This window comes from Rana temporaria, chromosome 4 (genome assembly GCF_905171775.1).
Source record: "Rana temporaria chromosome 4, aRanTem1.1, whole genome shotgun sequence".
NCBI lineage: Eukaryota > Metazoa > Chordata > Amphibia > Anura > Ranidae > Rana > Rana temporaria.
The window spans coordinates 68880980-68953068 of record NC_053492.1 but is presented as its reverse complement, the minus strand read 5'-3'; positions in this window follow the sequence as shown (position 1 = coordinate 68953068).

The window sequence follows — 72089 nt, the reverse complement described above, 5'->3', positions numbered from 1 at the left end:
CTCAAGTCTTGCACTAGCAAGACTTGAGCCTGGCTACGGATACGGATACGGTTTCCTCTTGCCTGGCTGGTGGACTCTATAATTGACCTCTCCCACTTTTTCCACAACTTCAAAGGGTCCTTGCCACCTGGCTAAGAACTTACTTTCCACAGTGGGAATTAGCACCGCTACTCGATACCCCACTTGGAAGTGCCTTATTTTAGCAGCCCTGTTATAGACCCGTCGTTGAGCCTCCTGGGCCTTTTGCAAATGCTCTTTGACTAGCGGCATCACGGTTTGGATCCTTTCCTGCATTTGGGAGACATATTCCAGGACACTCTTATGCTGAACAGGTTCACTTTCCCACTCCTCTTTAACCACGTCAAGAAGTCCGCGAGGTCTCCGCCCATATACCAACTCAAAGGGCGAAAACCCCGTGGAGGCCTGGGGTACTTCCCGGATAGCAAACAGGAGAGCTGGTAACAGGCAGTCCCAATCTTTCCCATCCCTTTGTACCACTTTCTTGAGCATAGACTTAAGGGTCTTATTAAAGCGTTCCACCAACCCATCCGTTTGGGGATGGTAGACCGATGTGCGTAGCTGTTTAATCCGGAACAGCTTGCACACATCGGCCATAACCCTTGACATAAACGGGGTACCCTGGTCTGTGAGTATTTCCTTGGGGAAACCAGTCCGTGTAAACATCTGGAATGATTCCCGGGCAATGGCCTTTGAGGAGGTATTCCGCAGGGGTAGTGCCTCAGGATACCGGGTGGCATAGTCAAGAATCACCAATATGTAGGAGTGACCTCGAGCTGACTTTACCAAGGGACCCACTATATCCATGGCTATCCTCTCGAATGGGACCTCAATTATGGGCAGAGGGACCAAAGGGCTCCGAAAATGAGTCACTGGCGCGGTCAACTGACAGGTGGGACAAGAGGTACAGTATCTCTTTACCTCTGCTTTCAGACCTGGCCAGTAAAACCGGTCGGTGATCCGTGCCTCCGTTTTTTCAACTCCCAGGTGTCCCCCTAACACATCGTCATGGGCCAGGTCCAGAACTTTTCGTCTATATTGTTGGGGTACCAACAATTGCTCTACCACATTTTCTCTCTCCTTGGTAACCCGATACAGCAATTCATTATATATTGCAAAGTGTGGCCACCTCTCATTCGCACCTGGCTCTTGGGGAACCCCATTTACTACTACAACTTGTTCCCGTGCATGGGCCAAAGTGGGGTCCTGCATCTGAGCAGTCCCAAATGCCCCCTGGGGAACACCCAAATCCGGCAGCGCAGGGGTAGAGGCCACTTCCTCATCCTCTTCCCCCAGCATTACCTGAAGTGGGAAAGGCTCCTCCCCCTTAGTGTTTTGGTAGGTCTGTGGACCACATATCTTGACATCCTCAATAGTATCAACACTACTTTCATCACCATTAACCCAATCATTAGCATTTTCCTCATCTGGGTCCACATTAACGTTTGGCAGTTCAGGGTTATCCCTCTCAGCAGCAGGAACAGGGGGGCTAGTTTCTCCCCAGTCTCTGAACTGTTCTCCTTGTTCCCACAGTTTTGTAAACAATGGACAGTCTCGTCCTATTATAACATCATGCACCAAGTTCTTTACCACCCCCACCTCTTGAGTAACAGTGCCACATGCTGAGGAGATAGACAACGTGATGAGCGGGTACTCTCTAGTGTCCCCGTGAATGCATACCACCCTTAAAGTTTTTCTTACCGGACCGATCTTCCCAATCACTCTAGGATGAACCAGGGTTACCATGCTTCCAGAGTCCAACAAAGCCCGGGCAGGGAGGTGGTTCACTTGGACTTCACACTCAAACTTTTCCTCATCCAGGTCGAGGTGTGTGGTGCACACTTTATGGGCACAAAAAGACCCCCTCTGAAGAACCCCGCATTCCATGGGCTCCTCTTGCAGTGGGCAATGTGTCCGGGTATGACCCCAGGTATGACATCGCCAACATTGTACATCCCCTCCTCTCCGAACAGGAACAGAATGCTGAGGAGGTACCGGGAGTGACTCTTGGCCTTCCAGGGTGTTTGTCCCAGGGCTCCTTGGAACATCCTTTCGAAAGGCAGCAGTTGGTCGAACAGGCCGTGGCAGACTAAGCCCTATGTGCTTGGTAGGTCCGAGCAGGTCCTCCACCACGGTATATCGTTCCACCATGTCAACAAGGAGGTTTGCGGTTTTGGGGTCTCCATGGCTGACCCACCGTTGAAGGTCATCTGGAAGGGACCTCAGGTATCGGTCCAGCACGACCCGCTCCACGATTTGGGGGCCGGACAACACCTCAGGCTGCAGCCATTTTTTTACTAGTTGCACCAGGTCATGCATTTGAGACCGGGGTGGCCGAACTGGACGATATTTCCATTGGTGTACACGTTGGGCCCGAACGGCCGTAGTCACCCCCAGACGAGCCAGAATTTCTGCCTTTAGCTTTTGATAGTCTTTAGCATCATCTGGTGGCAGGTCAAAGTAGGCTTTTTGAGGATCTCCAGTGAGAAAAGGAGCAATGAGGCCAGCCCACTGTCCCTGAGACCATCCTTCTCTCTCCGCTGTCCTCTCAAACGTAGCAAGAAATGCCTCGACATCATCGCTTAGGGACAATTTCTGTAAAAAATGGCTTGCCCTCACAGTCACCTGGTTGCCAGGGGCAACAGCCGCTGGCTCCTGAACCTGAGACAGCCGCTGCACTGCTTCCTTTAAGGCAGTAACCTGAGCCTGCATAACCCCTTGCTGGACTGCTTGCTGGGCCACCAACAGGCGAGTATTTTCTTGCTGCAGAGCCAGCGCCTCTTTGTGGTGTTGATTAGCTTCCTCATGGCGAGTCTGCGCTTGCATGTTAGCCAAGGTCAGCTGTTTAAATAGCTCCTCCATTGCTTCAGCTTTCAACGTTTGTGCAGCTTTAACCCAGGACATACATTCAATGTACTGTCCCTTTAAATGTCAGTTCAACATAAAGTCCAATGCAAAAAGAAAAAAACGTTTTTTTTTTTTTTTTTCTCTTCTTATGCCTGTTATTTAGTCCTGCCCGCATTCGAGCACCAGTGTAATGTTTGGGGGACCAGCTTGATCGCAGGACACAGGCTTCTTAAATCAAAACTGAGGTTTATTAAACTTAAATGGCTTAGCAGCAGCAAAAACAAAAGAAATAACAGTCTCACCGACTTGTACAGCTCAGAACTGCTATTGCAGTTAAACAGTCCTTCCAGGTAAGTCCTTCAGTAGCAGGTTTTTAGGCAGGACACTGCCAAGTCCTTTCACAGCTTTTCACAGCTTTTCATAGCTTCCACAGCTTACCTTGTCCACCGTCCACCATGCATTGGACTCTCCTACACTCCTCCACTCTCACCTGCACTTCCTGTCTGCTTTAAACTACTTCCTTAGACAGGTGCATTAACCCTTTCCATTCCCTTAAAGGCACCACAGTCCAAACAGAGGGGAAATATAACGTCCTTCCAGGACCCAGCCATGGCGTCCTGTACAATATATATATATATTTGCAAGAAAAAGTATGTGAACCCTTTGAAATGATATGGATTTCTGCCCAAATTGGTCATAAAATGTGATCTGATCTTCATCTAAGTCACAACAATAGACAATCACAGTCTGCTTAAACTAATAACACACAAAGAATTAAATGTTACCATGTTTTTTTGAACATACCATGTAAACATTTACAGTGCAGGTGGAAAAAGTATGTGAACCCTTGGATTTAATAACTGGTTGAGCCTCCTTTGGCAGCAATAACTTCAACCAAACATTTCCTGTAGTTGCAGATCAGACATGCACAACGGTCAGGAGTAATTCTTGACCATTGCTCTTTACAGAACTGTTTCAGTATATTCTTGGGATGTCTGGTGTGAATCACTTTCTTGAGGTCATGCCACAGCATCTCAATCAGGTTGAGGTCAGGATTTTGACTGGGCCACTCCAGAAGGCGTATTTTCTTCTATTTAAGCCTTTAAATTATTTTCTCCTAGTGATCCAGCCAGTAAAACACACCTTGTCCTTGAAAATAAATGCTCACTGACTGTACTGTATCAATGGAGGAGCTGTGTTATCACCCTAGGCTGCTTACTTTTGGGCTACATTGCACCTTCTTTATACCCTCATATAGGGTAGGTTCTCTGTAGTTCACAGAGAGGTAAAACTGGGTAGTGCTGATAATACTGCTTGAGAATTCAGTGCAGCAGAGGAAGAGTGCACTGCTGGGAGAAGAGAGCAAGGTAAGCTGTGTGGCTGAGTAACTGCGGGGAGAAGACAGCAGGGTGAGCTGAGTGGCTGATTTACTGCTGAAAGATAAGAACAGGTTGAGCTGAGTAGCTGCTGAGAGAAGAGAGCAGGGAGAGCTGAGTGGCTGAGTAACTGCTGTGAGAATAGAGTAGAGTGAGCAAAGTGGCTGAGTAACTGCTGGTTGAAGAGAGCAGGGTGAGCTGAGTAACTGCTAAAAGATACGAACAGGGTGAGCTGAGTAACTGCAAAGAGAAGAGAGCATTGTGAGCTGAGTGGCTGAGTAACTGCTGAGAGAAGAGAGCAGGGTGAGCGGAGCGGCTGAGTAACTGCTGAGAGAAGAGAGCAGGGTGAGATAAGTGGCTGAGGAACTGCTGAGAGATAAGAGCAGGGTGAGCTAAGTAACTGCTGAGAGAAGAGAGCATGGTGAGCTGAGTGGCTGAGTAACTGCTGGGAGAAGAGTGCAGAGTGAGCTGAGTGGCTGAGTAACTAATGGGTGAAGAGAGCAGAGTGAGCTGAGTGGCTCAGTAGCTACTGGGTGAAGAGAGCAGGGTGAGCTGAGTGGCTGAGTAACTACTGGGTGAAGAGAGCAGAGTGAGCTGAGTGGCTGAGTAGCTACTGGGTGAAGAGAGCAGGGTGAGCTGAGTGGCTGAGTAACTACTGGGTGAAGAGAGCAGGGTGAGCTGAGTAACTACTGGGTGAAGAGAGCAGGGTGAGCTGAGTGGCTGAGTAACTGCTGGGGGATTGGGGGGAAGGGTGCTTGACGAGCTGAGTCATTGCCAAGATGGAACACAGTGAGCTAAACTGCTGAGTAACTGCTGCGCGGGGGGGAGCAGCAGGTGCACTGCTGAATTGCTGAGATGAAAAACGCAGACAATTTCAGTTCATATTTATAAACTTCGAGAATGAATTTCTCCACAGTACAGAGGTTAATGAGAATTTATCTTAGAGCTAATTAGCTCAAACATGCACACAGGTTTACTTAAAATAAAAAGTATGACAACCATGGGTGCACCGGTATGAGTCACAGGGCAAATATCTTATTAATAAAAATCCTTGACTTTTGGCTCTCATATGATGTGCTCTTCTGTATCCGCTATGTGTATGTCTACATTTATATCCTTACGCTCACAGATTGTACTGAGTTTTTTTTTCTCTTTCACCTATTGTTACTCTCTAGGATGCTCCTATGTTACCTTTTCTGTACTACACTTTTGTATTACTTGATTGAACATCTGGATACCTTGATGTTGTCTACGACAATTTTTTTAATATGTAAAACCTTTAACAAAGAAAGATTGAAAGTAAAGGAAAATGTAAATGTAATGCACACAATGTGTATTAATAAAGGTATGCTAATATGAAAGGACCACTCGATTTCCCTGACCTGACTGACAGTGACATGGGTTTTTACTAAAGTTCTAAGCTGTGAAAAAGAATTAACCTTTCCTTCAGTGATAACTGTTTAGCTTTACAGCTGCATCTGTTTCAATTATGTTTAATTATGTTTCACCTTAAAAATATGCAGGTTATTGCTTGTGTATGTTTTTATGTTCTATCTATCTATCTATCTATCTATCTATCTATCTATCTATCTATCTATCTATCTATCTATCTATCTATCTATCTATCTATCTATCTATCTATCTATCTATCTATCTATATCTATATTGTTCTTATATCTATCCATTTGTCTATTCAGTCTGTCTGTTAGTTTTGATGAATGTCTCTATCCTTTTCTGCATTCATCTGTTCTTCACACTCATTCCGAGTGTAAACAGAATGGGAGTTATTTTGTACATGGTATAATTTGAGTCCTGTCCACAAACTAAAATTGCTTTATTGAACCATCTGCTTAGAACATGAATATCTGATAAATGCAAACTCGGCTCTGTTCTAGCCAGGGCTGAAATGTACTTAAAATGTCCAGCCAACAAATGTTCTGGAATGAAACAACAGCAGAAAATCATGTTGCTGATTTATGCAATGTACAATATAAGTGCAGCCCAACATTTATGGTTTGTTCTCTGGCTAGAAACCAATATGAACTACATTCCTTGCTTTCCTGTCAATGGTTTACAAGCTATATTGGAAACAAAATGGCAAATAGTTAACAGGAGGAGAAATATCATTTTTATATGTTTTCTAATGTTGTTAAGCAGTGAAGAGTAGACTAGGGCATATGCTATATATATTGTGATTTGGAGATTGTTTAGCTCAGTGGTAGATGCATATTTTCTGAGCCCACACTAGTCTGAACTGTGTTTTTTAGGGCTTGCCAGACCACTTTTATTAATAAAACAGAAGTCAAAGCAAAATTCTTTACCCGTGGTTTTCCCACGCAGGGATTTCAGTTTCAAAGAGAAAAGACGTTAACAGAAAATGCAGTCATCTGGCTCCCTCTTCAGCAGCACCGCTGCTCTTGTTACTGGTCTCTTAGACCAGTGGTTCACAAGTCTTCTCAACCCTGTCCTTAAGTACCCCCAACAGGCCATGTTTGCAGGTTTTCCTTTATTTTGCACAGGTGCAATCAGAGTCAATAGCTTGGTATTTTGGACAGCTATTTTATCTAATGCCACGTACACAGAAACGGACATTCCGACAACAAAACCGTGGAAATTATTTTCCGACGGATTGTTCGCTTAAACTTGTCTTGCAAACACACGGTCACACAAATGTCGGAAATTCTGAACGTCAAGAACGCGGTCACGTACAACACTACGATGAGCCGAGAAAATGAAGCTCAATGATTCCCAGCATGCGTAGAATTGATTCCGAGCATGCGCAGGATTTTGTTGCAACGGAATGCATACAGACGATCAGAATTTCCGACAAGAACTTTTGTTGTCGGAAAAATTGAGACCCAGCTCTCAAACATTTGTTGTCGGAAATTCCAACAGCAAATGTACAATGGAGCATACACACAGTTGGAATATCAAACCAAAAGCTCACATCGAACATTTGTTGTCGGAAACTTCGACTGTGTGTACACGGCATAAGAGAAATTCAACATGACCTGTTGGGGGTACTTGAGGACAGGGTTGAGAACCACTGTCTTAGACCTTCTTAACCTGCCTGGCGGTATTCCCGAGTCTGACTCGGGGTTAGATTTTCCTGCTGCGAGCGGTAACCCCGAGTCAGACTCGGGCTTGCCTCGCTAGATCCACAGGCTTGGTTTACTTACCTTGTCCCTGGATCTAGCAATGCCACCGCGCTGTGTGAGCGAGCGGGACCTCGCTCGATTCACACAGCGTCCTCCTGTGCCGCCGATCTCCGTTCCCTGCGACGTTACGACGCACGGGGACGGAGAACGGCGCCAAATTCAAAAAAGTAAACAAACACTTTACATACAGTATACTGTAATATTATAGATTACAGTACTGTATGTAAAAAAAAAACACACCCCCCTTGTCCCTAGTGGTCTGTCCTGTGTCATGCATGTCATTTTATATAATAAAAACGTTTCTTTCTCCCTGCAAACTGTAGATTGTCCATAGCAACCAAAAGTGTCCCTTTATGTCAAAAATAGTTTTAGATCAGCTAAAAAACAGCGATAATAAATTATAATCACTTGCAGAATTGTGTGATAGCGATTTGTGGGGAAATTTGTCATAAAAAAAAAAAAATAATGACAGCAACAATTCTGCAACTGAGCAAATTTCAGTGATTTTGATTTGATTACATTATTGAATAATTTTTATTATAATTATATTATTATTTGTTATAATTATTTATAATTATTTATTATATTATAATTTATAATTTTGTTTTTAAAAAAATGTCATACCGGGGATGCCTATTAGAATCTTGTTTGGTCAGATTTAAGTGAGTTATTTCTAAAAATTACAGACCTACAATATAAAACGCCAAATTTCCTTGCAAATAATGGTACCGCTTTCAGCATGTTTTTTCTGAAAGAATCATACCGCCAGGGAGGTTAACAGCTCTCCTGGCTCTCTGAACTCTGTCCTGGCTCATTCAGCGTTTAGTCACAGCTCTCTGCCCCATTCCTGTTCTCTCAATAGGGATTCTCCTGATGCCCCAAGCTCTTTCATTCCTCTGAGACTTACACATTACCTCAGTCCAGTGGACTCTAGTTATTCCAGCTTGAATCCCTCCAACATAGAGTGAAGTCCCTTGAGTAGAGAACTTCTGTCTACAGGCAGGATCACACATACTGATCTTCAAATGGGAGCACACCTCCTTCCTGGCTGGAACCCTGAGCTATTCCCAAGCCTTTATTATCAGGGTCTGTGTGTACCTGGACACACAACTTGCTGGTCTTCAACAAAGCCTGGTGTCTCGTACCTGGTCGGAGGCCGAAATGCTAAGAGGGCTTCCCATGCGGCTAAGTGCAGAGCCCCCCTGAAGGTGGTAACAGGGAGTGCCAAGCTCAGAGAAGCAGGCGTTGCCAGCTGCGACAGACTGATGGGATGTCTGCTGGATGGCGGCTGACAAGCAGGATGCACTGCTGGGCAGGAGTCCCTCAAGAGTACCAGGTAAGACTGGGCAGCTGGGAGAGCCAGGAGCAGGGTCAGGAGCCAGGCCAGAAGTCATGCACAGAAGGTCATTCAGGTGAAAGGCAGCAAGCAGAGTCAGGAATCAGCCGTGTCATACACTGGTAATCGGGACGAAGAGGAGTCAGAAGAGCAAGCCAGGTGGTCAAACATGGATCAGCAGGCAGAAGCAAAGTCACAGGAACAAGCCAAGGGTCAAAGCCAGGAATGCAGACAAGACTGGTCAAGGCAAGCCGTGTTGGTAACAGGAAATGCAATAATATCAAGAACAGGAAGACATGAACTCACAGGGGAAGCTGAAGATCATCCAGCAACTAATGACTCATGCTGCTGGGCACCAGAATCTGTCACGCATTTCGTGCGCTTTGGTGATCTTTCTCTTCCGCGCATGCACATTTGCATTGGCAAATTTCAAAGTGCCAATGAAAAATTCCTATGTGGCAATCTTGTATGAACCGTTCTCTGACACCTGCACACTGGGCTGGAGATTTTTTTTTTCCTACCAAATAACTTTGAAATCTCCAAACTACAGATCCCAATTTAAGAAAACCACAATCCACAGAAAGCAGTAAAAACACTGCACTCATAATTGATACACTGGAGTCCCACACACTGTATACGAGCAAACCCTGTGTCCTTTTCACAATAATTTACACAATGGAAGGGCCTCACACTGTCACCATAATAATAATAGCAAACATGTTATACTTACCTGCTCTGTGTAATGGTTTTGCACAGAGCAGCCCCGATCCTACACTTTTCGGGTCACCTGTCTGCACCCATGGCTCCTGCCCCCTGCCGAGTGCCCCATAGCAAGTCGCTTCCTATGGGAGCACTCCTACATGCTCGCTCCTGAGCTTCCCCTTGTCAATGGCTTCCACTGCTGTCTCTCTGCCAAATAAGGAGAGACAGAGAGCCAGGCGAGCTGCTGCTTTAGTGCACATCACTGGATCGAGATTGGACTCAGGTAAGTATAGTTTTATCTCTCCCAGTGAGAAGAGAGAGAGCTAGGAGAATTGCCACTCTAGTACACATCATTGGATCAAGATTGGGCTCAGGTAAGTATAAGAGCAGGAGCCAATGGCTCCCACTGCTTCCTCTCTGTCCAATGTGGAGAGAGAGAGCCAGGAGAGTTGCTGCTCTCGTGCACATCGCTGGATCAAGATCAGGTTTAGGTAAGTATAAGGGGGGGGGGCTGTTTGCAAAAGGTCATTTAACCTTAACCTTTAACCTTAATATATACAATGCATTAGGGTAAAAAAAAACGTTTACCTTTAGAACGACTTTAAAAACATTGTACCCCAGGACCTAGTCAACAAGTATTAGGGGTATTAGCAATGCAGAAGCAAGTAATATGAATAACATTCCCAGGTAGAGGCAGTTGACTTGTATTAGTAACTACAATAGATGAAATAAGTATCTGAGAACGTGTGTAAATGATTACATAGAAGTCGAAGGATTCTTGTCTACAGATGGCTTCATCTAAGGATAAGCTCCAGGCATCAGCTCTCTAACCCATTTGCTTGACATCAAGAGCCAGCCTGATAAAACAGTTTCCAGCATGACAGACAACTAAAGACATAAGACACAGAAATCAAGCTTTTTAATGTCACTCATACAGTATGTACATACAGTAACTATTGCTGTACAAATGTATGACTATAATGTAAGTTTATGTAATGCTGCCTATATTTGTCCTTCATGCAGAGGAAGCTAATTACCGGGTGGATGATGAGCGCACCGGGTGAATCATGAGCGCACCGAGGAACATCACAGCTTTCATTTCAATTAACGTGTGTTCCCGCTGCTCTCTGTCACATGCAGCCCCGCGCCCTGGCCGGGGAGCTTTGATACACGTCACTCGTGATTGGACGGGTGATCTGTCTATCAAATTCCTGGGACCAGGGGGTGGGGTTGTGTGTGACAGCAAGTGCAGGGAACACACGGCAATTGAAAGAAAAGCCGCCAGTGATGTTCCCTTCGCTCCTGATGATCCGGCCGCTCGCTTTCCTCTCTTCCCCTCCACGAGCGATGGGAGAAGGACTGCCACATGCCGGCGGTGCTCACCCCCCAGCTTCCCAGGAACTCTTTCCTCAACAGCCCTCAAAATCCACTCGCAAAATAGATTTTTTGAGGGCTGGACATAGCAATAACATCATATAATAAATAAGAAGCCCCGACACGTTTTGACCGAATCAGTGGAGGTCATCTTCAGGGAGAAAGGATGAGATGCTCTGAAATAAAAACATTGTGTAGGTGAAATTGTTACGGAAACAAAAGACCTATCAACAATGGAACATCTACAGTATGTATAATCTGTATATTGAAGTATTATTACCAATTAACGGTTGGGGTAGAGACCTCCCTATGTGTTTAATTTAGAACCAACCACGGACTCCATGGCTGTGGCCACAAACATGAAGCCAAACCAGGTGCCCAATGCTGTATTATAGATATAATATTAAAAAAGTAATGATATACTAAATATTTTTATGTAAACAACTTCATTGTTTAAGTAAAATACTAATGTGACTGTAATGTAGTGTGATAGCGAAAAAAGGTGTGAGAAGAGAGTAAATAAGTAGTGTGAAAACTACAAAAGAAAAAAAAAGTGATGGGGTGAAAAATTCAGAGAGTGTGTAATGATGTGTATATGGTGGTGTGTCAAGAGGAGGTCTTATAGAAAAAAGGTGCGTACCAGAACATGGAAAAACTCCATGTGTGATTTAAATGAGTGGATATGTTCATGTATAAGAAGAGAATGCAAAGAGCACCTGTAAAAGGTGATTCCGCAAATCATAGGAAAAAACGATAATTGGTTAGCTGGAAGAGCCCCATAGGGGGATTCCAATGGGCATATTGTTGTAAATACCTAGGACCCAACCAATTGAGCGTGCTCCGCTTGGAATGTGAGTGATACGCACAGGCAGAAAGAGGCTTGGCTCTGGATGACTTTATGGTTAATCAGAGCGACGTGTGGTAGAAACAGAAAGCCACAGAGTGGGGAAGATGAAGGTGAGGCTTGAACAGCAACTGGAAGTATTTAAAAAAAAATATTTTGCGACAAAACCGGCGGGTGTAGGCAAATATTCCTGTCTTTGCACTAAGATTGAGCCAATGATTGTTCTGGCTGAGGAAGATTTTATATATTTTTAATGGCATGTTAATGCATTACTGGAATTAAGCCCATTTTTAAAAGATTTTACACTATTGGCGTTTATCTTTTTGTTGACACATCTCATTGGACATTATGGGCCGGATTCAGGTAGATCGGCGCATTTTTAGGAGGGCGTAGCGCATCTCATATGCGCTACGCCGACGTAAAGCAGAGAGGCAAGCACCCAATTCACAATGCAAATGCTCCCAACGTTGCGCCGGCGTAATGTAAAATAGTCGGCATAAGCCCGCCTAATTCAAAGTAGGTGGAAAGTGGGCGTGATCCATTTAAATGATCCGTGACCCCATGCAAATGATGGGCCAAACGAACGGTGCATGCGCCGTCCCATAGACGCTTCCCAGTGCGCATGCTCAGAATCACGTCGGAACGAACGCCTAAGATACGTCCAATTTACTGAACGTAACCTACGCCCAGCCCTATTCACGTAGTACTACGTAAACAGCGTAAAATACGACGGCTGTTCCGTGGTCTATACCTTTGCATGGGATGCGCCTCCTATATGTGGAATAACATTACGCCGGACGTAAGCCTTACGCAAACCACGTATATTATGCGCCGGGCGCACGTACGTTCATGAATCGCGGTATCTCCCTCATTTGCATATTTGCAATGAGGCGGCCAGCGTAAATATGCGCCCAAGAAACGCCGGCGTGGGAAAGTTACGTCGGTCGGAGGAAGCCTATTTTCAGGCGTATCTAGTTCTATGGGCACGGCGCATAGATACGACGGTGCACATTTACACTTACGCGGTGTATCTGTAGATACGTCGGCGTAAGTGCTACGTGAATCTGGGCCATCGTTCTGAGACCATAGAAGTATCGTTTTTCATGTGCCTTCGGTGTGGAGCAGTGACCGTGAATGGAGTATATGAGATACATGAGCCCTATTTGACACCCCGTAATAGATGGTCAGCACTCTCTGGTAAGAGTGCATCCTTATTTATGGTAGTGGGGTAATCACGAGGTGGAGAAATTGAATGAGGTATCCTTGCAGTTTTCACCATTTGAAAACATTACACTGACTCCGTTCTGAAGACACATGGACTGATTGTCTTAATTTCATTACTCATGTATCAACCGCAAAACTTTTGTTTTTCATTTACCTTTATGTGATTATATCTCACTTCAATGTGTGCCGCTATATATATGTTACTCAAGTGTATTTCACAAGCGCATTTTTTTCTATTTTTCAACACTGGTCTATACCTGGCACCATTTGTAGCTATTGGAGCGATAAGCATTTTATGTGATTTTATTTTGTGAGTGGTTTCCACAATGTTTTATAAGGGTGAGTTATATTGGTTATTGTACCATTGTAGGCATCTTTATTTCTTTTTTCTTTCATATGTGAATAAGATGTCAAGATTTAAATAGAGGAAAATGGGTATGCTGCTTAAGGACCTGACAGACGGTTAATTAAATACAAAAGTGAGCTGTGCCAACAATGAAAGTAGAAGGCACAGTGCTCTGGTGATACCTTTCCTTAGGAGAGAGGGTGGTGTTTTGTGGATGAAGAAGTTATTTTTGGTAAGGATTTGGAGCATTATTTACTACACTTTCTATGGTGCACTTTATATATAAAAAACTGCTTTGTTTTGCTTTTTTTTTTTAAGATAATTTTCCTTGCACTTTTAAATAATTTGTATCACAGCACTACTATGGAGTGAACACTTTGCATTTTGATGTTTTGATTTTATTAAATAAGAAGGTGGCAGCAGTGATATGTGACTAGCATTATCACTGTAATTTCTATTGTTTATATCATTTTTTATTTTTTTTTGCACTTTTAGAAGGATGATATTTTTATAACCTCACAACACAGGGAATTTTGTTGTGTTGATATATAACATCCTTTAAAAACGTATAAAAAATGAAAGCTAGTAAATAACCAAAGACCTATACTGTAGCTTCCAATTACTGTGATACAGCAATAAGTAAAGCTTGAGCTGTACTATGTATTAAGTCATTTATTTCCATACAATGTTTTTAAAGTAAACACATGTAATTTAGACTTCTGGTCTTTTGAATTTTCCCGTAATTTTCATTAGGGAAATGAGGTGAAAGGGAAGAAAAAAACTTTTCTATTTGTATCACTGTTTGCAATTCCTAAAAGTGCTTCAATGGATCATAAAAAATGTATGCATGCAAATATAGGCAAAATTAGGGATTTGCTACAAGTTCATGGCTGTCCTATAAGGGACCTCATTATCTTCACAGCATTGTGTAACTGTATTGTGTCAGTTTAAGTTGTTTTTTTGTTTCCTTTTACCTGCAGTGACAGATACTTCTGCGGTGAGACTGCAGGATTTTGGACACCTCATAATCATCAGGCTACATTTTATGATTGTGTGAACTGGACACCAACCAGGCAAAGCTGTTCATCATTGAGCCTCAAGAGATAATTAACTAGTGTGCTGGGAAACCTAATTGCATTCATAGCATGGGATTGTTTTGCAGTACTGGCTTATTTATATAATCAGCTCTTCACAAGATTCCAAACAGTTATTGTATTTTCAGTTAAAAGACTGATCCAAAATTTTATTCATTTTCAGAGATAGTATGCAGCTAATAAAAATGTAGGCTTAGGATGCTATCTGTGTTTTTGGAAGCTCTTGACTTAATTTTAAAACACCAAGTTAAATACTGGTAGGTTACAGTTTAATCAGAATGTGTATACATTGACAAATCATTGAGGGTCCATTTATATCTTTGCGTTACTGTAAAGCATAATAATTTGTGCCACTTCTGATTTTAAGGATGTTTTGGTGTGCCAATTGATTTTTTTTTACGTTTTTGAAACTGCGGAAGTGTATCTTGCAATAGAGACAGGTATTGTGGTACAAATATAGTAAGGTAGTGTTATGTACTGGAACGTACCTTGTAGCCAGAGCCTAGTTTGCAGGAGGAGGCCTCTCTTACAGCCCCGGCTCTGGAGCTGCTGGAGTTGGGACAGCAAGCTCGGGAGCATGGCGAGGTAGGAGTGCCTGGTGATGATAGCAGCTCGGCACGGTTGGTGGTCCTTCGGGACGGTGATTGCAGGAGACAGCGTCTCTGGAGCTGGGACAGGCACTGGATAGCAGAAGCTGGTGAAGCAAACCGGGTAAGCAGATAATCAGGTGGGTTAAGCAAGCGTAGTCAGATTCAGGCACAGGGTCTGGTAACGGTGGGCAGGAGAGCAGAGCGGAGTCAGAGCAAGCCAGGGGTCGGAGTGGAGAGGGTCGGATGGTCAGACGGAGCCGGGTCGGTTTGAGGTAACAGGTTACAACAGGTCACAGATTTCACTGATACAATGCTGCAGATCAGACAGCAAAGTGTCACTGCAGCTGCTAGCTTTTTAAAGGCTGAGTGGCGCCAATCGCGCATCAACGAGCACGCGCGCGTTCCCGCCGTCGTGCGCGTGTAGTAGGCACATGCTCGCGCATACGCGCGCGCACATTTGGCACATATCCGTGTGCATGTGAGGCGCACCTGCGCACATGAATAGGTGACTGGTTTTGATTCTGACCATTAGTATGTGTGCGCATTCGTGCACACCGGAGGCTATTGGAAGGTCCCTGACAGGTAGGTTGTGGAAACATATTTTTAGCAACAAGATATTAGCTAAACAGTTTTATATTAGTGTGTTGTCTAGAACAGTGTTTCCCAACTCCAGTCCTCAAGGCACACCAACAGGTCATGTTTTCAGGATTTCCCTCAGATGAAACGGCTGTGGTAATTACTAAGGCAGTGAAACTGATCAAATCACCTGTGCAAAATAATGGAAAGCCTGAAAACATGACCTGTTGGTGTGCCTTGAGGACTGGAGTTGGGAAACACTGGTCTAGAAAGTATAGGACTACACACTTAGTAAATTATAGTACTAGAGCAGGTGGTCCCATTGGGTGCTGTTAAGCCAATTAATGTGTGAATCAGGGCAAGGATGAACATTTGGGGTGCATTAGCCAGGGGCTTAACTTTATAAGGAATTCCGGGAACTTTCTTGTGGGTCCTGGCATAAAGAAGCTTCATGAGGCAGTGGTTGTTTAATGACAGAAACACTTCTGTGATGGAAGGGGGTTTGGAGATTTCCAGACTCTGGCAATAGCCAAACGTGCGGCAATAAAGATGTGGGATAGGATGGTGTGGGCAGCTGTTGGCCATGGGTTAATGTCTAAACCCAGGAAGACCATCTGAGGGGATAAAGAGGTGGATGTTGACAAAATAGAGGATATAAGTCTAATGATGGTAGACCAGAAAGGTTTTAGTTTTGGGCAAGTCCACCAAATATGTAGGGGTGTTCCAGAATATCCGCAATTTCTCCAGCAGGCACTCAATGTAGAAGGGTATATTTTTGATAGTTTATAGGGCATGAGGTACCAATCATTGAGAATTTGTTGTACAGATTCCCAGTGTAGTACACATCGGGTAATAAGCTTATAGATATAGGAAATATCTCTCAGATGGGGTTTTTCTGTGTTGTAAAATTTCAGGTGGTGTCATAAAAATATGTTTGGTGAGTCGTTTGTAGTTGTTGAACGGAGAGGAGTGAGGAGTGTTGGTACAGATCACCAATCCAGTAGATATTGGGGAGCATAGAGAAGAACATTTAATTCTGGGATGTTTCCAATTCCATATAAAGGAGGTCAATATGGCTTGTAGCTAGTTCAGATGCAACTGCAAGATGGTAATAGGCATAGTGCAAAATACGTATAGTATATGGGGCAAGAGATACATCTTTGTTAGTGAGATGCATGTGGCTACAAGTTTGGCATATAGTTTTGTGTCCTTGTTTAGTAATGAGATGGGTCTATAGCTGGCTGGGTCATCAGATGGTTTGCCAGGTTTTGGGATTGTGGTGATGTTAGCTTCAAACGCTTCCGGGGGAATGGAGCCAGTTGAGACAATATGACTGAAGGATTGACAGACATAAGGGGTCAGCCGTTTGGAACGTTTTTTGTAATATTCATTGCTGAAGCCATAAGGCCCAGGGGCCCTGTGTAGCGGGAGTGAGGCTATAGATTGTTTTAGTTCTGGCAGCAGGAAAGGACCAAAGATGGTGTGTAATTGTTCCTGAGTTAGTCATGGTAGGAGAAGATGGTTCAAGAACTGTGCAATGTCTGTTGGTGTTGGGGGAGGGGCTTTCCCTGTAGAGGTAAGGTTGTATAAGTTGGCGTTAAACTGGCTAAATTGGTTGGCTATGTCCTTGGGGTTGGTAAGGCGAGTGCGAGTGGGGAGGTAAGATATGAGATTTTAGTTTGCACTAAGCGTTGTTTAAGTTGTTTCGCAAGACCTGCTCCTGGTTTGTTGTGTTGAGCGCAAAAGTGTTGTTTATTTTTTTTAGGGGTAGGTCAAAGTTTACGTGTAGGTGTTTGCTCAGTGTTCGTCTGATATTGAAAAAACTTTTTTCAAAGAAATAAAATTTCTAACAGAAAAAAACACTGCGCAGAAACAATGAAAGTGTAAATGCTGCCAAGTACCAAAAATTGCAGATACAAATTAAAGAACAATTGAAAAAAAGAATAGGTACAGCGCAAAAACTAATAATAATTGATAGTGATACCCACGCTGTGAACTAAGGTATATGTATAAAACACAAACAATATATATATATATATATATATATATATATATATATATATATATATATATATATATAAAGGATTATATATATAGATAAAAAATATCCAATGAAGTAAAAAAAGAAAAGTGAATGTGAATAAGTGCAGTCCATACACATTTGCTGGTGAATGGTGTAGGAAATCCAAAAAGTGAATATAAAATCCAATGTGAATCGCCAATGTAATATTCAAAATGTGACATCCAAAATAGTCCAAACGATCTATCCACCAAAGCAAAACACCCAAGTGATGAGGTATTGTAGTCTGCTTACCGAAGATACTGACCACTACAGCGGTCAATATGGGCACAGGATTATTTTTATAGTCTCCCAACAAGACTGAGAAGTGTCCGGTTCCTAGATCCTAGGTAGTACCATCAAACTGTGTTACAGCAACATCAAAGCAAAAACAAACAATGAGGACATGAAACCAGGACTGCAGTAAGATCTACAAAGCTGATTCTGATTCAATTGATATGAAGAATTTGGCAGCAAGCTATCTTTGATGTACCAAGTTCGGTGATTGGGCTTTGGGACCAAGGAAGAATGATTTATAAGCCTCTGACACAGTTTGATGGTACTACCTAGGATCTAGGAACTGGACACTTCTCAGTCTTGTTGGGAGACTATAAAAATAATCCTGTGCCCATATTGACCGCTGTAGTGGTCAGTATCTTCGGTAAGCAGACTACAATACCTCATCACTTGGGTGTTTTGCTTTGGTGGATAGATCGTTTGGACTATTTTGGATGTCACATTTTGAATATTACATTGGCGATTCACATTGGATTTTATATTCACTTTTTGGATTTCCTACACCATTCACCAGCAAATGTGTATGGACTGCACTTATTCACACACTTATTCACATGTTTTTTAGTATGAACTTTTCTTTTTTTACTTCATTGGATATTTTTTATTTATATAAAGCTGGATAATCAGTCAGTGTCAGTTCAGTGAGGGAGTAGGACGCTTCCCGACGAGTCTGCTCTCTCCAGGGACCAGACAGATAGCCAGCTAGACACCGCAGACAGGCAGGCAGGCTCCTACAATGTTTGCTGCATGAATCAACTTGCAGCCCATAGGATCGGCTCCTTCCTTCCCTTCGTGGGCCCCTCTCTTCAGGTAAGACCCTGTCTTTCAGGGCCATCTTTCCACCCCCAGGAATCGCTAGTGACCGTCCTTTTCAGGACAGCCACTCCAGCGATCCAAATTGCGGCTGTTTACCTTCTCTTAGAGCCGCATGCACCCCAATCAGTCACCCATAATCACCCCGGCCACCCGCCGCGCATAGCAGCGTTTTTTTTCTGGCGATCTGCGGCTCTTTCCCGCATCCGCGCCAGACCAGGCATTATTCGCGGCCGCCGCAATTAGGAAAGACCGCGGCTTCAGGGATCATCCCCCTATCCCTGGAGGATCCCATCCTCCCCTGGATTAACAACCAGCTCATACCCACCAAGCCAAACAGCCCCCAAACCTGAGGCCTGTGGCCCGGTCGGTGGCCATCTTGGTACTCCTCAGCTACAGTGACCCCCTTTCCCCCCCCCATTCCAAACAGTACTTGATCCAGGGTTTCGTCCGATCGCCTTTCAGGGATCAGGAAGGAATTTTTTTCCCTGCGGCAGCAAATTGGCTTAGCACTGCCAGGGTTTTTTTTGCCTTCCTCTGGACCAAGGCCAAGCGAGAGGATTCAGCGAATCTTCCCTCTATTGCAATTAATCCCCCCCCCCCCGGTGACTGGCAACAATGGTTAAACTGCGATACTCTGCAGAAACGATTTGGGGTCTGAGACAATTCGCAACAGTATTACCAGCCGTCACCAAAAAGGCCTTAAAAATAGACCAACGTTTGAGATTCGATCGACGATCGACCATCAAAAATTTCAACCATTTAACCCAGCTCAAGCACATATCATGTGCTTTGATCAACACAAGATCGGCAGTAAAACACCGATCAGAAATCCACGATTTCTTACTACAAAATGATCTAGACTGCCTCTTTATCACAGAAATCTGGCTTTCAGACGACTGCAACACCATTCTTGGAGAATTGGTGCCAGAAAATTATCGAATTATAACGGAAAACAGAATAGGGCAAAGAGGAGGAGGCCTAGCGGTGATCCATAAGTTTCATATTGCAATCACTAAGCCGGTCCTTCAAAATCCTCTTCCATTTATGGAAACCCTTACTCTTCAACTTCAAACTAACCCCCAGGAGACTGTTCACATTCTCCACTGCTATAGGCCACCTGGGCAAAAATCGCAGCTTCTGCCATCATTAACGGAGTTCATATCCACTTATACCCTTAACAGCAAACATCTTTTGCTGCTCGGGGACTTCAATCTGTGGGCCAACTCCTCACAGGATCCCATTGCGGATGCCTGCATCGATCACCTGGAAGGATTAGGACTACAGCAACTTATATGCGGACCCACGCATGCTTCAGGTCACACACTCGACCTAATTTTCAGACAAAATCTGAAAATAAACATTTTGGGAAATGAACCTTTGCCATGGACAGACCACCATGCAATTAGTTTCATAATTTCCAAAATTCCACCAGTTATAAAAGCACCCAAGCCGGTGACAATACACTGGGCTAGATCTCAGAAGAAGCTCCATTCGGAACTCTTCAAATCTACCTTGGGAAACCGAATCGAAACTATTCATCCTCAGTTAACAGCCTCAGATACACTGGATGCCATAAATGCAGCTCTGCTACAATCAGCCGACTTAGTAGCACCGAAACGCAAAGTCCGCATCCGGAAAAAAAAGTCCGGCTGGTTCAACAACCAGCTGTCCCTACTGAAGCAAGAGCGCAGAAGGGCGGAAGCCGCCTGGAAAAGAAGCCCTTCAGAGGAAAACCTCATCATCTACAAGGCAATAACAACACAATATCATAAAGAAATCTTCAAAGCCAAGAAACATAATTTTTCTATGACGATTAACAGCGCCATGAACCGCCCCCGAGAACTATTCAAGATGGTCACCCAGACCATGAATCCGGGATGTCTTGAAGTCCCCAATTCAGACACCCAAGAGTTCTGTAATGAACTATCGGATTTCTTCATCGACAAAATCGAAAGAATCCGGGTAAGTATTCTGCAAAATAATACCCCCCTCAGCCCCCTCTTCAATCAACTACAAAACACCAACAGAAACCTTCTTCAATCAACTAAGTTCACTCTGGAACCCATCTCCATCGATACCACCAAAAATATCATTGGTGCGTTGCGGAGCAGCACAGCACCCAATGACATCATTCCCACCAAGCTGCTGAAGGAATGCGCCGACATTCTGGCGCCTCCCATCACACAGCTTATAAATCAGTCATTTAAGGAAGGCATAGTGCCATCCCTGCTGAAAGAGGGCACAATCCAGCCCATCTTGAAAAAACCTAACTTGGATCCCAAGGACCCAACTCACCGCTGCCCCATAACAGGCCTAAATATTCTCTCCAAGATAATGGAGAAAATAGTGGTACAACAGCTGCAACAGCATCTGGATACCCACAATCTACTTGATCCATTTCAATCAGGTTTCCGTCCCGGACACAGGACATAAACGGCCTTACTCAAAATATGGGACGATGCCCTCGAGGCCGCAGACGAGGGAGAATCCTGTCTCCTGGTTCTGCTGGACCTAAGCGCAGCCTTTGACACAGTAGACCACAAAATGTTACTGATGCGACTGGCCGAGGTAGCCAGAATCGCAGAAGGTGATTTACCATGGATTTCCTCCTTTCTTGAAAACCGATCACAAACAGTGAAACTGGGATCTTTCACGTCGGAAAAACGCACGGTGCCATGTGGAGTCCCCCAAGGATCCCCCCTATCACCGGTGCTGTTCAACATCTATCTTCGCCCTCTCTTTGATATTATCAGTAGCCAAGAACTACTTTATCACTCTTATGCAGACGATACGCAATTGTATTTTCGCATCTGCAACAAAAAGGATGATCATCTCAGTTTAGAGAAATGTCTCTCTTCGATAGAAAACTGGATGACTAAGAGTTATCTTAAACTCAACAGTTCCAAAACAGAACTTCTTATGTTTCACGCCAGCCGAAAGAGTCAACTGGCAACAACCTGGACACCCCCGCCCATTCTGGGCCAAATCATCACCCCTAGCTCCAAAGTCAAAAGTCTAGGAGTCATTTTTGACACCTTCATGACAATGGATGCACAAATAGGGTCAGTAGTCAGCGGATCGCACCATTTGTTGCACCTACTACGCAGACTTATTCCATTTATCCCCAAAGAAGACGTAGCAGTCGTGGTGGGAACAATCGTGAATTCCAGACTGGACTATGCAAATGCCCTTTACCTCGGGCTCCCAAAGTACCAAATCGCTCGTCTGCAAGTCGTACAGAATACGGCCGCCAGACTTGTGACTGGGAAAAGGACATGGGAATCAATCTCACCTTCGCTGAGAACCCTTCACTGGTTGCCAGTAAAAGACAGAATTGTATTTAAAGCACTCTGCCTGACACATAAGTGCATCCATGGGAAGGCGCCGCAATATCTTTGCGACAAGATAGAACCTCACAATTCTAATCGCGTTCTGCGATCCACTGACCAAAATCTGGTCAAGGTGCCAAAAACCAAATACAAGTCCAAAGGAGAAAGAAGGTTTGCTTTTCAAGGTCCGAGACTATGGAACGCTTTACCAACCAGCGTTCGGTTGGAGGAAAACCACCTGACTTTCAGAAGACGGATCAAAACTCTGCTCTTTTGATGTCATGAGACACGAAACATCAAGCGCCCAGAGGCGATTCAGTTCGCATGTGCCGCGCTATATAAGTTTTTCATTCATTCATTCATCCATTCATATATATATAATCCTTCATATATATATATATATATATATATATATATATATATATATATATATATATATATATATATATATATATTGTTTGTGTTTTATACATATACCTTAGTTCACAGCGTGGGTATCACTATCAATTATTATTCGTTTTTGTGCTGTACCTATTCCTTTTTTCACTTCGTCTGATATTACAGAGTTCGGTTTCAAGAAGTGAGGAAGGCTGGGTCTTGTGTGCAGTTTCAAGAGAGCATATTTGGTCCAGGAATTTATATGTGGTAGTATTGTGTTTTCTTTTTTGTGAGCCCCAATTTTAATGAGAATGCCTCTAAGGCATGCCTTATGTGCTTTCCAACAGACTGTGGGATCGGACACAAAGTTGGCATTTTGTAGGAAGTAGTTTTCAATCTCTGATGCAACATGTTTTTGGAGATGAGGGCGGGAAATAAGGCAAGTGTTAAGCCTCCACATTGTGTCTTGGGTTGGGTGTTTGGGTTGAGGCGGGCATAATTTAAGTAAGATTGGAGCATGGTCAGACCATGTGATGGTGTTAATTTTGGCATCTTGTATTGCTTGGAGGGTGTGCTTATCTACCAGAAACTTGTCTATCCTGGAATAGGATTTTTGTGTATGCAAAAAGTAGGTGTAATCTCTTTTGGTATTATGTAGGCACCTCCATGGATTAAATAAATCTTCAGTTTGGAGTAGAGAAGATAGAGGATTGTCTATGGGATGGATTAGAGGAGTCTAGAGCTGGATCTACTAACTAACTAAAGTGTTTTGTCTGAAGGGTTCTAGTTTTCCTATCACAATTGAACTTGGTGGGTATTAGGGGCGTACACATTGACAATAGTCATAATGTGATTGTTGATAGAGGCATGTAGGATGATATATTTGCCATTGGCGTCAGTCTCAGAGTAAGGTAATTGGAACGCTACTGTGGAGCACCAGATTTTTTCTTAGGGGAATTGGCAAAAGTGTGTGGAAATTGTTTGTGGGAACAAGATGTGGAATTGTGAGAGGTGAAGTGAGTTTCTTGCACACATAATACACTGTGTGTCTGAATTAAGTCTAAGGGCTTCTTTCCAAAGGAAATGGTAATTAAAGGAGAAGTTAAGGCCCTTCAGTGAGGTGGTGTTGACAGCCATATTGGTTATTTGTTAGGGTTGGTCCTGAAGAGTGTGTGAGTGATCGGGGGGCAGAGAAGCTACCTGAATGCTCTCACCTGAGAGGCAGGACTCTGCCTGTCAGTTTCACACACAATCCTGGTGGCTACAGCCACCTGGATTGTGAGTAATACCCCCTCTTGGCAGAGAAAGGGTTAAAAATGTTATTACATAAATTAAATCAGGGGAGAATCATTATCTTTGCATGTCTTATTACATGGTCGAGACTTGGAAGAAAATACGATTATTATTATAACACAATGTCCTTGTTACACTTCAAGGGGTTTCAGCTACTGGAAAACAAAACACAAGACTTTGAAGCAAAAATCAATGATCTTAAAATTGGTCACATAAAAGTAGTGAGGATAATGGGCATTCAGGAATCTCTAAAATTAGAGGCTCTTCTGTGTATTCGATTTTCCATAGTTACCAAGATGCTTGAGGAATATTATTATATGAGAAGTGTGGGTCTGTACGCCTCTGTGCTTATCCCCATAACAAATCTATTTTTAGCCTTTATAATCAGATCACATTTCCAACTAAGGATATTTTAACTGTGTATGATAACTTATAAGGTTGTATTTATTTTGTAACAGACCTGTTTGAGTTGTCTTGAGGATTAGCGAGGAATAGAGAAAGTGATTTTGCTGCAAAATTGTCAATTTCATGGAATCTCTCATTTTCGCTCATTGAGCTGCTTATGTCAAATTTGTTTGAAAAAATATATTTTTTTGTTTTTATTTAGAGGGTTATTTTATAATATTTATTATTTTATATATACTGTCCTTCATTTTTTCCCTTTTCCTTGTATAATTAGAAGTGTAGTGTTCTTATTTTTTTATATTTTTAATATACTTTTCTGTGAAAATGTAAATTATGGAGCTAATGAGTGGTTTGTTTTTTGGTGGATCAACAGGTCCAGGACCATCAGAAAGCATTTCCATTCCTTACAGGGGCCACTCAAGTTAGTTCTCCGCCCTGTTTGAAAAAAAATTAAAAGTCAGCAGCTACAGTATTTTAAATAAAGGACACTTACTGTACCTCTCCAAGAGTTTAGTACTGTCCTCACCTAAACCAGTTCTGCGCTGGTCTTTAGTAACTCAACCTTGGCATGTGTACTGTGGGCTTTCAGCAGCTAGGGGCTTTGTGAATGGTCCCAAAGCCTTCTGGGACCTGTGACGTGTCCCAGAAGGTTGCGGATGGGAGGTAGGAGAACTCCCACTTGATCGCTGCAGCTATCCAGCTAGAAGTAGGATCGGGTAACTGTCAAAACCAGGTACCTACTCCCTTGTTTCCAAAAAGGAAGAGGAAGGGAGGAAGGCATAATGCAGAACTTCCCTGTTAGGCCCCGTACACACGGTCGGACAAAACCGATGAGAATGGTCTGACGGACCGTTTTCATCGGTTTACCGCTGAAGTGGCCTGATGTGTGTACACACCATCGTTCCAAAAACCGATCGGGTCAGAACGCGGTGACGTCAAACACACGACGTGCTGACTAAAACTAATTTCAATGCTTCCAAGCATGTGTCGACTTGATTCTGATCATGCGCGGGTTTTGAACCGATGCTTTTCTGTACTAACCATCGGTTTGGACCAATCGGGCAGCGGTCCATCGGTTCGGTTTTGAAGCATGTTTTAAAATTTTGGACCGAAGGAAAACCGATGGGCTATACACACCGTCGGTTTGGACCGATGAAACTGAACCTTGGTCCATTCTCATCGGTTTTGTCTGACGGCGTGTACGAGGCCTCAGGGTGAAAATTCTGCTTTAAAGCCTATTGCCCCACCTTTATTTCACCTCCTCAATTAAATTTAATACTGTTGACTAAAATAGCAGAATTTTGTAAGAAATCTTTTATTTTTGGCACAATGTCAAAGAAAACTCATGAACATTCTACTTCCTATTGCTATTGGTGATCTGAGACTACAAAAGTTCAAAACCTAGTTACAACACTTGTACCTACAGGTAAGCCTATATTAAAGCTTACCTGTACTGTAGGTACTGTAAAGATCTCCTAAACCTGCATAGTTTATGAGATATTTACCATATACGCTTGCTCCTCCGTGCCGTTTCTTCACTAGTAAGTGCCGTGACTGATGACTCCCGCAATGCATAGTCGCCCATTATGCTATTACTTTTGCAGGGGAAAGCAGGGGGGGAAGGGAAGTAAAACTCATCATATTTAAGTCTATATCAAGCCAAAAACATTTTTTCTTGATTTAGCTAGAGTTGGAAAGGGTTAGGACTTCTGAGGAAAGCAATCTGAGGTTCCCTAAGATAGATTTCCACTCACTTCCTATTACCTTGATTACAGTTTCTTCTTGTTTTGGAAATACATTTTCTATACATGGTTCACCCACAATGAAAGGATCCCTAGAGCACTAAATGGAAAGCAAAGCGAAAGCTTTATAAAATACAAAATATCCAACTGAAACCATATATGAAACTATCTGAGAGGAGGACTTGTGTTCGTAAAATTCATCTGAAGCTATTGAGCTCTGTAAATAATCTTTTTACAAAAAGTGGTAGGTATAAACTGAAAAACATGGTAAAAAGAGTTTCCTCAGCTGCCTTGAACAAATACCACATAGTTTTCATATGTAATATGAATATTTACTTGGCTAAAAATTAAAAAAAGAAAATCAAGGTAGATAATGAAAGGAAAATGTACAAACCTCTATTTATTTTCTTATTAAAATAAATGAGCAGTTGTTTGCATAACCTTTTGCATATTGCTTGATTTTTCTGTGTCACTTGAACAGGTACCGTATTTTCCGGCGTATAAGACGACCTTTTGGATGTAAAAAAATGCCTCAAATACACCGGTACCTGTCTCAGTCAGGCTGCGGGCATCCATTATTCAAAAGCCGCGCCTCTTCCTCAGACTGTTCCGTGATAGACGGAAGACTCATTTCCCCAGCAGAGCCTCTGTTCAGTGTTCCGCCTATCATGGATGCCTTCTCATCCTCGGACGAGAGGACATCCGTGATAGGCGGAACACTGAACAGAGGCTCTACTGGGAAAATTAGTGTTCCGCCTATCACGGAACAGTCTGAGGAGGAGGCGCGGCTTTTGAATAATGGATGCCTGCAGCCTGAAACCCAAACTCTGAAAAAAAAATAAGGAAGGGAGATGGTCAAGGCCGGCAATGGCACAGTGAGGTCGGCAATGGCACAGTGGAGGCATGTAATGGCACAGTGGAGGCATGTAATGGCACAGTGGAGGCATGTAATGGCACAGTGGAGGCATGTAATGTAATGGCACAGTGGAGGCATGTAATGTAATGGCACAGTGGAGGCATGTAATGTAATGCAATGGCAATTGGCAAAGTGAGATTAGAAAAAAGCTGAAAAAAGCCTGTTTCGGTCAGCGGTTGTTCCTGTCAGTGGTTGTTCTGGCTACCCCTCAGCTTCCAGACAGACTAGTAGGAATGGGGTCATCCTATACAGCGAGTACTGTATATCCCAAAACCCAAAATTTTCCTGGAAAAATAGGGGGTCGTCTTATACGCCCAGTCGTCTTATACGCCGGCAAATACAGTATATAGTTTGTTTAATTCTGGTTAGATTTGTTTTTGTAATGTTATTCTTAGTTTGTGGCTTTTAATTGCTTAATCTTTATTTAAGATCAGGGATGGTTACCAATCTTGAAATGTTAGAATAACACACATATTCATTGTGAATTTTACATTTTCATATAAGTACATTACATGAAAACAGCCTTATGCCACGTACAAACAATCAGTCCATCTGATGAGAACAGACTGATGGACCGTTTTCATTGGTTAACCGATGAAGCTGACTGATGGTCCGTCGCGCCTACACACCATCGGTTAAAAAAAAAACGATCGTGTCAGAACGCGGTGACGTAAAACACAACGACATGCTGAAAAATACGAAGTTCAATACTTCCAAGCATGCGTCGACTTGATTCTGAGCATGCGTGGATTTTTAACCGATGGTCGTGCCTACTAACGATCGGTTTTGTTCTATCGGTTAGGAATCCATCTGTAAAATTTAAAACAAGTTGGCTTTTTTTTTAACTGATGGTTAAATAACCGATGGCGCCCACACATGATCGGTTTTGACCGATGAAAACGGTCCATCAGACCATTCTCATCGGTTTAACCGATCGTGTGTACGCGGCATTAGTGTGACTTCTTGAATCTTCTCAATATGGTATATTTAATGTCATATACGGTACATGTACATTGAGGTGCAAATCTAACGGAAGGTGGAGAATGAGAGACCTAAAGTCTTCTCTCTAAGAGGTTGATAATTATGGCTGCAGTGAATATTGTGTCATACCACTCAAGAAATGTGTGTGTGGTCCCTATGTTTGATGAGGATAAGATGTAATTTACAGTTGGGGGTCCTGGGTTTTAGAGAGGCACTATAGTAAAGCTATGTAGCCCATTACAATCTATTGTACTGATCTTTGTATGTGGCCACACATTCCTCTGATTCCATGAGGTCTGTCAGCCTTCTAATCCAATCTGCTCCAGCTGTAATTTTTTATACATTTTTTTCTAAAAAAGGAGGATCCAGTGCTTAACAATGTTCGGAAAGTGTGGCTTTTTCTTACAGTCATAAAAAAAATGTCTTTATGGCCCAAGTAGTACAGGTGCATCTCATATCATCAAAAAGTTAATTTATTTCAGTAATTCAATTAAAAAAATGAAACTCATATATTTTATATTGATGCGTTACACGCAAAGTGATGTATTTAAAGCATTTCTTTATTTTAATTTTGATGACTATAGCTTACAGCTAATGAAAACCCCAAATTCTGTATCTCATAAAATTAGATTATTACATAAGACCAATACAAAAAAAGATTTTTAATACAGAAATGTTGGCTTACTGAAAGGTATGTCCATGTACAGTATAGTATGCACTCAATACTTGGTCGGGGCTCCTTTGCATGAATTACTGTATCAATGCCATGTCATCTGCTGGTGTTGGTCTACTGTGTTGTATCAAGTCCAAAGTCAGCACAGCCCTCTGGCAGGAAACACTTCATGCTTCTCTCTGCTGACTAGCTTTATGGAGATGCTGATTTCATTTTCCAGAAGGACTTGGCACCTGCCCACACTGCCAAAAGTACCAATACCTGGTTTAATGATCATGGTATCACTGTGCTTGATTGACCAGTGTGACAGAAAGTCAGGTAAATCTGTGGGTGTTGTCACAGTCGGGACATACATTTCTGCCTTGTTAGACAATACACCAATCCTTATTAGGCGTCAGCTGCGAGAAATAGCCAGGAAAGTTTGGAGGTCGTTGGAAGACTCCAGCTGTTCAGAATGAGGCAATTAAGGCGTCTATAAGTAGTCCAAAGGATTACCACTAATTGGCTGCATCATTCCTAAGGCTTTGTGAGTAGGAGAGCAGCATACTGAAAGTCTCCTGAGAAGGTGAGGAGAGGATTGATTTTTCTGTGTGCTAAAAATCAAAAGACTATTGTTTTGTGCTATATGTCCAGCACTGTCTGCCCAGCGCTAGGCTGAGCCAGACTCCATAGATAGGTTCCTGTGTGGAAGGTAGACGCCCAGAGTGGCTAGGATTTATTTTATGTTTGATTTTGTTTATGCTGTTTGGATGCTTGCAATTGTTTTCCAGCAAGATGGAAAAATAAACCAAAAAACGTTGTTTTCAACCGTCTTCGACTGCCAGTCTGTATAAATTCAGTGTGTGGTGAACCCATCCAAGGGGCCACACACCCCGCTACCGAGCTAACCCCTCACACCAGAAAACTCTCCTGAGCTAAACCCCATAGAGAATCTGTGGGGTATTGACAAGAAAAAGATGAGAGACACCAGACCCAACCATGCATGCAGATGAGCTGAAGGCCGCTATCAACAAACCTGGGCTTCCATAACACCTCAGCAGTGCCACAGGCTGATCGCTTCCATGCCACGCCGCATTGATTCAGTAATTCATGCAAAAGGACAACCCGACCAAGTATTGAGTGCATACTATACTGTACATGGACTTACTTTTCAGTAAGCCAACATTTCTGTATTAATTTTTTTTGTGGTCTTATGTAATATTCAAATTAATATTCTATTCTATATGGGTAATATCCTTATTGCAGAGATAAAAAAAACCACTAGGATACATAACCATGAGTCCAATAAACTAGTCTTTATCAGGTGTGGCAGGAGTAGACTCCGGTAAGCTTTCTTTCAGTTTGTTGAGACATGTAAAGCATAAGAAATTAGGACAATCAGGGAACCCTGAAGCAAAATCATCTAGTCCAGGGAATGTGCAGCACTGCCACTGGCCGGGTAGGCATATGTAGCTCAGAGCACTTCCTGGTCAGGAGCAACCCATTGCATGATGTCAGATGCCGGGGGGTGTCCTGGGGGCAGAGCAGGGTTCTCTGTTATTTATAAAGCACTGGGCATGAGAGAAGAGGGAAAAATATTGGGGGAACTGTTTTTCTTTTCTTTTTTCTTGTGCCTTGCTTTGTATTCCTATCTGCGTTTATGCTATTTTAATATATATGGATATTATTCTGTGACAAAAAATAGAGTTTCCTTCCTTTAAATCGTCCTCTGCATTTGCATTTTTTGCATTGGTCTGTAAATTTTTGTTATGTTACACACAATGTCATTTCTTATTTGTGACTTTGTTTTTGAGCCCAAACATGGGATTGCTGATTATAGGAAAGAGCGTGAATAAAGCATATTCAGCTAAATAAATGCTTATACACTGGACTAATAGCTAAGAACAAAACAGCAAGCACAGTGATAGCTGGTACAGCATGCTGTCAGAATCCTTTAATATTTTTCCCACGTCCCTTTGTAAAAAAAGAACATGCAGCCCTGACCAAAATGCCTGAAGACACAAAATTCTGCTTGCAAAGTTCCGCAGGTAGAATTCTTTCTTTACTAACTACGACAGATTCTAACTACATGTCAGAAGGAATCCATCTGAGTCTTTAAAAACGTACAGTGACTTGGGAAAGTGCTGAATTGCATCTGTCTTGAGTCATTTACATAGAAAACCTTTAATGAGTACCTGAGGTGGTATTTAAATACTCCCAGACAAATGGAATCTGTATAACGGCATATAACATGCCATTTCTAAACAATGTAATTTGTTAATGAATGTATATAATCTAATGATTTGGTTCTGTTTTTTGGAAATGTATCATGATTCTCATTCCATAAAGTCCTATTAATTGCTACAAAATAGGCCCAATAGAGTTGGTAGCCAGAACTTTTGCAGTATGCTTGAGTTAGGGATTGATGTTTTTCAGACATTATTATAACAATTAAGACCATTTTGCAAAATGTGTGTAGGAATTATGCATATAATATGATAAAATACCACCTAAAGAAATCTCTATTTTTGGGAGAAAAAGGACATCAATTTTGTTTGGGTACAATGTTTGCACGACCGCTCAATTGTCAGTCCGTATCGCAAAAAGTGCCTTGGTCAGCTAGGGCAAATCCTACCGGGCTGAAGTGGTTAATAATTACTTCTTAACAGCTTATATGTATTTCTATCTCATACCAAGGATCTATCACTCTACTAACTTTCAGTCAACTCATCGGTAGACTCATCTTATTCATGCAGATAGTTTAGACTCTAACCATCGTTACCAAATCTTTTGAAAGAAAAACGAAGCCCTCAGACACCAAAATGTCAGATATGAAAGCCACTTCCGTGTTCACTTGTCTTGCTTCCAGGTCCACGGACTTTGGCTCTGTGTCTGGCCAGAGCCGAAAAGACATCACTCAGAGCACGTGTGCCAGTGATGTCACTGGCTGCATGTACAGTAAGTATCTAAGGTGTATCGTTAGGCTACAACATATTATATTGTTGTTTTTTAGTTTAGCTATGCTTTAACATTGCCTATGCACAATATATTTTCCAATTAAAATGAGAAAAAAAAAGATGAGTGAAACATTAAACTCTTCAAAAATAAATCACTGCTCGGTGTGCTTTATGTGAGGCTTTAAAAATGAGGTGCTTAATAAAGCTGTGTTTTGTTTATGAAACTGTCATATGTTTAGAAATTATGAACTAATAAACTTTTGAGAAAACTTCCATCTACCATCTGAGCCAGACAAAGGCAGACTGTTAATTACATACTTGACAATAATGCCCTAAACAGCACCAACTGTAATACACAATTCTATTCAAAGTAATCAAATGTAATGACAGAAAGTGTGCTGGATCAAAAACAATATTCTAAATGATCAGATGCTCAATAATGGGGCGGTTCTTGGGGTACTTGTTTTTTGGATCCTTTATTTAACATGCCTGCCTTGACAAAAAAACAACAGATTTACCAGGTGATAGCTGAATATGTTATTTTCATAAGAGACAGTTTTACTCTCTATGAAGATCATCACTTAATTTATTTTTATTACTCGCCGGCATAATTACTTTAATGCAGTAGACAGTTTTGAAATTAAATTGGTTTTACTGCTCCAAAGTTGAAAGAAACTTGTTTAAGTTTCCTCTCCTGTGGTGGCTGAAGTCACATAACGTGAATAATTAAACAGTTGTTACTTACAGCTTTCAGTGGATGTATTTGGTGGAGGTTTTGGACAATATATATATATATATATATATATGTGTGTGTGTATATATATATATATATATATATATATATATATATATGTGTGTGTGTGTGTGTGTGTGTGTGTGTGTATATATATATAAATAAATAAAATGTTCTTTTTTTTTATTTCATTTAAGTAATTTTTTTTCTTTTTCCAACCCATGACCATTTTTTTTTAGCTTTGATTAGAGTGGGTTAGAGCATCTGTCAATTATTTGTTTGCTGTCTGTGAGCCCAATGATGAGATTTCCCATGACAAGGAAATTAACAACATCTGCTCATGGTGGATGTTTTGAGAGTTTATTGAGAAGAGAAGACAACACATAAACATAACAGATTAGAAAGCAGAGTAAACAGCATGCATGTAGGTTCTTAGACATAGGACCTCTTGACTTAAAGCAATGGCTTTTGCATAAGCAGCACATCATTAATTACAAGAGACATTCATTTCAGTTATCTCATGACACTTATCAGCATGTCAGACTTCTAGCTCCCAGATACTTTAGTGGGACACAAGAAAACTGTCTCCATGTTACATAGCAAGTCATTCCAATAGAAAAGACAGCAATTTATTCTAATAACATCTTTCTGCACATTAATACTAGCAAGCAAACTTGTTATTATATAAAGAACCTAACATTAGCATATAAACACTGAGGGGCAGATCCACAGAGATCTGCACCCGCGCAGCGTATCAGAGATACGCTACGCCGTCGTAACTTTCCCGGCTTTGGTTCGAATCCTGAAAGATTGCGCGCCGAAAGTTACGGCGGCGTAGTCTATCTCTGGCGGCATAACTGCGCGTAATTCAAATCGGCGATGGGGCGTGTTTCATTTAAATGAAGCGCGTCCCCGCGCCGAATGAACTGCGCATGCTCCGTTTCTAAATTTCCCGCCGTGCATTGCGCTAAATGACTTAGCAACAATGTCATTTTTTTTAACTTAGACGTGAATTACGTCCATTCCGATTCACGGACGATTTACGAAAAAAAACAAAACGTGGGAACGACGGCCATACTTAACATGACAGATCTAACTATACGCGACAAAATACCAGCTTTAACTATAAGTCGGAAAAAGCAGACTAGAGACGCCGTAAAAAAATGCGCCGGCCGCTCGTATGTTCGTGGATCGTCGGAAATAGCTAATTTGCATACCCGACGCGGAAAACAACGTGAACGCCACCCAGCGGACGCCAAAGTATTACATCTTAGATCCGAAGGCGTACGAGGACGTACACCTGTCGGATCTAATCCAGATGCCGTTGTATCTTGGTTTGAGGATTCAAACCAAAGATACGACGCGGGTAATTTGAAAGTACGCCGGCGTATCAGTAGATACGCCGGCGTACTCGCTCTGTGGATCTGCCCCTTAGTATTGTAATTTAAAGTATAGTAAAGGTTCCATTTAAAAAAAAAATAACAAACATGTTCTACTCACCTACTCTGTGCAGTGTTTTTGCAAAGAACAGCCTGGATCTTCACAGGTCCCCCGCCAGCGCTCCTGGCCCCTGCCCACTGCTGAGTGCCCCCAGAGCAAGCAGCTCGCTATGGGGGCACCCAGACAGTCTTACTCCTAAAACACTGCTCTGCATGTCCACACACAGAGCCGTGGGTCAACCCTACCCCCTCTCTCTCCTTATTAGCTCACAAGTTGTGATTGAGCCGCTGCACAGAGAAGTTTTTTTTATCTTCGTGCATAGAATGCATGAAGGTAAAAAACCTTGAGCCTTTAGAACCACTTTAACCCCTTAACCACTTAAGACCCGGACCTTTAGGCAGCTAAAGGACCCGGCCAGTTTTTGCGATTCGGCACTGTGTCGCTTTAAGTGACAATTGCGTGGTCGTGCAACGTGGCTCCCAAACAAAATTGGCATCCTTTTTTCCCCACAAATAGAGCTTTCTTTTGGTGGTATTTGATCACCTCTGCGGTTTTTATTTTTTGCGCTATAAACAAAAATAGAGCGACAATTTTGAAAAAAATGCAATATTTTTTACTTTTTGCTATAATAAATATCCCCCAAAAATATATAAAAAAAATGTTTTCCTCAGTTTAGGCCGATACGTATTCTTCTACCTATTTTTGGTAAAAAAAAACGCAATAAGCGTTTATCGGTTGGTTTGCGCAAAATTTATAGCGTTTACAAAATAGGGGATAGTTTTATTGTATTTTTATTAATTATTTATTTTTTACTACTAATGGCGGCGATCAGCAATTTTTTCGTGACTGCAACATTATGGCGGACACTTCGGACAATTTTGACACATTTTTGGGACCATTGTCATTTTCACAGCAAAATTTAAAATGCATTGTTTACTGTGAAAATGACAATTGCAGTTTGGGAGTTAACCACAAGGGGGTGCTGAAGTGGTTATGTATGACCTCATCTGTGTTTCTAACTGTAGGGGGGTGTGGCTGTAGGTTTGACATCATTGATTGTGATTCTCTACTGTATATAAGGGAACACATGATCAATGATAGTGCCACAGTGAAGAACGGGGAAGCTGTGTTTACACACAGCTCTCCTTGTTCTTCAGCTCTGGGGACCGTTCGCGGGACTCCAGCGGCGATTGGGTCCCGCGGTCACGGTCATGGAGCTTCGGATCGGGTCGCGGGAGCACGCCGCGGGCGCGCCCCCACGCGACCCACGGCTGGGCACTTAAAGAGGACGTGCCTGTACGTGCTTGTGCCCAGCCGTGCCATTCTGCCGACGTATATGTGCAGGATGCAGTCCATAAATGGTTAATGACTGGGTCACGCATATACAGTAATGGCCGAAATTGTTGGCACCCCATAAATCTTTCCAGAAAATCAAGTATTTCTCACAGAAACGTATTGCAGTAACACATGTTTTGCTATACACATGTTTATTTCCGTTGTGTGTATTGGAACAAAACAAAAAAAGGGAGGAAAAAAAGCAAATTGGACATAATGTCACACAAAATTTCAAAAAATGCGCTGGTCAAAATTCTTGGCACTCTTTCAAAATTGTGGATAAATAAGATTGTTTCAAGCATGTGATGCTCCTTTAAACTCACCTGGGGCAAGTAACAGGTGTGGGCAATATAAAAATCACACCTGAAAGCAGATAAAAAGGAGAGAAGTTCATGTAGTCTTTGCATTGTGTGTCTGTGTGTGCCACACTAAGCATGCACAACAGAAAGAGGAGAAGAGAACTGTCTGAGGACTTGAGAACCAAAATTGTGGAAAAATATCAACAATATCAAGGTTACAAGTCCATCTCCAGAGATCTAGATTTGCCTTTGTCCACAGTGCGCAACATTATCAAGAAGTTTGAAACCCAGGGCACTGTAGCTAATCTCTCTGGGCGTAGACGGAAGAGAACAATTGATGAACGGTTGCAACGCAGGAGAGTCCGGATGGTGGATAAGTAGCCCTAAACAAGTTCCAAAGAAAATCAAGCTGTCCTGAAGGCTCAGGGAGCATCAGTGTCTGCGCCAACTATCCGTTGACATTTAAATGAAATGAAACGCTGTGGCAGGAGACCCAGGAGGACCCCACTGCTGACACAGAGACATAAAAAAGACTACAGTTTGCCAAAATGTACTTGAGTAAGCCAAAATTCTTCTGGGAAAATGTCTTGTGGACAGATGAGACCAGGATAGAGCTTTTTGGTAAAGCACATCATTCTACTGTTTACCGAAAACAGAATGAGGCCTACAAAGAAAAGAACACAGTATCTACAGTGAAATATGGTGGAGGTTCAATGATGTTTTGGAGTTGTTTTGCTGCCTCTGGCACTGGGTGCCTTGAATGCGTGCAAGGCATCATGAAATCTGAGGATCACCAAAGGATTTTGGGTCACACTGTAGAGCCCAATGTCAGAAAGCTGGGTTTGCATTTAATATCTTGGGTCTTCCAGCAGGACAATGACCCCAAACATACGTCAAAAAGCACCCAGAAATTGATGGCAACAAAGCGCTGGAGAGTTCTAAGGTGGCCAGCAGTGAGTCCAGAACTAAATCCCATTGAACACCTGTGGAGAGATCTTAAAATTGCAGGGTAATCCAAAATTCCGGGTAAGAGGTGTAAGAAGCTTATGGATGGTTATAGGAAGCGACTGATTTCAGTTATTTTTTCCAAAGGGTGTGCAAACAAATATTAAGTTAAGGGTGCCAAGAATTTTGACCAGCCCATTTTTGGAGTTTTGTGTGACATTATGTCCAATTTGCTTTTTTTCCTCCCTTTTTTGGTTTTGTTCCAATACACACATATGGAATAAACATGTGTATAGCAAAACATGTTTTACTGCAATACTTTTCTGTGGGAAATACTTGATTTTCTGGAAACAATTTCTGGGGTGCCAAAATTTCGGCCATGACTGTATAGGTTGACACAATGGCTCCTGTGGGCAGATCGATATATATATACGTCCCCTTTAAGATGCAGCATTGTGGGCGCACACGCCGCAAGCTCCGTGAGTCCGACCGCGGGTCCCGTGGACTTGTTGTCCGTGGGGATACCCGCGATCGTCTCACGGAGAGGAAGAACAGGGAAATGCTGACGTAAACAAGCATTTCCCTATTCTTCCTAGTGACAGGACACTAGTCACAGCTCCCTGTAATCGAGAGCGGTGATCAGTGTTGTGTCACACACAGCCCATCCCCCTACAGTTAGAAGCACTCCCTAGGACACACTTAACCCCTTCAGTGCCCCTAGTGGTTAACCCCTTCACTGCCAGTGTCATTTTTACAGTAATCGGTGCATTCTTATAGCACTGATCGCTATATCAATGACAATGGTCCCAAAGTGGCATCAAAAGTGTCCGATGTGTCCGCCATAATGTCGCAGTAATGATAAGAATTGTTGATCGCCATCATTAATAGTAAAAGATTTTTTTTTTTTAAATGTCATAAAACGATACCCTATTTTGTAGACGCTATAACTTTTGGGCAAACCAATACAATAAACTCTTATTGCGATTTTTTTAAACAAAAATATGTAGAAGATTATGTATCGGCCTAAACTGAGGGAAAAAAAATATATTTTATATATTTTTTGGGGATATTTATTATAGCAAAAAGTAAAAAATATTGCTTTTTTTCAAAACTGACGCTCTACTTTTGTTTATAGCGCAAAAATTTAAAACGGCAGAGGTGATCAAATGCCACCAAAAGAAAGCTCTATTTGTGGGAAAAAAAGGACGTCAATTTTGTTTGGGCCACATCGCACGACTGCGCAATTGTCATTTAAAGCGACGCAGTGCCGAATCGCAAAAAGTGGCCTGGTCTTTAATCAGCAAAATGGTCCGGGGCTTAAGTGGTTAAAAAGAGTTATGTGGACAATACCATGAAAGGAGTTGACAAGCAATTTGTACCAGTTTTATGCACATTTTCAAGAAATAGTGCTCACATAAAGATATCCCAAAATATAACTTGTCAGAAAACGGTTTGTGGAAGAACTATCACATCTGTTAGTGCTCGACGGAAATGCAGATTGTGGGCATCTAGGCATTCACCAATGCAAATGCGCATGCCCACTTAGAGATGTCCCAAAAGATAACTTGTCAGAAAACAGTTTGCGGAAGAACTGTCACATGCTAATGCGCAACTTCTAGTTGCTGGATGATCTTCAGCTCCTGTTCGTTCCTGTGTTTTGTTTCTACTGATATTGGATTCCCTGTTACTGACCCAGCTGGTCCTTGACTTTTCTTGTCTCAAGTCCTGGCTCCTGACCCTTGGCATGTTCTACCGACTATGCTTCTGCCTGCTTATGCAGTGTATAACCTTGGCTTACCCTCCTGACTACCCTGCTGCCTGAGTTCCAGTGTACAACCCCAACTTGTTCCTGATTCTACTTCATGCCACTGCTCCTGGCTGATTATCTGTGTATGACTACCGGCTTGACTCCTGACCTGACTCCCAGCTCTTCCCACCAACAAGCATCACCTGGCGCATCCAATCTACCGGCCAGCACATCCTGCTTGTCTGGCCATCATCCAGTGTCCATCACTTATACACCTCAGCCTATCGTATGCTGTTGACCCCTGCTTTTCTGGGCCTAACATTCCCTGTTACCACCTTCAGGAGAGCTCTGCACTCAGCTGCAAGGGAAGCCCTCTCAGCGCTCCAGCCTCGGACCAGGTATGTGACATATAACTTAAAGTGTAACTCCGCTTTCGTGGGGAAAAAATAGAAAATAATGAAAAAATAATATAAGGTATACAATTGCAACACAAATCATACTGCAATTGAATGTTTTTAAAAATTACCTTTCCGTTTCAATCTGCAGCAGCTGTAATTTTCTGAAAGTGCAATGCAATATGGCTACCTGGAGGTGTTTTGTACACAGAATGTGTAAAGAATTCCCCCCAGAAACACAATAATTTTCTGATTGTGTGATTGGCTCACCAATTTTACCAGAATTCTGCACCAAGATACACGTCAGATTTCAGGCAACCCCGGCAACATAAATTTAATTTTTGGTGAGATACTTCCAATAGGAAATCACATCTAAAGGGGTGAAGACCCAGCAGCTTTCCTCATTAGTGCCCTGCAGGTGCACAGCTAATTGATAATTATGAAATCACTCCCATTAGATTCACTTTCCCACATGGGCACAGAGAAACACTGAGGGATTTCATCAGAATAACAACAGGTAGGAATCTGCAACAACGTTTGGTAAAAGTCTTGCAATGTACTTATATCACCAATGTTTTTTTCTTAACAAAAGTGTTACGCTTTAAATATCTAGAATAACATATACACAAAAATAATACATTTATTGAAAAAAGAAAAAAGGAAAAAAAATACCAAAGCAAAAAGCTATCAATGTTAAAAACAGACATGAAAAATTCTCCCTTTAGGCGGCAGTGCACCTAAAAAGTTTAATTAATTGTTCAAAAATTTTGTATTTTCTGACTATTTTATCTCGGCTCTTTCATGTAGTTTTTAAAATAAACATAAATATCCTCAAACTGTGTATTAAAAAGTTGTTACACTTTCCAATGAAACCATCACCTGATAGGTAAGTATAAAGATTATTAAAATATAATTGACGTCTTTGGTAAAGGGGATTAATGTCCATGAAATTGTCTTTGGGCCTAATTGCAGAAAGGTCACCTTCGTAGACCAGGATCGATCAGCATGTGTTTATATATTAAAGAATATGTGGTGTAATACTTCAGTCATACACATCACCTACGTTTCAACAATATGACCTCAAAATCTGTTAATTATTATTTTTCAATTAGTATGAAGAAAAAGCACTGCCCTTAATGAATAGAAAATCAAAAAGTATACCTTTTTCATTGGCTTTCCAATGTTCTTTACGTTCAAACACATCATATGTCAGTAACATAGCAGTAAAAAGTCAGTTTGCCTTTTATGATTTCTTGCTACCATCTTACCGACACATGTGTTTGAATGTATCCTTCACCATAAATGTTTTAGATTTATTTTGGGGTATCTCTAATGCCCCTTCACACGATCAGGATTTTCCATGGGACTTTTTCCATCGGATTTTCCGATCCTGTGTACCCCCATCTGAGTTTTTTCATCGGAAATTCCGATGAATTCCATCAGTGTTTAGCTATAGAACATGTTCTATTTTTTTCCGATGGAATTCCGATGTGATTTGGCCGTGCAAAAGCCCGATAGCGTGTACGCGGCATTAGGGGGAATATTTCTTGATGATCTGTATAATTCGTGGAGAGAGTTTTTGTGCCCAGACAACAATATTATAGTGGATATATCTATTTTATGTAAATAAACCTTAGCTTCCTTTTAAAGCTTGTTTGTATCTGTTTCAAGAAAAAAATTATATGTAAAAGCAAAATCAGGAAGACACAAATACTAACATGAAATAAAAGATCTGATTACTGTATATGAGCAATACAAATTCATTTGGATTATTATTATTATTTTTTTAAATTAGGGAAAAAAGAGGAACACATTTATTTTGCTATAAACAATGCTATTTTTTTAATTGTGTAGCTGAAAGATGCCCGCTAATAGATGTAATCTGCAGGTGGATAAAGTGTGATGATTTAGTGGGAGCTCATTGATTAGAATAATTCAACAGCCATTAAAAGAGGAAAAAAAAAAGAACTAAATAGTGTGCGAAATTAAAAAATCTGTTCCTTGCCTCTTTACAAATTACATCTCCTAGTGAATTGTTGGGCATCTGCCCAAGTCTGAAAATCAAGAAGACAGATGGAGACATTTATTTTCATAAAAGAGCTATAAGTTACTTGTACAAGCCTTCATTGTTACAGCCCTCATTTACTTTTTGAGGCTGTCTCTCTCTCTCTCCGCTAAGTAATGAGTTTAAAACGAATGGTTATCGAATGCATCATTTTGTAAATTATTGAGCAAAAAGTAGGCCTATCAATTCTCAAGCAAGTTAAACTCAGAAATGTGTAATGTAAACCGTATTTTATGAAATTGCTCCAATGGTGTGTTATATATAATATTAGAGGATGGCTTCTGAATAATTTATGGGATTTTCTGTCTCAATTATAATGCAACTCTTGGGATTTACTTGGTAAAAGGCTAAAGAGCGCTTTGACGTAGCAGATGAGAAATTTGCCTGCTCCTACTTTTCTGAGAATCCAGTTTATGATGATCATAATGAATCCATGTTTGCTATTCAGTGCCTTGTGAGCCATGTGGTATTTCCCTTTGATCAGGTGTAAATGTTTAAGAGGGCCCTTTGTCTTTGTTTAACCGCTTCTGGACTGCATATATACCACGGCAAAGCTGCCCGGCTGCACAAAATCATGTACCTGTACATAATTTTGTGCACATGGTGTAGAGGGTGCCCCTCTCATTGTGATTGAACACAGCAGGAGCCAATCAGCCGGTCCAGCAGCCTCTATGTGCACCACGACCCACCGATTGTTTTGTGGAGAGACAAAGCAGTGGTGTACAAGGCAAACCGCTGATCTGTCAGAGAGGAAAAGAGAGATCTTGTGTTTCAGCTAAGCTGAAACACAATCTCTCTTTTCCTCCAGTCCACCACACAGTTAGAAAGCACCATCCAGGCACACACTTAACCCCTTCATTGCCCCTGATGTTAACCCCTTACCTGCCAGTGTCGTTTATACTGTACATTTTTTGAGCACCGATTACAGTATTGGTGTCACTGGTCCCCAAAAAGTGTCACGCAGTGTCCAAATTGTCTGCCGCAATGTCGCAGTCTGGCTAAAAATCGCTGATTGCTGCCATTACTGGTAAAGAGAATGGTAAAGAAAATAAAAAGTCCTTAAATATATCCCATCGTTTTTGGACACTATAACTTTTGCACAAACCAATCAATATTATTGGGATTTTTTACCAAAAACATGTAGCAGAATACATATTGGCCTAAACTGATGAAGAAATTAGGTTTATTACATTTGTTATTGGGAAGGTTTTAAAGCAGAAAGTAAAAAATATTGTTTTTTATTCAAAATTGTCAGTTGTTGTTTATAGCACAAAAAAAAACGCAGAGGTGATCAAATACCACCAACATAAATATCTATTTGTGGAAAAAAAAGGCATACATATTTTTTGGGTACAGTGTCGCACAACCGCGCAATTGTCAATTGAACAACACAGTGCCATATAGCAAAAAATAGCCTGGTCATGAAGTGGGTAAAACCTTCCGGAGCTGAAGTGGTTAAAGTGGAGCTCCACTCAAAAGGGGAAGCTCTGCTTGTCTGCCACTTCCACCCCTCTGCTGTCACATTTGGCACCTTTTACGGGGGAGGTGGGAGCAGGTACCTGGTTTTGGCAGGTTCCTGATCCCACTTCCGGCTCACTTTGCCGCAGCAAAGTGAGCCAAAAGTTTGAACCCCCTTCTTCTCCTCCCAGCCAGCCCATTCACAGAGCACAGCACAATTCACGCAAGCGCAGTAGGAAACCAGCTGTGAAACCGAGATGGTGGTGCCAGCACCCGAGTGCTGATTCAAGAATTTTTAATTTTAGAGGAGGGGAGCAGAACTCTGCTTTAAAGAGTACACTTTTATGGGAAAAAATCAAATAAAGAAATAACAATATAGCGCAATTATGACATAAGTCAAATTGTAATTGAAAGTTATTAAAAATGACCTTTTCTTTTTAATCTGCAGCTCTGTAATTTTCTTAAAATGCAGTGCAACATGGCTACCTGGAGAACAGAACGCCCCTCAGATTTGTAATTTCCTGCTTGTGTGATTGGCTCACTGATTTTTCTAGAAGTCTACACTAAGATACAAGTCTGATTTCAGGCATCCCCTGCAACAAAAATTTCAGTTTTGGTAAGATGCTGTTAATAGGAAATCACATCTAAAGGGATACAGACACAGCAGCTTTCCTCATTAAAGCCCTGCATGTACAAAGCTGATTGGTAATTGAGAAACCACTCCCATAGACTCACTTTCTGCATGAACACAGAGAAACACACATGGATTTCTTCAGAATAACAAAAGGTAGGAATCTGCAACAAAATTTGTTACAATCCTTGCAATGTACATCGATCACCCAGAGGGGAGGGTTTCTTCTCAACAAAACAGGAGTTACGCTTTAACTTTATCTAATGCAGAAACAATTTTTTGTATAGTTTTGGACAGAGTGGGATTAGATGCATTGTCTGTTTTTTTTTTACTGCCATCTATGTCCCCATTGAAGAGATTTCTCCTCTCCGACCTATCAAAAGCTGGCCAAACACTAGTAGATTTTAAGATTAATGTTCGTACTAATACTGGTATGAACGTTTGTACAAATATTCTCAGTACATTTGATAACTTGACCAAAAGTCATCAAATTCTAACTCAATGTTTTTTAGATTCCATCTAAAAAAAATCAACTTAATGCAAATAATCTAATATGTTTATAAAAAACGTACTTAATGCATAAATTGTAATTATACTTGTAAACAAGGACAACCATATTTGTGCACTGCATTATTAGGCCCTGATTCTGCTGCTCACTATTTTCTCACTGATAAACAGTCTTCGCAGTCTTTTGTAATGTAAAACATCCACAATGCACCAGACATGCAGACATAATGTCCGCTTTGTGAATGTTGCAGATAAAATTATTATTCATGGCAAGAAAGCAACTACTTTACTCATAAAGGTAATGTGTATTGCTAATACACATACTGTATATGCCCTACTGATTAATTAATTTTAATAATAAGTTTACTAAAAAAGTGTGGACAAACGTTATTGGATAAACTTTTCTCTTTTGGGTACTTTTGTTCTCCTGTGACCCAGAGTCAGTTTGTTGCCTTGTTGCATGAAAAAGCCACGTACACAAGATCAGTCCATCCGATGAGAACGGTCTGATGGACCGTTTTCATCGGTTAACCGATGAAGCTGACTGATGGTTCGTCGCGCCTACACACCATTGGTTAAAAAAACGATCGTGTCAAAACGCGGTGACGTAAAACACAAAGACGTGCTGAAAAAAATTAAGTTCAATGCATCCAAGCATGCGTCGACTTGATTCTGAGCATGCATGGATTTTTAACCGATGGTTGTGCCTACTAACGATCGGTTTTGACCTATCGGTTAGGACTATTGGGCCCACACACGATCGGTTTTGACCGATGAAAACGGTCCATCAGACCGTTGTCCTCTGTTTAACCTATCGTTTAACCTATCGTGTGTACGAGGCCTTAGTGTATCAGATGGTAGGACACAGCTGCAGAAAATTCTGGAATGGTCCTGACAGTAGTGGGACAAGGTCATTCAGTGCCCAGGGCGAAGATGCCAAACTGTACGTAGGGTGTGGGATGCAGCACTCTGCCCTGAAGTAAATGTAAAATTCTATCCCACAGTAATGTATGGACTAACAATGAGCAGAAATGCCCTGACATTGCTGTGAGGAAAAATGCCCCTATGTTGGTTGTGGCACTGTAAGGTAGAAATGCCTCTGTATTGGTGGTGTCACTGAAAGAAAAACAATGTCCATTCATCAGTGGTGTCATTAAAAGAACAAAATGACTTATTAAGAATAAAACAAAATGTCCCTGAATTGGTTGTATCACTGGGAGGACAAATGTTCTTGTTTTGGTGTTGTCACTGGAAAAAAAATTGCCCCTGCTTCTGTTCTGTCACTAGGAGGAAAAATGCTCATGTGTCTATCGTGTCAGTCTGAGGAGGACTGATTTGGAGTTGGTATGAAGGGTAATAGTGGCTGTGAGGGTGAGGGGTCTGTGGGGTGCATTTGATTAATGCCCTCTTTCAGGCAGCTAAGGCCTTGTACACACGACCGGATCTATCCGCTGGGATTTATCCACAGATCAGTTCCAGCGGATAGATCCGGTCGTGTGTATGTCCGAGTGGACATTTATCGGCGGAAAAAATTCCATCCGACTGATTTCAAGTGGATACAAATTTCTTAGCATGCTAAGAAATCTATCCGCTTGAATCCTGTCCAGCGGATTGATCCGGTGGTCTGTACAGACTCACCGGATCAATCCATCCGCTCCCCTCCCTCGCATGCGTCGTAATGATTCGACGCATGCGTGGAAGTCTTTACCTTCCAGCGTCGCGCACGTCGCCGCGTCATCGTCGCGGCGACGGCGCGACACGTCACCGCGGATGGATTCTGCGCGGATTTCGATCTGATGGTGAGTACAGCCATCAGATCCAAATCCGCCAGAGGATTTATCTGCTGGAAACGGTCCAGCGGACCGTTTCCAGCGGATATCCTCTCGTGTGTACGGGGCCTTACAGGCTCTGAGTGCCCCCCTTCACATGATGACAAATTAACCCTTCTGAACCCCATTGTCTCAACCCTGCATACAGCTGGAAGAGGAAAGAAATTTGGGACTTTATATGAGGCATGAATATGTATAAAGTGTTATATAGAATATCTAATTTAAAATAAATTAGATGTCACAAATATCATAGAGAGATCTATGTACCCATATTCAACTAATAATCAATAGATCCAATATTATAAATTCAATGAATATATGTAGTATAATATAATGATATATAAGGTATCACATGATATACAATACCAGGGATAGGCAAAGCAAGGCAGAATCAATGTAATAATAATCATATGGATTTATTTAATATTAATAATGGATAAACATGATACAAGCAATGATAATTAATGAATAAACATACATATCAAATAAACAATTAATCATGATGGATGTGTAGCGGGGTCATCCTGTCAGAGGCTAATGACAGGCCATCCTCGCTGGAACTTTGTTGACGCTTGTAAATATGTGAGTTACCTTTAAGAAAGTTATGCATTGTGGGATTGCAAGTAGCGGGAGATATGGACTCCATTGACTCTTAGGAGAAACAGACTACACTTCCCACAATGCCCTGCAGCAGTTGAGCATGTGACACCTCCGCACAGACTTATGGGGGAGGTTACTTAAGGAAAGGGCACGGCTGACCTCACTCTCTCGGGACCTGCATCTTCTCCTATGCGGAGCTACTGACACAGCCCAGCCGTGCGACTAGGCCAGAAGCCTGGGCCTAAATTCACAGAGAAACCAGCCATCCGGAAGGAAACAAGACTCCAGTATCCAGCCCGTGTTCCTGGAGATCGAAGAGACCGCCCAGCTGACAATTGAAACAGTGGAACACTCTCGTTCGGGATCCCTTTGTGCTGCGGAGCAGTGTTTTACTGACGTACCTTCTGAGGAGAACTCAGGCGGATCGGCCTGTCGGGTGAGAGAGCATACGCTCAGCTTTTGACTTCCACTTAGACAGACCCCTTAGTGCCACCCCACAGGCCGCAGGCGTACGTTCGGCCTCCAGCTGAAACTTAGAGGCCCAGTTAGCTGTGTAAGTGTTCTATAGAAGTGACTGGCGCTGACGAGCGATCAGATCACCAACGTTTGCTGTTCCAGATATTTTGTTGTGTAATTCTTTCACTGATAGCCACTTGTGGATTACAAATTTAATGTGCACCGACCGGCCGCAACGTGGACATTAACCGTTCTGCAGAACTGCTCGCTAGAGGGAGCTCACGAGCATAGACTTCCTACCTTTGTTTAAGTAAAAAGTACTATTCTTCAGTTTGAGCCATTAATTGTTAGTAATAATTGATGATTCCTGCAAGGGCCCTTGCGGAATCATAAGTGAGATACTGTCTAATGGTTGTTTGTTGTGATCTAAACCTATGCTTGTTCTTCAAGTTCACATAAAGTAAACTTATCTTTTTTATTTAAATATAATCACTGTGTGAAGTGTATTTTCTCGTCTGGAGGGACATTCCAGGAAAGCAGGTAATACTGTTGTTTTATTGTCACTGTATATTGTGTGCTTGCTATTGTGACCCCAGCCCAGCAGAGGTCACAATACCTTACCCACCAGACTTCTGGGAGGGTTTGAGCTTGTTAAATAGGGGTGAGCTAAACCAAGAGAGTAGATCCCAACAACAAATCAGCGGCTCCTTTGGGGGTAGTGCTACAGATGTAAACAAAAATTATTGTCAGAATTCATGATTTTAGGCAAGCTTGACTTGGCACCCTTAAGTGTAGACTCTACGCGTTTCATGGCGTTTAAAGCCAATCATCAGGAGTAGGATGCATGCATTTTGGCTACAAAAATTTAATAAATAAATAAGTAAATAAAGTCTCAAGGGTTGAGCCATGCTTTCTGTCTTCATGCTGTCTTATAGGGGCTCAGTTATTTCTTGCTGGAGCCAATCACTCTCCCTATCCTGGACCAATATGACCTTCCTGAATGGTTATAGTTCATGGTAAAGAATGAGATTTTTCAACAGTCCCCTAGGAGGCAGGTAATCCACCCAACAGACTGTGGCCGAGATGGGTAAACTGAAAAAGAAGAAAAATGTAAGCAAACCATTTTTTTTTTGCTATTTTACAGAGGGGGATAGGGGAGTAGTGCAAACATATCTAGTTAATCTGCTAAGTAAATATTTGCTTTAGATAGAACCCAAGCCTGTTCACTGTATACACTACACAGTATACAGGGCCGGCCCTATGATGGGACCGGGTGGTACCATGGGTACCAGGCAGCACTTTTAGGGGGGCAGCATACTGATGCCCACCAGCCTGTTCCGCCAGCTCCGCTACCCAAATAAAATTTATGTCCTTTCTTTTCCCCACAAATAGAGCTTTCTTTTGGTGATATTTGATATTTGTTGTGCTATAAATATATATATTTTTTTACTTTTTGCTATAATAAATATCCCCAAAATTTAGGAAAATAAACCATTTTCTTCAGTTTAGGCCGATATGTATTCTACATATTTTTGGTACCAAAAAAAAACCCACAATTAGCGTACATTGATTAGTTTGCGCAAAAGACCTTTTGGTTGCCGGAAATTCACAGATCCCTTTATACTCCTGGATACATGTATAGAGCCATGGCAGGTCCTTTTATACGCCTATATGCATGTACAGAGCCATGACAGGCCCTCTTTATACATCTATAGAGCCATGACAGGCCCTCGTTATACTTATTTATACATGTATAGAGCCATGACAGGTCCTCTTTATACTTCTTTATACATGTATAGAGCCATGTCAAGTACTCTTTATAGTCCTATATACATTTATAGAGCCATGACAGGTCCTCTTGATATTCCTTTACATGTAAAGAGTAAATGACAGGTCCTCTTTATACATGTATAGAGCCATGATGGGTCCCCTTTAGTTATCATGATATAAAATAATGAATGTGGGGGCCTTTTGGTTGGCGTGATTTTTTTTCTGGGGGGGGGGGCAGCATTTCATTCTTGGTCCCAGGCAGCACAATGTCTTGGGCCGGCACTGACAGTATACATACAATATATGTCAAATCCCTTGTACCCACAAACTTTGCCTGAATTACTGTGAGGCTCACAGATGAGAGCCTCACAGATGAACATACAAATAAACCACAAATTACAAAAGATAGGAAACATGAATAATAGTAAAATGTAGTCATACAAAACATACCAAAGTGGCTAATAAACCACAGAAGATGTTTGCCCATCCCCAAATAATTTGACCTGTCCATTTTGGCAGCAACATGATTCTACTACCAAGATTAGCAAATGACCTATGAAACACTGGTGCTAAAGTGGAGTTCTGCTAATTTTTTTTATAATTCAGCAGCTACAAATACTTACTTGTCCAGGGCACCCGCAATGTCGGCACCCGAAGCTGAGCTATCGCTCGGCTCTCGGGTGCTGCTGCCACCATCTTCAGTAAGGGAATCAAGAAGTGAAGCCTTGTGGCTTCACTTCCTGGTTCCCTACTGCGCATGTGCGACTTGCGCTGTGCGATCCCACTGGTCCCTGCTGACTTTTGGGGCCTGCTTGACGAAGGAAGTGGCATAGATACTCGCAGGTGGCTCAGGTATCTATGCCTGGAAATGGGTGCAAAATAACTGTATTACACAGGTATTTGCTCCCCCCTCCCCCGAAAGGTGCCAAATGTGACACCGGAGGGGGGGGGGGGTTCCAAAAAGCAGAAGTTCCATTTTAGGGTGGAACTCTGCTTTAAGGCCTCATGCACTTTGGACATTTTTACAGCTGCCCCTAGGGGCGTCTGGTATTTTTTCCCCTGCCTCTAAATTCCCCTACATGTGTCCAAGCACACATAGCGGTTGACTTACTAAAACTGGAGAGTGTAAAATCTGGTGCAGCTCTGCATAGAAACCAATCAGCTTCCAGATTTTATTGTCAAAGCTTAATTGAACAAGCTGAAGTTAGAAACTGATTGGCTGCCAGGCAGAGCTGCATCAGATTTTGCACACTGCCAGTGCATCCAGGACAGTGTTGCCAACCATCAGTAGTTTTACTGGCAGCCAGTAAAAAAACAGGCAATTTTCTCCTGCCAGTAAATGCCAGTAAAAGTAATAGGTTGTCAGTAAAAAATATGGCTGTGACGCTTGGCTTGGTCCAGAGCTGAGACCATCTGAGTGCCTACTACAGTGTGATAGGGTGGCTCTGGCGGAGGCAGTGCATGAGCATGTCGTGTGATGTCATGGTGCAATGGAGCCAAGCAGAACGGCCAGAGCTTTGTGTGCAGGTCTGTGGTATGGGAGCAAGGCAGGCTGGGATTGAGACTGTCAATGCTGTCTAGACTGGAGTGGACTGGAGGGATCATTTGGCTTGAAGAGTGCCGCCCATTCTAATTTCTTGTCCTCCTGTCTCCTGTCCCTGAGCTACTTACATACTATATCGAAAATAAAATAGGAAATATGTTTTTTGCCTTATTATCTACCTTAAATCATATTGCTAGTTGAATATTGTATTTGTTTTTAGCCTAAATACTTAAATTTGCACTTAAAACTGTAATTTTGTAACTTGTAACGCTAAGAAAAACTTGGCTGTGTCAGTAAATTTTGGGCATTGTGTCAGTAAATTTCTAAATGGTAGGTTGGCAACACTGATCCAGGAGCAGCAGAGTTTGGGCAGAAAAAAACACTTGATGCTACTAAAAGCTGCTAAACGTATCTAAACGCTAAGCGCATTTAGCGCTTAAGCATTTATTAATTTCAATAAATTACTTATTCTGGCCAATTAAATGAACTTGAACTCAAGAACTTGATGCCTGTAAAAGCTCCGAAAAGCTTTAGACACTTTTACAAGCATGAGGCATTTTTTTCTGCAGAAACGCAGCTGGCTTCTAGGAGAGTTTAAATAAACGTCCTGTGTGCATGAGGCCTAAGTATGGAGGACTCAAAGATATCTTCCTATACCCCTCTATTTGTTATGCATTGTGTGATCTATACATATGGACTTAGGGCCAGATCCTCAAAAGGGATACGCCGGCGTATCTACTGATACGCCGTCGTATCCCTGTTTCTATCTCTGGAACTGATCCACAGAATCAGTTTCCAAAAGATAGGCAGAAGATCCGACATGTGTAAGGGACTTACACTGCCGGATCTTAGGATGCAGTACCGCATCCGTGGCTGTGGGCATTTCGAGTCGAAATTCCGCTTCGCGTATGCAAATGAGCACTTACGGAGATCCACAAAGCGGTTTAGCTTCGTGAAATCTCCGTAAATACTTACGTTGCAATCGTAAAATTAGGGCTGCTTTTACAAAGTGTAAACTGTTTACACCTTGTAAAAGTAGACCTTTCTTACCCGCGACGCTGTTATTTTTTTAATTTATTTTTCCCGCCGTATCTTTTTTTTTTCCCGACGCAACTTTTTTTACCCGGCGCGATTCTCAAAACTCGGCGTAACGTAAAACCGTGCTATGCACGTCGGGAAAATGATGTCGTGAGCATGCGCAGTACGTCCGGCGCGGGAGCGCGCCTAATTTAAATGGGACTCGCCCCATGAAAATAGAAACGCCTTGCGCCGGACGGACTTAAGTTACATAGCCGAAAATTTCTAGGTAAGTGCTTTGTGGATCGGGCACTTAGGTAGAAATTTTGCGGCAGTGTAACTTAAATCAGAATATTTAAGTTACGGCGGCTCTTTGTGGATCTGGCCCTTACAGCCTCCATAAATTGTTAGATTTTTTTTAATTGGCAATATATGCAAAGCAATAATGATGCAGTATATACAAAGGGTTCCTCTAGTCTAATAGACATTTATTCAAAGAAAACCTTTACTTTAAGACACCAATATAGCAAACATCTGATAGTGCTCTCTTCTATACAGACAGCATTGGTCTGACCAAGAAAAAAGCCTACCAAAATGAAAGTGACATTTTCTGTAGTCTCACTAAATTACTTGTGCTTGCTAAGACATCTACCATCATTGTAAAGTTAGCTTGACCCTATCGCCTGTGTATTGCGGGACACAGCGTTCTTGCCTGCCAACTAGTGTTGCTCACGAATATTCGCATTGCGAATATTCGACTCGAATATAGCATATTCGAGAAATCGCGCTATATTTCGAAATTCGCGGTGAATATTCGCAATTCCGAATATTCGATTTTTTACAATTTTTTTTTTTAATCAGATCACATCCTAGATATCTCCATCGACGTCTAAAAGCATTGCTGGTATCATTAGAGACCCTGGGCCGAGTAGCTGAAGCGTTCATTGAATTTTCCAGAAAGATCGCAATGCGATTATTCGGCAAACGCAATATCGCGCGATTATTTTCCTCGCCCCGATCTTCCGCATCAGAGCGATTTTTACAGTTTCATTTTTAAAACAGATCACATCCTAGTGATCTCCATAGACGTCTGAAAGCATTGCTGGTATGATTAGAGCCATTGGGCCGAGTAGCTGAAGCGATCATTTTATATTGCCGAATATTCGCAATGCGAATATTCGGCAATAGGAATATTGCGCGATTATTTGCTCCGCCCTTTTGCATCAGAGCCAATCAGAGTTCTCCTTCCACACTCGTCACAGGTTAACAACCAATAGGAACCTGCCTGCATGGACATTATATAAGCTCACTCCCAGCACCATTTCATTGCAGATTCAGAAGCTGGCTATAGAGTGTGGAGGCTGTTTCTGTGTTCCTGGTTTCCTGTGTCTTTGTTCTTGATTGATTTAGATCATCACCAGCATTGCTATTTAGTGATTCCAGTGGATCTTTTCCAGTATATCAACTGCTTTTTTCAAAGCAATAGACCCAAGAGCTTTTTTCAAAGCTACGTTTTGTGCTGTTTTGTGCTGTTTTTTTCATTTGTGTTACTGTTTGATCCTGCAATCCTCGCTGTTCAGTTATATTTGCAAGAGATTTCAGAACACATTTTGCTGAGCTTTATAAAAGAGCTTTTCTAAAAGCTAAGTTTTGTTCATCTTGTGTTACTGTTAGATCTTGCAGGTTCGCTGTTCAGTGATATTTGATAGGCATCTCAGTTCACATTTTGTTTAGTTTTCCCTAAAGAGCTTTTATAAAAGCTAAGTTTTGTGTTCAGTTTAGTTAAATTTTGTGTAGTAAGTGTACACACTGTTAGTGTACATTTATTTCATCTAGCTTAGCTTAGTGTGTGTTTAGTGTCTGTGTTTTGTGTTTAAAAAAAAAAAAAAAAAAAAGTTAGTGTTTGTTTAGTGCTTTTTTTTTTTTCTTTAATTTTGTAGTCCTTGTCTGGTGTACTACTTTTCTTATAGTTTAGTAGCTGTCTGTGTACGTCTTTGTCTGCGTGCCTGTCTTGTAAAAAATACACAAAAACACATTTTGTTCACATTTACCCCCCCCAATAAAGTTTACCCCCCCCCACACACATATTAGCAATAATGAGCGGCATCCGTGGCCGTGGCAGCAGGGGTAGGGGAGTTACTCCCAGTGCTGGATCGCTGCCAGCACGGGGTACCTCTCGTGCCCCTACTAGTGGTAGAGGATCGGGTGCAAGGGGAGTACGCCTGATCCGGGAGTTCTTCCCATCGGGCAGCCGCCCGATATTGCCATCTCAGGCTCAAGTAGTGGTGGACTACATGGGGCACAGCAGTGCCACTGAGTCGTCGGTCCCGACTCACAGTAGTACCACCATTACACCGGTGCCTGTACTACCCCCCCCCAGCCCCCAAGAGTCCAGCATCTTACTGTTCGACAGCGACAGTGAGAGGGATCTCTTGGGGGAGGCCATGCATCAGGCAGACCTCCAGCTCTGTCCTGATGGTCAGGACCTTTTTGAAGGGATGGATGAGGAGGATGGGATACCTGCTGGCAGTATCCCAGAGACATCCCTTCAAACTGGTGCTGCTGTTTTGGTGCAGGAAACAGCAGCACATAGTCAGACCCAGGCGTGGGTGAGGGGACAGCGGAGCCAGGCTAGAGGCTCCATGTCACGTGGTTCCCTCAGACCAACACATCTCAGCCCTTGGTCTGACATCTCTGGGGGCGAAGAGGGTGACCCATCATGGTTGCCATCTGACGCGTCGGCTCACTACGTCAGTGACGACGGGGAAGGTAGGCACCCTGGTGAAACGGTGCGCCAGGTCACCACCAGGGAGACCATCGTCAGGGTCTCCACTGGTGATGGCAGCAGGAGGTGTCAGGAGGAGGAGCAGCAGCAGCAGCAGGCAGCTCCACCTGTGCGCACCGAGTCCCAGCAGGTGCAAGTAAGCGTCACCCCATCTGACAGGAGGGCGGTGCTGAAGTCACCTGTCTGGAATTTCTTTACCCTGGTGGCAGACAACCCTACCGTGGCCATCTGCCGGATTTGTAAAGTGAGGGTGAAGAGAGGGAAGTGTTTGGCTCGGGTGGGTACCACAGCCCTGAACCAGCACCTGAGGATAAACCACTGGGCGTTGTATGACGAGATGAAGCGTGGTGGTGGTAGCAGCGCCACCACCACAAGTGAGCAGGGTACAGCAGCCCCTGCCACATCTTCATCTGTTTCCAGCAGGTCATGCCCCCCCGCTCCCTCTAGTAGAGGTACTGGTACCGGCAGCCAGACCTCTACTTCCACAGCACCCTCCACGTCTGTGTCCCGCACTGCCGTCCGGCGCCAGGCGTCGATTTCAGACGCCTTTGACCGCACCACTCCCTTCCCCCCTGGAGACCGACGTGTGCGTTCCCTCAATGGGCTCCTGGCAAGGGTTATTGCCCAACATCTGCTGCCCTTCAACATAGTTGACAGCAACCCCTTCAGGCAGATGTTGGAGCAGGCCCAACCCCAATGGCGTGTCCCCAGCCGCCATTTCTTTGCCAGGACTGGTGTCCCTGCCCTACACCAGCACATTGTGCAGAATGTAACCCTGTCGCTGGATCACGCTGTCAGCGACAGGGTTCATCTGACAATGGATGGCTGGACCAGCAGGCATGGGCAGGGACGCTACATCAGCTTCACGGCCCATTGGGTTTCCCTCCGAGGCGTCGGTGAGGGATCGTCGGCAACCGATCTTGTGGTGCCGCCCCGGGGTGTCCAGGGGAGAACTGCTGGTCTCCCTCAAGCCACTGTCTCCGCAGCTGCTGAGCCTCCCAGCAAGCGCCCCCGTAGCTACTCAAGTGTGGGGCACGTGCGCTGTCAGGCCGTGCTCCAGCTTGTTAGTTTAGGGGACCGGAGACACACTGGAGAAGAAGTGCTGAAAGCACTTCAAGCTCAGGTCCAGAAGTGGCTGACACCCCGAAGGCTCCAGCCAGGTATGGTTGTCTGCGATAACGGCAGCAACCTACTCGCCGCCCTCCATGCTGGCAGTCTGACGCACGTGCCCTGTCTGGCACATGTCCTCAACCTGGTGGTGCAGAAGTTCCTGCGCACTTATCCAGGGTTGAGTGACATTGTGGCAAAGGCGCGTAGGATTGCCAGCCACTTCAGGCGCTCCCCAACCGCTACCGCGTCCCTGTCCAAATTGCAGCGGAAGTACAATCTGCCCCTTCACAGGCTGATTGTGGACAGTGTGACGCGGTGGAACTCCACCCTCCACATGCTGAAGAGGTTGTGGGAGCAGCAAAGGGCGGTGAGGGAGTACCTGATGGAACTAGGCACTGAGAGGGCTTCACCACAACTCCCTTTCATCGCCTGTGCGCAGTGGGGGCAGATAAACCAGGTCTGCCAAGTGTTGTCCTCCTTCGAGCAGGCGACCAAGATGGTCAGCAGTGAGCAAATTGGCCTCAATAGCGTGCTGCCAATACTGTTCATGCTGGAGAGGACACTAGATCGCCTGCTCGAGGCTGGGGAGAGTGCCTTGGTGGAGCAGGAGGAGTCAGCAATGCTCCACCGAGACCAGGGCCAGGACGAGGAGGAGGAGGAGGAGGAGGATGATGATGAAGAGGAGGAGGAGGTGGTTGCTGGTGTCGTCCCGGAGTCAGGGCCTGGTCAGGAGGGAGAGCCGGTGTTGGGGGCACCGATAGTCCGGGGGTTGGGCATGTCTGAGTTTGACCAGCAGCGCCTCAGGGATGAAGAGTCGCACCTCATTCACCTGGCCAGCATTGAGGAGTCACAGCGGGCTGTGCTCTTCCCCATGGCTGCCCACATGCTGAGATGCCTCAGGAGGGACCCCCGGGTTAAGACCATCAAGACGAGGGATGATTTCTGGATGGCCACCCTTTTGGATCCCAGGTGCAAGGGGAAACTGGAGCAGTTCATCCCAGCCAGCCGGAGGCAGCACCGGATGGAGGAACTGCAGGCAGCCATTGTCAGACGGTTGGAGCAGGCAACTCCCCGGCCTCCAGTTGTCCCCCCTCATCTCACCCAGCAGGTGGCTGCACCCAGCTGCAGCCGAGCAGGGGACCTAATGGAAGAGATGAGGATGTTCTTCCAAACCGAGCGACCCAGTACCACCACCAGCAGCAGCAGCAGCAGTCACCACCAGCGGCTGGCCCACATGGTGGCAGACTACATGGCGTCCGTCGGTGCTTCTGACAGTATGAGCACCGACGACCCCATGGAGTACTGGGTTGCCAGATTGGACACCTGCCGCGAGCTCGCTCAGTATGCGCTGGAGTTATTGTCTTGCCCCCCCTCCAGCGTACTATCTGAGCGGACATTCAGCGCGGCAGGTGGGGTGGTCACGGACAAGAGGACCCGTCTGTCCACAGACTCCGTGGACAGACTCACATTCATAAAGATGAATGAGTCCTGGATCGGCGGTGACTTTCTGGCACCCGTCGTCGGTTCAGGGCGCTGAAGGGTCCCTTGCCATGCATTCCCTGATGAAGCCCCGGACCTGATGTATTTACAGTGCTGAATATAACTATTTCAACATCAGAGAAAATCAATGTTAATATTTGGTACAGTAGGCTTTCTTTGCAATTACAGCGGTCAAACATTTCTTGTAGTTTTACACCAGCTTTGCACACACTGGAGGAGGGATTTTGGCCCACTCCTCCACACAGATCTTCTCTACATCAGTCATGTTTCTGGGCTATCGCTGAGAAACACGGAGTTTGAGCTCCCTCCAAAGATTCTCTATTGGGTTTAGGTCTGGAGACTGGCTAGGCCACGCCAGAACCTTGATATGCTCCTTACAGAGCCAATCCTTGGTTATCCTGGCTGTGTGCTTTGGGTCATTCTCATGTTGGAAGACCCAGCCTCGACCCATCTTCAAAGCTCTAACTCAGGGAAGGAGGTTGTTGCCCAAAATCTTGCAATACATGGCCCCGGTCATCCTCTCCTTAATACAGTGCAGTCACCCTGTCCCATGTGCAGAAAAACACCACCAAAGCATGATGCTACCACCCCCATGCTTCACATTAGGGATGGCGTTCTTGGCATGGTACTCATCATTATTCTTCCTCCGAACACGGTTAGTGAAATTATGATCCAAAAATTATATTATAGTCTCATCTGACCACATGATTTTCTCCCATGACTCCTTTGGATCAGTCAAGACAATTATGTCAGCAGTTATTTCACACCCTATATACTCTTATTAAGACTGCTGTACATCATGGCAACTCCTGCCCATGTGATATGACTCTGTATCAACTACTACTGTTAATACTACTACTGCTGCTGCTTCAGCTGCTGCTGCCGCCCAGTCAATACACCTATGTCAGCAGTTGTTTAACACTCTATATACTCTTATTCCTACTGCTGTTCATCATGGCACCTCCTGCCCATGTGATATGACTCTGTATCAACTACTACTGTTAATACTACTACTGCTGCTTCTGCTGCTGCTGCTGCCGCCCAGTCAATACACCTATGTCAGCAGTTATTTCACACTCTATATACTCTTATTAAGACTGCTGTACATCATGGCAACTCCTGCCCATGTGATATGACTCTGTATCAACTACTACTGTTAATACTACTACTGCTGCTTCTGCTGCTGCTGCTGCCGCCCAGTCAATACACCTATGTCAGCAGTTATTTCACACTCTATATACTCTTATTAAGACTGCTGTACATCATGGCAACTCCTGCCCATGTGATATGACTCTGTATCAACTACTACTGTTAATACTACTACTGCTGCTTCAGCTGCTGCTGCCGCCCAGTCAATACACCTATGTCAGCAGTTGTTTAACACTCTATATACTCTTATTCCTACTGCTGTTCATCATGGCACCTCCTGCCCATGTGATATGACTCTGTATCAACTACTACTGTTAATACTACTGCTGCTTCTGCTGCTGCTGCCCAGTCAAGACACCTATGTCAGCAGTTATTTCACACCCTATATACTCTTATTAAGACTGCTGTTCATCATGGCACCTCTTGCCCGAGTGATTTGACACTGTATTGTCAATGTCTACTACTACTATTACAGCTCAGTCAAGACACCTGTGTCCCAATTTTTTGGTACACTATTGACTACTATGACCACTACTGATGCTGTAAAGTATTCCCCAAGTGTTTTTATGCTATGTATTACTATTACCACTACTGCTTGTAAATCATGCCTGTGTGATACTTAGTGGGAATGCTTTAATAAGCATTCCTAGTATGGATACCCGTAAATGTATTAATCTTAATTAGTGTGAATGCTTTAATAAACATTTCCAGTATTGATATCCGTAAATTTAGTAATCTTATTATTCCTTACGTTTTTTGGTTCTGCGTAACTTCGGCATACTTTCAGCTATTGAGACCATTCAACTGTAAAAATGTTCGTCTCGTTCAGCTAATGATGGGACTTCTTCAAGTTTTTTTCTACTTTTTACACTTTTATAAATTTTAAGCTTTTAGACCCTTTTTTTAAACATTGAAGTCAATGAGAACATCCTTTTCCCCTTTGAATTCACATGCCATGCCAAAAGTTTCAGCTACTTCATACTTTCACTTACAGACACTGAAAAAACTTTAAAGCGGTCACAAAATATTTAGCTATCCGGCTATGACTTTTCAGATCGTTATCGTTTACAATTTTTTGGTGAAAACGCAATTTACGTTTTGCGAATTTTTCACAAAAATGCAATAGGTTATAATGTAATCCTATGGAGGGGATTTAGAGTCTGTCATGTGACCTTAACATTGGAGATCTTTGTAATTAAAAATATCTTTACAAAAAGGGGAAACAAATTGGTCTCACGCCCACAAGATCTACTTTTCATACACAATTTTTATATCAAAACGTAGCTATGCTTGTCTGGTTTATGGCAATGTGACCAATTCTGCGATACGTATTTTAGTTTTAATTATTGGAGCAACAGCCAGAAATTATGTCTCATAGACTCTCATGTGAAATTATCTAAAAAATGTTGCTGCAGAACTCACAAAGACGCTCTTTTCTAAATCGCAGACATGGCCACATTTTTAAGTTTATCTACATAAATTTCATATCGATGCGTTTACAAGGGCCGTGTATTTCAAACGGTGTAGTCGTTGTATCAATTGCATGTACGTTTGAGGATTTATTAAGCTTTGTTTGGAGGCTTAAATCATGTATTAGATCTGTGAATTAAAAGCGTTTGTAATGTTATTTCTTTCCATAAATAACTTTCCTGACCTCAGTGCAATATTCCTCCTCACTGACCTGGGGGGGAGGGGAAACCTATTGAGGGGGGAGGGGCGACCAGGAAGTCAGCATACTCTATACTTTGCAGATAGAGAAAGAAGCTGTGTGTCCTAAAGATAGTGTAGTGGTTATGGTGAATGTCTTTGGCAAGGGGCTCACCAATTAAGCTATTCAGCATTCCCACTCGCATTTTCCTCAGGAAATAAATTGTCTAGTTATATTATATTTTAATACTCCTGCTGCTGCCTCCATGCTGAGTAAAGCTTCATGACCTTTCTGGCACAGCGGATCCACCAACAGCCTCCGCTACAAGCTACCAGACCGGACTACCAGACCGGATCTAAACAGCAAGTGTAACTATAACAATGAACCTTATGTTAAACCCTGTTTTGCGGCATTTATACTGCAACCATTGGGCTGACTGCAAGAGCTCATCTGCATTCTCTCTCTTTCTTGCTCTCCCTCTCTCTCTCTTTGTATATATATATATATATTGTTGCTTTTGTTATGTTCATTTTTCAACAGTTTATTTTGTGTTCGTCGTGTCTGTGTCGTGTGCTTTAGTTTGTCCTAGGTTAATGTTAAATAAAATAATAGTATAAAATGTTTTTGCTTATTATGAAGTTAAATGTGTTGATGTTGATTTGTTTGATGTGAAGTTAGATGTGTTGAAAAACCTACAACTCTATCTCAAAAAGAAATGAAACATTTCCAAAAAATAAGTTTTTTTAATACAAAAATAAATTTAAATATAGCTCTCAATCCGTTTCTGAATGCGGTGCATTTCCGCAATCTGACCCGATAGCTGCTGCTCTAGCAGAGCATTTTGTTGGGTGAGGTAGCTCATCTTCCGCTGGTTCTGAAGGATCTTCTGGTGCGTCTTTTCGATGAGTCTATTTTGCCTCCTCATATCTCTTGATGCTTTTAGGATATAATAAAAAAACATTTGGATTTCAAATAACGTTACCAAATAAATAAATATTTTTTTTTGCTTATTAATCAATCATTATCATGTGTATACACTTGTTATGTGTCTAACACATCCCGGGAGTGCAGAATTATTAGGCAAATGAGTATTTGGACCACATCATCCTCTTTATGCATGTTGTCTTACTCCAAGCTGTATAGGCTCGAAAGCCTACTACAGATTAGGCATATTAGGTAATGTACATCTCTGTAATGAGAAGGTGTGTGGTCTAATGACATCAACACTCTATATCAGGTGTGCATAATTATTAGTCAATTTCCTTTTCTTTGGCAAAATTGGCCAAAAGAAGGATTTGACAGACTCTGAAAAGTCCAAAATAGAGAGATATCTAGCAGAGGGATGCAGCACTCTTAAAGTTGCAAAGCTTCTGAAGCGTGATCATCAAACAAAAGAAGCGTGTGGAAAAACAAAGGTGCAAAATAACTGCCCATGAACTGAGAAAAGTTAAGCGTGCAGCTGCCAAGATGCCACTTGCCACAAGATTGGCCATATTTCAGAGCTGCAACATCACTGGGGTGCCCAAAAGCACAAGGTGTGCAATACCCAGAGACATGGCCAAGGTAAGAAAGGCTGAAAGACGATGACCACTGAACAAGACACACAAGCTGCAACGTCAAGACTGTGCCAATAAATATCTCAAGAAAGATTTTTCTAAGGTTTTATGGACTGCTGAAATGAGAGTGAGTCTTGATGGGCCAGATGGAAGAGCCCGTGGCTGGATTGGTAAAGGGCAGGGAGCTCCAGTCCAACTCAGACGCCAGCAAGGTGGTGGTGGAGTACTGGTTTGGGCTGGTATCATCAAAGATGAGCTTGTGGGGCCTTTTCGGATTGAGGATGGAGTCAAGCTCAACTCCCAGTCCTACTGCCAGATTATGGAAGAGACCTTCTTCAAGCAGTGGTACAGGAAAAAGTCACCATCCTTCAAGAAAAACATGATTTTCATGCAGGACAATGCTCCATCACACGTGTCAAAGTACTCCACAGCGTGGCTGGCAAGAAAGGGTATTAAATAAAAAAAAGTAATGACATGGCCTCCTTGTTCACCTGATCTGAACCCCATTGAGAACCTGTGGTCCATCATCAAATGTGGGATTTACAAGGAGGGAAAACAGTACACCTCTCTGAACAGTGTCTGGGAGGCTGTGGTTGCTGCTGCACGCAATGTTGATGGTGAACAGATCAAAACACTGACAGAATCCATGGATGTCAGGCTTTTGAGTGTCCTTGCAAAGAAAGGTGGCTATATTGGTCACTGATTTGTTTTTGTTTTGTTTTTAAATGTCAGAAATGTGTATTTGTGAATGTTGAGATGTTATATTGGTTTCACTGTTAAAAATAAATCATTGAAATGGCTATCTATTTATTTTTTGGTTAAGTTGCCTAATAATTCTGCACAGTAATAGTAGTCACCTGCACACACAGATATCCCCCGAAAATAACTAACACTAAAAACAAACTAAAAACTACTTCCAAAAAAATTCAGCTTTGATATTAATGAGTTTTTGGGGTTCATTGAGAACATGGTTGTTGTTCAATAATAAAATGAATGCTCAAAAAATACAACTTGCCTAATAATTATGCACTACCTGTATACTTCTAGCATCAATACCATATTATGGTTCTACAATCTGACAGGTGCGCTTTATATGTTGTCCATTTTTATATCTACATTTTGTTGTTGAAATGTTATTAATCATTGTGCACATATTTACCTTCCTGAATGAGGCTCACAGGACCGCTCTCTTCCTCCTGCTCTTCTGCTTGAGAAGTTGGGGTGGTGGGGGGGGGAAGCTCCTCAGCTTGCTCCTCAACAGGAGCTGGGGTTGGGGAGTGGGAGGGCCCTGGCTGCTCCTCCTCATGCATCTCCTCCTCTGCCGCATCCTCCTCTGCCGCATCCTCCTCCTCCTCCTCATCGGCCTGGCGCCTTCTGCGCTTGGCGCGGACAACTGGCATTGGAGCTCCTATAATAACACAATGTTCATATATTATAAAAATGTTTTCTAATGACGTATGCAAATTCTGTGTACTCTGCTGTATTGTATATGAATACAAATTGATTTATATAGACAGTTAACCAATGGGACAATGTTATATTAAAGGGTCTTGTGGGCACTACAGGGGACTGAGCGTGAGCTGGGATGCAACCATGTTAAAATGAGCTGTTTTTGTCTACTTTGTTTTGTTCAGACCATCTCATGTTAAAAAAAGGGCCTGATGGAGCACACGGGATTACTATAACAACCCCACTCCTAACACAGGAATTTAGTGGTAATCTATATATATAAAACTCAACGTGTGTGTTTGTGCATAAATGTATGTATGTATGTATGTATGTATGTATGTATGTATGTATGTTCCAGCATCACGTACAAACGGCTAAAGATATTTATATGAAACTTGGCACACAGGTTACTTATATGTCAGCCACAAACATAGGATAGGTGGTTTAAACCTTACCCACCCCCACTTGCCATGGTCGGGGTTTTTCTTTAAAGTCCCATGCAAAGCAATGGGAAAATTATGTTCCCACATAACTTCTGTGTTCCTGTCTGCTGTCCCATGTCTTTTTTCAACAGTACTATGAATACCTTGGCTGGTGGTGATATATGTTAGCACAACATGGCATCTTGGTTAACAACATCTGACCTTACATGAATTACATATGACCTTACATAACTGTCACCAAAGGAGCTGCGGTGGCTCCACGCGATTGCCACTGCACTGACAAGTGATTCACCTCTGCAGCTAGGGGTTCGGATCCCGCTCTCGGCTACCTGTGAATTGAGTTTGGTGGTCTCAGCCCCGCCCCTGGTGGGTGTGCTATGCGAGGTTGGGTTGGGAGGACCCCCTCACACCCGCCATTGCCAACCGGGGCATGGAGAAAGGTGGCATATTGCCTCTGGGGGAGGCCTCCCAACTCCTGCAGGCCGGCTCCTCTCTCTTTCGAGTTCACGCACAAAATACACTTTTTAAAAAAAAAACATAACTGTCAACAATAACTTACCTGGATGATATTTAGCCCGAAGACGTCTGACCTCATCCATTTGGCGCCTCTTCAGGTCAGACCACTTCTTCACAATTACATTGTGGTCGTGTTGGCCGCCAAAGTCAGCGATTAGGGCGCTGACCACAGCCCTTTTCTCTGGCTGCCTCCGCAGCTTATCGTATCCTGTTTCCAGGAACTTCTGCAAGATGAAGAACAAAGTATATTGTAATACTTCTGTTGACAGCCTTATGGATATATGACGTAAATGTATGCTATTCAACAATTGGAAGCATTCTCGCCTTATTAATCAATGACAGGGGTAACATGACAGATTTTATATCCTGCCATTTCGGTCGCCACCTTTTTTGCATAAATATAGCAGCCATTATCATTTGCATAATTATGAATATATTATTAACAACACAGGATACACGTATAGAGGAGATATGCGTTGCTAACTCTTTTCCCTGTCAGGAGCCTAACGCCCCGGGGGTCAGAGACGGGACCTTTTCGGAGGGCCACTGACGTATGTACCCGTCGCAGTTTTTTGTGATGTCACTCTTTAGGTGTGTGCACATTTTTCACTGCATCCGGGTGGAGTTTTTGGGTTGTGTTTTGCACGCCACAGGCTTTTCAACAGGAAAAAAACAGCTGGAGGCAGAATGGTTGCAAAACACTACGGGTTTGTTACCTAACTCTGGGTTTCAAGACCAGTCCACCTCCAGCTGTTGCAAAACTACTACTCCCATCAGCCACGGTCTGTCAGTGCATGCTAAGAATTTTACTTTTGCTGCATCTAGGGTGCCACAGTTTAGAGACCCGTGCATAAAGGCCTGAAAAACGGGGGCCTGCAGAACTTACAATACTAGAAGTGCCAGCATTCCCAGGCATGCTGGAAGTTGTAGTTCTGCAACATCTAAAGGGCAATATGTATTCGAACGTCCTTGGGCCTTGAGGACACTGAAGTCAGGACGTTCGCATACGTCCTATGTCCAAAAAAAATGTTAAATTCATTATGCTAAATAACAAGGAAAAGTGCCTAAATACACATTTGCCAACCAGGGTGTCTGCAGCTGTCCAGGCATGCTGGGACTTGTAGTTTTGGAAAAGCAGGAGACACATTTTTTGTGAAATACTAATATCTGATCATATATACTAACTTTTAAACTAGACTGAAATGCAGTTGAAGATAATGAAATAACAGTGGTCGAAATACTTACACAAATCAGCAAATTTTCCTCAGATACAGTGAAATTACTTCCAACCATCTTGCTCTGCGATTACGTTGCGATCAAAAAGTTGGAAACTGGCAAGGGTCCAGGAAATGGTCGCGTGTTGTTCGCGTGTTGATTGCGCTGCTTGGACCGAGATGGGTCCATATGGCTTCGGCTGTATGGACCACAGTAACTCTTTTCCCTGTCAGGAGCCTAACGCCCCGGGGGGTCAGAGACGGGAACTTTTCGGAGGATCACTGACGTATGCAACCGCCGCAGTTTTTTGTGATGTCAGTCTTTAGGTGTGTGCAAATTTTTTCTTGCACCGGGTGGAGTTTTTGGGTTGTGTTTTGCACGCCACAGGCTTTTCAACAGGAAAAAAACAGCTGGAGGCAGGATGGTTGCAAAACACTACGGGTTTGTTACCTAACTCTGGGTTTCAAGACCAGTCCACCTCCAGCTGTTGCAAAACTACTACTCCCATCAGCCACGGTCTGTCAGTGCATGCTAAGAATTTTACTTTTGCTGCATCTAGGGTGCCACAGTTTAGAGACCTGTGCATAAAGGCCTGAAAAACGGGGGCCTGCAGAACTTACAATACTAGAAGTGCCAGCATTCCCAGGCATGCTGGAAGTTGTAGTTCTGCAACATCTAAAGGGCAATATGTATTCGAACGTCCTTGGGCCTTGAGGACACTGAAGTCAGGACGTTCGCATACGTCCTATGTCCAATAAAATGTTAAATTCATTATGCTAAATAACAAGGAAAAGTGCCTAAATACACATTTGCCAACCAGGGTGTCTGCAGCTGTCCAGGCATGCTGGGACTTGTAGTTTTGTAAAAGCAGGAGACACATTTTTTGTGAAATACTAATATCTGATCATATATACTAACTTTTAAACTAGACTAAAATGCAGTTGAAGATGATGAAATAACAGTGGTCAAAATACTTACACAAATCAGCAACTTTTCCTCAGACTTAGTGAAATTGCTTCCAACCATGTTGCTGTGTGATTGCGCTGCGATCATAAGTTGGAAACTGGCAAGGCTCCAGGAAATGGTCGCGTGTTGTTCGCGCAATTGCGCATGCGCGATCGAAAAATCGCAATCGCAATATGTTTTTTGGTTAAAATATCATACATATTCGATTTCAGAGTGCTGCTACAGCAGTTTTCGAAATATCTGCAATCAATTTCGCATTCGCATGTTGCGATATTTCGATAAAATATCAGGAATATTCTGAGCCAATCAGAGCGCTCCTCCAGCATATCTCGAAATTCCGCAATAAATATCGCATTCGCATGTTGCGATATTTCGATAAAATATCACGAATATTCTGAGCCAATCAGAGCGCTCCTCCAGCATATCTCGAAATTCCGCAATAAATATCGCATTCGCATGTTGCGATATTTCGATAAAATATCACGAATATTCTGAGCCAATCAGAGCGCTCCTCCAGCATATCTCGAAATTCCGCAATAAATATCGCATTCGCATGTTGCGATATTTCGATAAAATATCACGAATATTCTGAGCCAATCAGAGCGCTCCTCCAGCATATCTCGAAATTCCGCAATAAATATCGCATTCGCATGTTGCGATATTTCGATAAAATATCACGAATATTCTAAGCCAATCAGAGCGCTCCTACCGCAGTTATTAAAAAAATCGCAATTATTTTCGCATTCGCAATAGCGAAAAATCGCAATCAATTAATTTCGATAAAATATCACGAATATTCGAATTTAGCGAATATATCTCGAATATTCGAATATATATTCGAGATATATCGCGAAATCGAATATGGCATATTCTGCTCAACACTACTGCCAACCAGACATTTCAATGCAATACATGCATTATGTCAGTGCGTTAAAGCAGAACTTTACCCATTACAACTTGATAAAAAAATAATGTTCTTTAGCAAGGAACATACATTCCACTTTAATAATTATACTACCAAAATTAGTGTATGCTGCAAATTGCTCCCGGCATTGCACCTGTTTCTTCTTGCTGGAAGCTGCCATTTTTCTGAAGCCCAGAGCCCCTGAACAGCAGTGAATCCTAAAACTAAATTCATCAATTTACATTCCATAATATGGAACACAACACCCAGGTGGTTGTGATAAACTCAGTGGTGAGATTGTGATGAGCTCATCACAATCTCACCACTGAGTTTATCACAACCACCTGGGTGTTGTGTTACACATTGTATATCTTTATTTGCACTTATTTTATTGCATATTTTTATTGCTTATTTCAATTTACCAACTAGAATCCATGAAGTTATGCACTGGCATTAATGCTTAGAATTGTTTACTCCTGTCAGCCAGTTCACTGATCAATTTTTGATGCCAGTTTGTTTGTACCACAGACAGACCACCCTTCACTTCCTTTCTACACCTTTCCCATCCCCCGCCTACAGCGCAGCATTATCTTCCAATTTTTGTTTTTAGGGAAAGGTTGCTGCTGTTGTTTTTAGGGAGAGAATTAGATAGGAGTCAGTCAGTCCTGCTTCAGAAATCAAATTACTCAGCGATCTACATAGCACAGCAAGTCATTCTGCTTTAGATACTTTAGGGAAAGGTTGCTGCTGTTGTTTTTAGGGAGAGAATTACATAGGAGTCAGTCAGTCCTGCTTCAGAAATCAAATTACTCAGCGATCTACATAGCACAGCAAGTCATTCTGCTTTAGATACTTTAGGGAAAGGTTCCTGGTGTTGGTTTTAGGGAGAGGAATATATAGGAGTCAGTCCTGCTTCATAAATCAAATTACACCAGCACTGCATATGTTACTGTGAGATACACCCTTTAGATACTGTTCTTCTATTGTGCTATTTAAAAACACCAATTTAGGGCAAATAATTTTTTTTGGTGCGTTTCCTGCATATCTGTACGTGTGAGTTGGTGGAGCTCCTGTTGCAGGGAGAGGACGTGGTAGATCTGTGCCAAATTGGGCACATGGCCTGAGCTTGCCCTTTACACCTTGGAGGTGCTGGCCTGCCCTGCAGCCAGTCTATTATCTGAACGTGGATTTAGCATGGCAGAGGGGGTTATCACAGACAAGCGCAGCCGCCTATCCAGAGCCAATGTGGACAAGCTCACGTTCATTAAAATGAACCAGGCATGGATCCCACAGGACTTGTCCGTACCTTGTGCAGAACAGACACGTATACCGGCCTTACCCAGCCATTCTTGTATTTTTGCTCTTTCTCACTCTTTTGGGGTGTACCCTAATTTTAAGAATAAATAAATTAAAAACAAAAACCTGTGTTGGCTACCTCGTCCTCCTCCTCCGCCGCTTCCACCTACACCGCCACCTCAACCTCCTACTCCATATGGACCTCGTCCTCCTAGGTCAAGATTATTATTTTTTTATTTTTATGTATTTTATGTTATTTTAAGTTATTTCCCTATCCACATTTGTTTGCAGAGTACGTGCCATGCTCTTAACAACATGCTGCTGCCATTTTCAGCCCTCTAGCCCTTTCCATTACTTTTTTAGAGAAATTTTAGTACTCAAAAGTTCTGGTCCCCATTGACTTCAATGGGGTTAGGGTTCGGGGTCAAGTTCGGATCCCGAACCCAGACTTTTTTTAGAAGTTCAGCCGAACCCGAACATCCAGGTGTCCGCTCAACTCTACTGGTTTCATAACTGATCACATGTGTAGCACCATGGCAGTTGCAGATCAAACAAAACCAGTTTCCTTGGCTTTAAGCGATAGGAGTGTTTAACTCTGCTTTAAGGCTGTCAGCAGATCGGCCTCTACAGACTCTGCAGTGCCTAAAAATAGAAAGCAACTGAGCATGTGCAGAGCAGTGTGGGACAGTGTATTACCAGATTTTTAACAATATAGGCAATTTAATGTTTTACATAGCTATACCTGCAAAAGGGGACAGCCTGAAGGGACCAGAGCAGTTTTTAAATTTCCACATTGGGTTCTTTCTTTCTTTCTTTCTTTCTTTCTTTCTTTCTTTCTTTCTTTCTTTCTTTCTTTCTTTCTTTCTTTCTTTCTTTCTTTCTTTCTTTCTCCAGCGGCCACTCGGGGGGTGGTTGTTTGCCACCCCCCCAAAAAAAAACACCACCTGCCACTGCCTGACTGTGCAAGTTCCCCGGTGGTGTGAGGTGGAGACAGATTGCCCTGCAGTGCAGCTGGTGGGGCAAACATGAGGAGCGTTCTGGGGAGGATGTCATATGAACAAGAGAGCTCCAGTCCAGTTTCACTACATTCTAATTGCACTTTCAGTTTAGATCAGCTAAATACATCCCAGGTGCACAAAAACAAAGGGTTTAACCGCTTAAGACCCGGACCATTATGCAGGTTAAGGACCTTGCCCATTTTTGCGATTCGGCACTGCATCGCTTTAACTGACAATTGCACGGTCGTGCGACGTGGCTCCCAAACAACATTGGCGTCCTTTTTTCCCCACAAATAGAGCTTTCTTTTGGTGGTATTTGATCACCTCTGCGGTTTTTATTTTTTGCGCTATGAACAAAAATAGAACGACAATTTTGAAAAAAAATCTATATTTTTTACTTTTTGCTATAATAAATATCCCCCGAAAATATATAAATAGGGAATAGTTTTATTGCATTTTTATTAATATTTTATTTTTTTACTACTAATGGCGGCGATCAGCGCTTTTTTTTGTGACTGCGACATTATGGCGGACACATCGGACAATTTTGACACATTTTTGGGACCATTGTCATTTTCACAGCAAAAAGTGCTTTAAAAATGCACTGTTTACTGTGAAAATTACAATTGCAGTTTAGGAGTTAACCACTAGGGGTAGGGGTAGGGGTTAAGTGTGACCTCATATGTGTTTCTAAATGTAGGGGGGTGGGGCTGGACGTGTGACGTCATTGATCGTCTTTTCCTATATTAGGGAATAGACGATCAACAACACTGCCACAGTGAAGAACAGGGAAGGTGTGTTTACACACAGTACTCCCCGTTCTTCAGCTCCGGTGACCTATCGCGGGACACCGGCGGCGATCGGGTCCGGCGGGCGCGGTTACGTTGCTTAGGACCGGGTCGCGAGTGGGCCATCGGTGGCGCGCTCGCGAACACAGGGCTGGGCTTAAAGAGACACGTACTGGTACGTGATTGTGCCCAGCCGTGCCATTCTGCCGACGTATATCGGCGTGAAGGGGTCCTTAAGTGATTAATGTCTTACTGTTGCTTTTTTCTTACTTAAGTATTCACAGCTAGATTAGAAATGTCTATCCTTTGCCAGCAGATGCAAAGGCGGACCCTTGTTCTTTGTGAGGAAGCTGTTTTCTCCTTGCAGAGGCCCAACATGCCCTCTTTGATGTCAGATCAATAGCTCTGCAATCAGCAAAGTTCATGCTTCCCACTGATTGTGGGGAAAAATTAGGAACCAGAAAACAGATGTAGGAAATTGCTGCCCTCTACTGTCAGCTGCCAGTATCACACTGTACAATCATGTATGTCACTTCCTAACTCTAGGGATGTTGAGAAAAGATCCTAGAAGGAGAAATAATTGAAGATAGAGATGGTCTTAGCTGCATATCCTGTCTATGGTACTAATACCAGATCAGAAGAGACGATTATGCAAGTATTTCTATGTTCTAATAGTGTAACTGCAGCTGCCCATAGCTTCTTGAGTGTACTGCTAAATTCTTGTGACAAACAGAGTATCTATGTCTTATTAATATCTCACAGGCACAGAGCCAGATGACTAGGACTGCATTCCAGGTTAGTTGGATAACAGCTGGTGGGTCTCCTCATCACTGCAGAAATTGTCTTCAGGTCTCCTTAAAAGTCCCAGAACAACTGTGCTCCTATTATCTAATTGAATATTATATAGCTAAACAGAAGTGAGAAGAAATTGTTTCAACAAAGTCCTGATTAGCAGTATAAGTCTGACAGGGGTTCTAACTCTTCCCCACTTTATCTGGAAACTTAAGTAATAAAAAAAAAGGCCTGGATATACACCTTGAAGTGTATGTAAAGCTAAAATCTTTATTTTTTTAATTTTTGTTTTGGATAGAGTGGATATGTGTTGGAAAAATTAGAATATCATGCAAAAGTTCATTTATTTCACTAATGCAACTTAAAAGGTGAAACTAATATATAAAATAGACTCATTACATGGAAAGCAAGATAGTTCAAGACGTGATTTGTCATAATTGTGATGATTATGGCTTACAGCTCATGAAAACCCCAAATCCACAATCTCAGAAAATTTGAATATTGTGAAACATTGACACCCTCCATAAGGAGGGGAAGCCTCAAAAGGTAATTGCAAAAGAAGTTGGATGTTCCCAAAGTGCTGTATCAAAGCACATTAACCACTTCATTACTGGGCACTTAAACCCCCTTCCTGCCCAGACCAATTTTCAGCTTTCAGCGCTGACGCATTTTGAATGACAATTGCGCGGTCATACAACACTGAACCCAAATTTTTTTTATCATTTTTTTTTCCACAAATAGAGCTTTCTTTTGGTGGTATTTGATCATCTCTGCGATTTTTATTTTTTGCGCTATAAACAAAAAAAGACAGAAAATTTTGAAAAAAACCCCCACAATGGGCTAGATTCACATAGAACCGCGTATCTTTGCGGCAGTGTAACGTATCCAATTTATGTTACGCCTCCGCAACTTAGACGGGCAAGTGCTGTATTCTCAAAGCACTTGCTCCGTAAGTTGCGGCGGCATAGCGTAAATCGGCCAGCGTAAGCCCGCCTAATTCAAATTTGGATTAGGGGGGGGCGTGTTTTATGTAAATGTACTGTGACCAGACATGATTGACGTTTTTTCCGAACGGCGCATGCACCATCCGTGGAATTTCCCAGTGTGCATTGCTCCAAAGTACGCCGCAAGGACGTCATTGGTTTCGACGTGAACGTAAATGACGTTCAGCCCCATTCACGGACGACTTACGCAAACGACGTAACTTTTTCAAATTTCGACGTGGGAACGACGGCCATACTTAACATTGTTACGCCGCACTTACGCCACCATATAGCAGGGGTAACTATACGCCGGGAAAAGCCTAACGTTAACCGGGTAACTTTACTGCGTTGGCAGGGTGTACGTTCGGGAATTCGCGTATCTAGCTAATTTGCATACTCAACACGGAATTCGACGGAAGCGCCACCTAGCGGCCAGCGTAAATATGCAGTTACGATCCGACGGCGTTAGGGACTTACGCCTGTCGGATCTAACAGATATCTATGCATAACTGATTCTAAAAATCAGGCGCATAGATACGACTGCGCAACGCAGAGATACGACAGCGTATCTGGAGATACAACGGCGTATCTGGAGATACGCCGTCGTATCTCCACTGAGAATCTGGCCCAATATTTTTTACTTTTTGTTATAATAATATCCCAATTTTTTTATTTTTTGTATATTTTTTCCTCGGTTTAGGCCGATACGTATTCTTCTACATATTTTTGTTAAAAAAAATCGCAATAGGTGTATATTGATTGGTTTGCGCAAAAGTTATAGCGCCTACAAAATAGGGGATAGATTTATGATTTTTTTTTTTTTTTTTACTAGTAATGGCAGCGATCTGCGATTTTTTTTTTTTGTCAGGCCTGCGATATTGCGGCGGAAATATAAGACACTTTTGACACAATTTTGGGACCATTCACATTTATACAGTGAACAGTGCTATAAAAATGCACTAATTACTGTATAAATGTGACTGGCAGGGAAGGGGTTAACACTAGGGGGTGAGGAAGGGGTTAAATGTATTCCCTGGGTGTGTTATAACTGTGTGTGGAGGGGGACTCTCCCTGACAGAGCTCCATGTCCCTGCTGTCACCGTCGATCGTGGGTACCTGGCGGACATCGCGTCCGCCAGGCACGTGCACATGCATCTCAGTGATGCGCCGGACCGGGGAATGCACATAAAAGGACGTCCAGGGACGTCTACCCGGCAGTTTCACAAGGAGTGGACTGAGGCTGGAGTCAGTGCATCAAGAGTCACCACACACAGACAGATCCTGGACATGGGCTTCAAATGTCGTATTCCTCTTGCCAAGCCACTCCTGATCAACAAACAATGTCAGAAGCGTCTTACCTGGGCTAAAGAAAAACACACCTGGTCTGTTGCTCAGTGGTCCAAAGTCCTCTTTTCTGATGAGAGCAAACTCGCCTGACCTGAACCCCATAGAGAATCTAAGGGGCATTGCCAAGAGCAAGATGAGATATGGGACCGAACAATGCAGAAGAGCTGAAGGCCGCTATTGAAGCATCTTGGTCTTTCATAACACCCCAGCAGTGCCACAGGCTGATAGCTTCCACGCTATGCCGCATTGGGGCAGTAATTGCTGCTAAAGGGGCCCAAACCAAGTACTGTGTACATATGCATGGTTATATATATATATATATATATATATATATATATATATATATATATATACTTTTCAGAAGTCCGATATTGTTCTATCTACAATTGATTGCATGTAATATTCTAATTTTCTTAGATTGTGGATTTGGGGTTTTTATGAGCTGTAAGCCATAATCATTACAATTATGACAAATCACAGCTTGAACTATCTTGCTTTGCATGTAATGAGTCTATCTTATATACTGTATTAGTTTCACCTTTTAAGTTGTATTAGTGAAATAAA